Genomic DNA, 64,639 nt, shown 5'->3' with positions numbered 1-64,639 from the left:
TGGTAGTCAGGGGAAATATACTACATGAGGGTCCAGAAAACAGCAATGATGCTGGTGAAGGGTTTGGAGAGCAAGTCTTACAGGCAGAAGCTGAGGGAACTGGGATTGTTTAATCTGGAGAAAAAGAGGTTGAGGGGAGACCTTCTCACTCTCCACAACTCCCTGAAAGGCAGTTGGAGATAGGGGTGTTGGTGTCCTCTCCCTAGTAACAAGTGATGAGAAGAAAAGGCCTGAAGTTGCACCAGGGGAGGTTTAGGGTTGGCTATTGGAAGAAACTTCTTCCCTGAAAGGGTTCTCAAACACTAGAACAGGCTCCACAGAGAGGTGGTTGAATCCCATCCCTGCAGGTGTTTAAAACACGCAGAGATGTCGTGCTGGGGAACATGGTTTAGCACCAGACTTGATAATAGACTCAATGATCTTAAAGGTCTTTCCCAGAATAAACGATCCTATGATTCCATGATGTTTCCCTCTGGGATATAGAGACGGCTTTCCTTCAACTCGCCAGTGTGTCCTAGTCCCAAGGCTCTCCTCACTCCTGGCAGCTGTCACTGCTGTCAGCCCCAGTGCCTAACCCCTGTGGGGCTCTGCCTTGCCCCTGGGGCAGCACCCACCTTCCCAGTTCCAAACCTGCTTTCCCAGCCAGCTAGTTGCCGGTCGCTTGCTGAAAGCCCCTTGGTGCTCTCTGGCTGGCCGGCCAGCAGGAGAGGCCCGAGGAGAGATGGGAGGTCTGCCTGGGCGGCTACAACGCTTCACGACCCGCTCCCCGTCCCCTCGCCCACCACCCCGACTCCCCGCCCCGGGCCCAGCCCACCCCCGCTGGACGCGGTCTTCCTCCCCACGGAGAGTGTCAGGTTGCCGCACCGGTGCCCCCCCTGCCCCGGGGCTGTAAGTGGGGCGGGGGGCGCAGGTTCGGTACCGTAGGGGCAGTTGAAAGTCCGGCCAGGAGCCGTCTGGCCATCCTCTAGGAGCGGAACCTGCACGGCGCCCGACACCGAGCGGCTCATGGCGCCTCAGGCTGCCGTTGCCATGGTGCGGGCGGGGGCGGGCCCGGGGAATGCCACGCTCCCTGCAGCGGGCCGTTACTGTGGGGGCGGGGAGCTCCTCCATCGCCGCCTCGTCCAAAGCCCAGTGGGCTGCGGTTGCCTCCCCTCAGCTCAAATTTCCGGAGAGCCTTAAGGCTGTGAGGTAACGAGGCCGGCCGGCCGCCATCTTAGACTGCCGCAGGCGGGGCGCGGAAGGGGCATGGCGGCGGCGAGAGGCACTAACGCTGCCCTGCCACCGGCGTGCAAGGAGCGCGGCGGCGGCGACAGGCGCTAACGCTGCCCTGCCACCGGCGTGCAAGGAGCGCGGCGGCGGCGACAGGCGCTAACGCTGCCCCGCCACCGGCGTGCAAGGAGCGCGGCGGCGGCGAGAGGCACTAACGCTGCCCTGCCACCGGCGTGCAAGGAGCGCGGCGGCGGCGAGAGGCACTAACGCTGCCCCGCCACCGGCGTGCAAGGAGCGCGGCGGCAGGCGCTAACGCTGCCCTGCCACCGGCGTGCAAGGAGCGCGGCGGCGGCGACAGGCGCTAACGCTGCCCCGCCACCGGCGTGCAAGGAGCGCGGCGGCGGCGAGAGGCACTAACGCTGCCCCGCCACCGGCGTGCAAGGAGCGCGGCGGCAGGCGCTAACGCTGCCCCGCCACCGGCGTGCAAGGAGCGCGGCGGCGGCGACAGGCGCTAACGCTGCCCCGCCACCGGCGTGCAAGGAGCGCGGCGGCGGCGACAGGCGCTAACGCTGCCCCGCCACCGGCGTGCAAGGAGCGCGGCGGCGGCGACAGGCGCTAACGCTGCCCTGCCACCGGCGTGCAAGGAGCGCGGCGGAGACGAGAGGCGCTAACGCTGCCCCGCCACCGGCGTGCAAGGAGCGCGGCGGCGGCGACAGGCGCTAACGCTGCCCCGCCACCGGCGTGCAAGGAGCGCGGCGGCAGGCGCTAACGCTGCCCTGCCACCGGCGTGCAAGGAGCGCGGCGGCGGCGACAGGCGCTAACGCTGCCCCGCCACCGGCGTGCAAGGAGCGCGGCGGCAGGCGCTAACGCTGCCCCGCCACCGGCGTGCAAGGAGCGCGGCGGTGACGAGAGGCGCTAACGCTGCCCTGCCACCGGCGTGCAAGGCGCATGGCGGTGGCGAGAGGCACTAACGCTGCCTTGCCACCAGCGCGGAAGGTCTCTCATGGCCCCCACTGCCGCCTCTTGGTCGGGTGATCGGGGCGGAAAGACAGCCCTGGGCTCAGCTGTCCTCCCTTCCCCAGCAGTGTTTGTGGAGAGATGTGGACTGTGCGGTGGAACAGGCAATGGGGCGGGGGGGCTGCAGTTCATAGAATCACAGAATCAGTAAGGTTGGAAAAGATTTCAGAGATCATCAAGTCCAACCTGTCACCCAACACCTCAAGACTAACTAAACCATGGCTCCAAGTGCCACATCTAGTCCCTTTTTGAACACCTCCAGGGATGGTGATTCCACCACCTCCCTGGGCAGCACATTCCAATAGCTAACAACTATCTCTGGGAAGAACTTTCTCCTCACCTCCAGCCTAAACTTCCCCAGGCACAGCTTGAGACTGTGTCCTCTCCTCAGCCTCGTTGCCCTTCCCTGGACACGTTTAAGTGTCTCAATATGCTTAAACTGAGGGGCCCAGAACTGGACACAGGACTCAAGGTGTGGGCTAACCAGTGCTGAGTACAGGACGCAATGCCTTCCCTGCTCCTGCTGGCCACACTGTTCCTGATGCAGGCCAGGATGCCATTGGCCTTCTTGGCCCCCTGGGCACACTGCTGGTTCATGTTCAGCCAGCTGTAAACCAGTACGCCCAGGTCCTTTTCTGCCTGGCTGCTCTCCAGCCACTCTGACCCCAGCCTGTAGCACTATTGAGGGTTTGGGGCCTAGGCAGAGGGTGAACTTAGGGTAGGCATAGATTAGATACAAGGAAGAAATTCCTCCTTGTGAGAATGGTGAGACTGGAATAACTCCAGGTAAGTTGTGAATAGCCTGTGCCTGGAAGTGTTCAGAGTCAGGTCAGATGGGCCTCTCAGCATCCTGGTCTGGTGGACAGTGTCTCTGCCCATGGCAGGAAGGCTGGATTTAAGATGATCCTTAAAGGTCCCTTCCAACACATTCCATTCTATGATGTTTGCTTTTCAATAGCTCTTGCTCTAGTTGTGTTGTATGATGGTTTCCAGTTCCTCTGCCTTGGTGCTTAAGGAAACTGGTGTAGCAATTAGAGCTGGGGACTGGATTCAAGCTTGGATACTTGATACGTGGATTTGCTTGTTAATTGCTTAGGACTCCTTTGGCCTTAAGGTGGTGAAAATAGGCTTGGTATTGATTGCCTTGCAGGCCCTGCAGGCTGCAGCTGCTTTGGCACTTGTAAAGCACCTTGAGAGACCTGCACAATGCATTACAAATAAACACTACATTTGCAAAACGTTGCTGTATTTGCAAGGAGGAGGCCATGATCTTCTGTGAGGAACGAAGCTGGAAGCTTCTTTGTGCTGTTAACCAAGAAAGGCTAATGGTTCTGTCAGCCTGAGGAGATTGGGAGGCATTGCTGCCAAGGCTTTCAGAATAGGACATAAAAATCAGCAGAACTGCAAATTTGCCTTCTGCCCATGATCTCAAACCAGGTCCCTCACATTAGTTATTTTTCTGTGCATTTTCTGTGTACAAAGGAATTGCAGCTTGCCACGTCTGACACAATTTTGGCCCCTCAGTGCTTCACCATGGAGGAGCAATGTGGTTCCAGCTTGCTTGGATCTGCCAGTTGGCACACAGACATTTTAATTCAACTCGGAATGCTGGTTTCCTTTTTTAAAGCCCCATCACATGTTTGAAGCAACAGCTTTTTTTCAGGGCAGTGGATCAAAATGGGTTGGTTGGAGACTCAGGTGTGCATTAGTCACAGCTTTGTTGCTGACTGACACCTGTAGGATACTGCTTTCCACAATGGAGTGACCGAAGATACTGAGCAGGCTGTGAAGGCCCTCACTTTACTAAAGAGCTTTACAGTGTGATGCCTTATTGTAATTACTGTCAGGGGCAGCCAAAGTCACTTTTAATAGAGTTGCCCAGAATTTATCCTTATTTCCTTTTTTTGTATCTCATTTGATTAGAGCTCAATCATTCCCCAGCTGAAATGTTTCCATACTAGACATTTGCCCTGAGGTAACGAGGTGTGTGAACTGTACTTTGGCCAAAAAATAGTTCTTTCTTGGCTCCACCCTCTCACATTTTCCCACTTAAAGGTTTTCAGAGATGACTGGATGCAGGTGTCCTGGAATTGTGGGGTTTTTATGGGTGAGGAAAGGAACAACAGAACACTTGCACGAGTTCTTGATGAGAGTACAGCAACATGCCAGGGCATAGCCTATCACATGAGTGCTCTCTGGAGTTAGGGAAGATCAAAAAAGTGCTATTAACTTTAACCACATTAAATTGGACTAAATATAAGATGTGGCCACCTTCTTGTTTGTTTGTTCGCCACGAGCTGCCTGGCCCCACTGCCTCTCATGTGTTGGTAGTTCAAAGACTACATGGAGAACTATCTCAGGAGACTGTCAGAAAATAAAAGTTTTCAGGTCTCCTTCAGGGCTTGCGCTCCAAACCCCTCACCAGCTTAGTTTAGCTGCCTGTGGAAGAGGCTGAGCCAAATGCATTTTACCTGGCATTAACCTTGAGATAAGACAGTGTGATTTACTGCAAGATGAAGTACTGCTACTTTGTTGATGGACTTGCTGATGTGTTTGACCTGTAAATTCAGACAAAGAAGTGGGAAATTTAGACAGGGTAGGATTAGGCTCCAACCTCCCTTCAGAGAGTTGTAGAGAGGGATGAGGTCTACCCCTCAGCTTGCTTTTCTTCAGACTGAGCAACCCCAGCTCCCTCAGATGCTCCTTGTAGGTCATGTCTTCCAGTCCCTTCTTAAGCCTTGTTGCCCTTGCCTGGACACTTTCAAATGTCCAGGCACACCAGGGCCAATGGCATCCTGGCCTGTATCAGGAACAGTGTGGCCAGCAGGAGCAGGGAGGTCATTCTGCCCCTGTACACTGCACTGGTTAGGCCACACCTTGAGTCCTGTGTCCAGTTCTGGGGTCCTCAGTTTAGGAAGGATGTTGACTTGCTGGAAGGTGTCCAGAGAAGGGCAACAAAGTTGGTGAGGGGTTTGGAACACAAGCCCTATGAGGAGAGACTGAAGGAGCTGGGGTTGCTTAGCCTGGAGAAGAGGACACTCAGGGGAGACCTTATTGCTCTCTACAACTACCTTAAGGGAGGTTGTAGCCAGGTGGGGGTTGGTCTCTTCTCCCAGGCAACCAGCACCAGAACAAGAGGACACAGTCTCAAGCTGCACCAGGGGAGGTTTAGGCTGGAGGTGAGGAGGAAGTTCACAGAGAGAGTGATTACCCATTGGAATGGGCTGCCTGGGGATGTGGTAGAGTCACCATCATTGGAGGCGTTCAGGAGGAGACTTGAGAGGGTGCTTGGTTGCATGGTTTAGTTGATTAGGTGGTGTTGGATGATAGGTTGGACTTGATCTTGAAGGTCTCTTCCAACCTGGTTCGGTTCTGGTCTAGTCTAGTCTAGTCTAGTCTAAATGGCTCAGTGGCCTTGTAGTGAGGGGCCCAGAACTGAACACAACGCTCGAGGTGTGGCCTCATCAGGGGCGTGATCACCTTACCTGTTCCTGCTGGCCACCATGTTTCTAGTACAAGCCAGGATGCTACTGGATTTCTTTGCCACCTGGGCACACTGCAGACTCATATTCAGATATTGCATTAAAAACACTGTTGAGGCTTTGATGCAGCCATGCATGCTAAAATTAATATATTAGTACTCAATTAGCAATTAATTAACGTGGTGTTTCCCATTCTTGCCACATGATGTCACAATTTCTCCATGTATCACAGCGTCTGAACTGGGTGGTGCCCCTTCAGCACTCTGTTAAATGTGAAGTGATACATGATGAAATTGTCCCATGGACCCACCCAAAGTAAGCCCCGATTACCATTCCCTGTCCCATTTCCACATGGTTTACTTACCGAGTGTAGTAAACGCCTCTTCCCAGATGCCTGGTTTAGAAGGGGCAGGAAGGCAGCAGCACGAAGCTGTAGTCAATGTAGTCTCTAGGTTTTTAATCCAGAAGAAGGGAACTTTCCTCTCTGCCCATCAGAAGAGATGGTGAAGGAGAGTGAGGAAGAGAGGAAGATGTGGTCACTATTGCTGGCAGGAAGCAGAGGTGAGTCTCAGATGTGAGAAGACATGCTGTGAAATCTAATGTTTTACAGACTGAGGTCTTGACTCTGTGCTGGCTTTTGGCATTACCTCATTGGTAACTTACAACCTCTTCTGTAAAAATGGCCTTGGAGTACTGATTGGGGTAAATGGAGCCTTGCCAAAGTGCAGTTCTTTGGTTTCTTTGTGCTGTTCTTACTAAGAGCTCTGTTAAGAAGCATCCTGGGATACAACTAGTGAAACAGTAAAAACAGATTAATCTTTATAGGAGGCCTGTTGTCTCTTTTCTTAATAGAATTGTTGACATATTTCCTATACTAAAATCAAGTCTGCAGATGAGGGTAGCCTAAAATGCCAACATGTTCATTGGCATCCTTCAAGTGCCTTTTCTTTTCAAAATTACACCTTATGTTCCCCCTGTTCCCTGCTGCCTCAATGAGTAGCTGAATCAGCAGAGGAGATGCTACATCCTAAGAGAACAACCAGGAGAACAATTTGATGGAAGGAGAATGTTACATTGACTTAAACCAGACAGGACTTCATCCCATATTTCTGGTTTAGAAGTTGGAATGAGTTTGTACTGTCAAAGCAATCCAGCTACTTCTTGTTTCCAGAGACCTGGATGAGAAATGTGCTTAGAGCTGGGTTATGCTTGGATTCCATATCTGTTCTTCCTGAGGGTTTGGCTCCTGAGCCTTTGTCTGAAAAGTAAATAAATGTATTTGCTGGTAGCTGCCTGTTGAGCTGAAGGGAGGAGAGAAGTGCTATCTCGTCAATTAAACCTCAAAAAAAGGTACTTCTCATGCTTTAATTGCAATCCACTGGACAGAGGTTAGCTGAGGGCTAGCACACTTTCAGGGGTACAGGGTAGGTCTACCAGAAATAAGAGTGAGGCAGCAGTGACAGGACACTCAGGCTGTGGAAATAAAAAAGCTAGAATCAGAGAGAGGCTGTGCAGAGCCCTCCAAAGGACTGGGGAAGGATGCAGGGGTATCACTTCCCTTGTGTAAGACAACAAAGGTCTGTGTTCTCTTCAGTCATGAAAATTCCCCTGTGTTTCCCCTCTGTCTCTGCATGCACCTACATAGCCCTTCTCACGTCCATCCCCAGTCTCGAATGGTGGAAACTGAACAGAGCACAGTACAGGGTCTAGAGCACATCACTGCTGTCTTGACATAGTATCATTGTATCAGTCAGGGTTGGAAGGGACCACAAGGATCAGCTAGTTCCAACCCCCCTGCCATGGGCAGGGACACCCCACACTACATCAGGCTGGCCACAGCCTCAGCCAGCCTGCTCTTAAACACCTCCAGGGACAGGGCCTCAACCACCTCCCTGGACAACCCATTCCAGGGCTTCGCCACTCTCATGGGGAAGAACTTCCTCCTCACCTCCAGCCTGAATCTCCCCACCTCCAGCTTCATTCCATTCCCCCTAGTCCTAGCACTACCTGAGAGCCTGAGAAGTCCCTCCGCAGCCTTCTTGGAGCCCCCTTCAGATACTGGAAGGCCACAATTAGGTCACCTTGGAGCCTTCTCTTCTCCAGATGAACAGCCCCAACTCCTTCAGTCTGTCCTCACAGGAGAGGTGCTCCAGCCCTCTGATCATCCTTGTGGCCCTTCTCTGGACACCTTCCAGCACCTCCAGATCCCTCTTGTCATAGGGGCTCCAGAACTGGAGGCAGTACTCCAGGTGGGGTCTCAGCAGAGCTGAGTAGAGGGGGAGAATCACCTCCCTTGACCTGCTGGCCACACTTCTCTTGCTGCAGCCCAGGATCTGATTGGCTTTCTGTGCTGCAAGTGCACATTGAGAGCTCATGTTGAGCTTCTCATATCAAATGTGAGAGCAAAATGGGAACTCAGTGTGTTGATCTAAGCTATTCAAACCCTACCTGGATGTGGTCCTGTGCAACATGCTCTAGGTGAACCTGCTTTAGCGGAGGAGTTGAACTAGATGATCTCCAGAGGTCTCTTCCAACACCTATGATTCTGAGGTTTGGTGTAATTCTGTGATCTGGAAACATCCCCACTTTGATTTTGAGTAAGTCTTTGGATAGACCTCTAGGAGAATCATACCTGAAAGAATCTACTGGCACTGGAGTTAGTGATGTGCCATTTCAGACAGGATGTTTAGTTTAGTGAACACAGAGTAAGTACCAACCCAAGACACTCATTACTTGAAGCCAATCCTGCACAGCACGTAGTAAAGCATATTGAAAACCAGGGCAAAATAGTCAGGAGCTGAAAGTGTAGATGAATTTTTTTTTGCCACATAGATAACTTGTGTTCCCATGTCATTGCTCCAAACATAATTGCACTCCAGTTTCTCAATGTATTTAGGAAAATGGCAACAATCTCTTGAGAATCCCTCCACCTGCATATAGAGATAGCATAATGCTTCTTAAGATCTGCCCCTTAAGTAGTTGATAGTCAAGTCCAATTGATTTTTGGTGGGAATAAGGATTCTCAAGGTCTCCTTGAGATCAAACTTAGAAATTCTTTGTCTAGCTCAATGAGAAGAAAAGCAGACGAAAACAAGTGTAAATTAATTTGGTGTTCTGCTTGACTGCTGATGTGAAAGAAGTGGCTTAAGAACAGTTGAATGTTCTACATTAGTTTTAACTTAGTAAGATAAGAGCTGTGGGGCTTCTAAATGGATTCAGAATTGTCATGTTGCAGGCTCTTCACAAGCAGCTCACAGCTCAAGCCTAAGTCTTGATGCAGTATTTAATAGGAGTGAGAGGCTGGGATGTGAGCACACAGAAGTAGGCAGCTGCAAGCAGTTACTTCTCAAAACCAGAATGACTTGTGTATTTGTAAATACGAATGATTCCTTCCAGGCTTCAAGTTAGCCCCACAGTTTGTTGTGAATGTTAAACCATTTTACATAGAGAAGCTTCACATTTCATAAACCATGATTGTGGTGGGTTTAGCCTATGCCTTTAAAATTTAGTTACAGATTCTGAGCAGAAGTAAGCCTGACCAGGACTGAAATGCACATCCAACATTAGATGATGCACATCTGCATTGTGGTAGAGCTGCCACATGCCTGGGGGGCCCAGTCCTTCTTGCCTCCCATGCATGTGGAACAGAAAGGTGATTCTATAGCAGGGTACAAAATGCCACTTTCTTTCTTTTGCCATGTTTCTTCTTCCATCTCTTGCTGCTCTGGCTTTCACAGTGTTGTATGCATGGCAAATTCATAATCTTTACTTAGGTGTTTGGATATGTTTTCAGAGAGCAGTGAAAAGAAGAGGGCTGGCATGAAAGTGATGGCAGTCATAATATTAGCACAAACTGGGAGAGATGTGCAGAAGCAAGTAGTTTGGGTAATTCTTGAAACCAGTTTTGCTGCAGATTTTGATCAAGATGAATTTCTGCTCTACCTGTCTTTGCAGGAGAGTTACTGTCTTCTTCAGTGTGGAGGCCACAGAGTCTTCATTCCAGCATGAAACTCGAGACGTTCCGGGATGCTGTGGGCCTAGTCCTGCAGCATCAGAGACAGAAGTTGTGGTTCTAATGGGGAAGGTGGCTGCAATCTTGCAAAGTGCCTTCCTCCAGCCTCTGATGCTCTGAAGATTTGGCCAAATTTCTAGCAAGAGAGAATCTGTTGCAGTACCAGCTTGTAGGGCATTCAAAGGCACTGAAAGGCCTTAAAAGTAATTTTGACTCTTGTTTCATTAAAGGCTCGCTTGCCTGTATGTAAGGAGACTCTATTCATTCAGCCTTTCATGGTGCCCTCTCAAGAGGGGCTGGTTCAGTGCTTGTGGTACAGCATCCCTGCATGTCTAACTCATGCTGTAGTCCTGAAACATGGGGATTTCCCTCTTCAGCATGGGAAGGGACTGGCCCATCATTTCTTGAGGGGATTTTTTAGCCCAGTGAACCACCTGCCTTCACCTAAAGACAGAGTTTGAAGATTAGAGGGGATGTATTTAATCACCTTAGAGTCTCTCCCATTGTACTAGACAAGAGCAAAGGTCCTTCTGTCCTGGCATTCATTCTCTCCCAGATCTTTAGTAGCTGAAGGTCTGCAACTCTGATAAAAAAGATGAACTTTTATCCTGTACTTGGGCAATTAATGTAATAGGTAACAGGGCTCTGACAAGTCATCCTCCTCAGAGGTTTCTTTTTTTCAGGATGCTGAAGGGTTAGTGGTTCCCCAAATAGGCACTGCATGAAAAACATCAAAATATCTTCAGCTCTGTTTCACTACACAGATTCTCCACAGCTAAATTTACTTGTGTGTGTCAGAAGTGTGAGAGCTATGGAAAATCCTGGGCTAGCCCAGACTGCTACTTTCAACTGGTGTTGATAGGGACTTGCCCTACCTAACTGTGACACTGAATATAAAAGTATTCTTGAGGTTCCTTGGAAAGTTTGCTCATTTGAGTGTGGCAAGTACTTCTCCTTTTTTGGACAACCATTCTTTTAGTGGGCTGAAACTGGTGAATCAAGAAGCCAAAGGCAATGAGTGCAGTGCTGCTGTGATGTCTACACATCATGAGTTACTTCTGTACGTTCTTTAATTCTGACAAAGGGCTGTACAGGGAAAATAGTTTGGAACTTTCAGGCAGCCTGGGCAGCCTCCCCCTATTTTACCCTTAAGTGCTCTAACAGCAGAGCTATAAATGTCCAGTACTATCTGTAGTCCTGGTACTCTCACATGTGGCATCAGGCTGCCAAGTAGTATGGTACATTGAGGGAGGGTCTTTTTTTCATTATCTCTGAGGGAGCTGGGGCTGCTTAGCCTGGAGAAGAGGAGACTCAGGGGTGACCTTCTGGCTCTCTACAGCTACCTGAAGGGAGGTTGTAGACAGGCAGAGGTTGGTCTCTTCTCCCAGGCAGCCAGCACCAGAACAAGAGGACACAGTCTCAGGCTGCACCAGGGGAGGTTTAGGCTGGATGTTAGGAAGAGGTTCTATACAGAGAGAGTGATTGCCCATTGGAATGGGCTGCCCGGGGAGGTGGTGGAGTCACTGTCCTTGGAGGTGTTCAGGAGGATACTTGATGGGGTGCTTGGTGCCATGGTTTAGTTGATTAGGTGGGTTGGATTGCTTGATAGGCTGGACACGATGATCTTGAGGGTCTCTTCCAACCTGGTTCTATTCTATTCTATTCTAGACCCTGAGATTTTCATGGAATTGCCTTTCCTGGACACTGGCTCTGACAATTTTCCAGCAGTTTCAGCTCATTAGCCTGCCCTTACCTATTCCTCTTTGGCTGGTAGATAAATCTGTTCATCCTGATGCATAGCTTTAATGTAATTCTCCTGTCACTGTCAGCAGGAAGAGGAGGTGCCACAGAGATGCCTCCATTATGAAAACAGAAGAGCCTCATCTACCCATGCAATGAAAATTTTGCTTTGGACTTTTTTTGGAAAAGGGCTAGGTTCTACTTCTCACCTTGCTTTGCAAGAATGAGACATAAACAAACCCTTTCCTATCATTTATTCATTCAAGGAGCAGGAGTCGGTGGTTTTGGCATTCGCCTCCATGATGCAGAGAAACAGAAGAGCAAAATCCCTCAACAGAGAATGTTCTCACTTCTGGCCTGGCTTGTTAGAAGACTAACTACTGAAAGTGAGGAAATAATTCTGTCTTGCCCTGGGCTCCTGAAACCAAAGGGGTTTCTTGATATTTCCTGCCTTGCACCTATATGCACAATTCTCACAGAGGTGTGTATGTAGTGTGTGTGTATACACACACTCCTCACAGAGTTGTGTACATATTGGCAAACTGGGCAAACAACCCTGCTTTTGGGAGCCCTTGTTTTCCCCAATGCTTGAGCAGGATCAAAGAGCTTTAGGTAGCTGGCTCTGGCAGAACCAAAAATGAAGGGCCATAAAGGTGATGAGAGGACTGGAGCATCCCTCTTAAGAGGCTAAATGACCTGCGGCTCTTTAGCCTGAAAAGACTGGGAGGAGATCTTATCAATGCATATAAATACCTAAAGGGTGGAGGACAAGAGGGTGAGGCTGGGCTCTGCAGTGGAGCCCAGCGACGGGACAAAGAGCAATGAGTACAAACTAGAACACAGGAAGTTTCACTTCAATTTAAGGAGAAACTTATTTCTGTTGAGGGTGGCAGAGAACTGGACTAGGCTGCCCAGAGAGGTTGTGGAGACTCCTCTGAAAACTTTCAGAACTTGCCTGGACATGTTCCTGGGCAGCCTGCCTGAGCTGAACCTGCTTTAGCAGGGCAGTTGGACTTGATGGTCTTTAGAGGTCCTTTCCAACCACCACCACCCCTCCTCCACTCTGTGAAATCCTGTCGGTGCCCGCTTGCAAAAGCTGCAGCGGGTGCAGGTTTTATCAGCCGATGACTTTTATTTTTCAGCCTCCTGCCCGCTTCCATCTTCCTTTTTTGTTTTGGTTTGTTTCCCTCTTCTCTCTTGCTCCTGCGGCAGTGTGTTTAGTTGTGTTTTGGTTTGTTACCCTCCTCTCTCTTGCTCCTGCGGCAGTGTGTTTAGTTGTGTTTTGGTTTGTTACCCTCTTCTCTCTTGCTCCTGCGGCAGTGTGTTTTGTTTAGTTGTGTTTTGGTTTGTTACCCTCTTCTCTCTCTCCTGCGGCAGTGTGTTTTGTTTAGTTGTGTTTTGGTTTGTTACCCTCTTCTCTCTTGCTCCTGCGGCAGTGTGTTTTGTTTAGTTGTGTTTTGGTTTGTTTCCCTCTTCTCTCTTGCTCCTGCGGCAGTGTGTTTAGTTGTGTTTTGGTTTGTTACCCTCTTCTCTCTTGCTCCTGCGGCAGTGTGTTTAGTTGTGTTTTGGTTTGTTACCCTCTTCTCTCTTGCTCCTGCAGCAGTGTGTTTTGTTTAGTTGCGTTTTGTTTGCCTCTTCTCTCTCTCTCCTGCGGCAGCGTGCCTTCCCGGGGGGTGTTTCTCTCGACACGGCGTTCGGTCGTTACGGAGCGGGGCTGGGTTTGTGATGTTAACGCTACATGTGTTGCGAGCTCACAGCCCAGGCCGCCGGCTGAGGGCAGCGAAGAGCGGCGGCGGAAGAGGACTAACAAACTGCAGCTCCCAGCACACCGCGGGAGCGGGGGTGACCCGGGCGGGGCGCAGAGAAGAGGGTTAGTGGGAAGCAGCGGGACCCAGCGGAGCCCTCTAGGCCTCAGGTAGCGAGCCGAAGGAGCGCAGCGGTGCCTCACGCCGCGCGGCTGGTATCGGCCGGGGGCCTGTCCACAGCCTCTCCCGGCCATTCTTTTTCTTCCTTAGCAGGCTGTGGCCGCCGGGAAGCCGCTCGCCATGTCGACGGTGGCCGCCGCCAGCTGCGACAGCAAGGTCGCGGGGGAGGCGCGGGAAGAGAAGAAGCCGCTGAAGCCCTGCTGCGCCTGCCCCGAGACCAAGAAAGCGCGGGACGCATGGTGAGCGACCCGGGCCGGGCTCCCGCGGGCCCGGCTCCGCCGCGCACAGCCGCAGGGCGCTTGAACCGTCCCCGGCGCGCCTGCCTGTACAGCCTGGCCCGGCGCGGGGAGGGTTTCTTCCCTCGCCTCGCGGCTTGTGTCCGTTAAGGAGTTTCTGCCTTTGCCAGCGTGCCAGGGTGATTTAGCCTTGCCCACCCTGGCTGGGGGTGCCGGGGCGTCCAAAGAGAGCGGGAAAGGGGAGCGGGGGCAGTGTCGGAGGGAGAGCGTCGAGGAGGAGGAGAAAACATCTTAAAAGGATAAATGAGAAATGAAGAGGTTAATATCTTGTAGCCCTTGTTTAAAGGCGGTTTCAGAGATGAGATTTTAATGCTACTAACGAGTCATCACTACTATTGACTCACTGAAACAGGTATGAGCCAACACTTGGTGCCGTGGTTCAGTTACTCATGAGGTGTTGAGTGACAGGTTGGACTTATCTCTGAGGTCTTTTCCAACCTTACTGATTCTATGTGCTCAAGTGGCCAAAACTGCCAAGAGCATCGTGGCCATTGTCAGGAACAGTGAGGCCAGCAGGACCAGGGAAGTGATTGCCCCCCTGTACTCTGCACTGGTGAGGCCACAGTTTAAGTCCTGGGTTCAGTTTGGGGCCCTCACTGCAGGAAGGACATTAAGGTGCTGGAGCAGGTCCAGAGAAGGGCAATGAAGCTGGCTGGAGAAGGACTTGGGGTTGCATAATTTGGAGAAAAGGAGGCTGAGGGGAGACCACCTTGCCCTCTACAGCCACCTGAAAGAAGGTTGTAGTGAGGTAGGTGTTGGTCTCTTCTGCCTAGAGTAGCAAGGGATAGGATGAGAGGAAATGGCCTTAGGTTGCCCCAGGGAAGGTTTAAGTTGGATATTAGAAGGAAATTCTTCACTGCAAGGGTTCTCAAAGATGGAAATGTGCTCCCCAGGGAGGTGGTTGAATCCCTGGAGGTGTTTCAAAGATGCAGAGAAGTGGTGCTGAGGGATGTAGTTTAGCACCAGCCTTGGTAGAGGTAGGTAATGGCTGGACTCCATGATCTTAAAGGTCTTTTCCAACCCAAATGATTCTATGACTCTTGAGTACCAGGAGGCAGTCACATTTTTATTGTTTAATTGAATATATATGCTGTTCTCTTTTAAGTAGCAGTGGGGTTTTTAAGGTTTCTCACAGAGATGCAAAGTTCTACAGTGATGCATATTGCTGCATTTGTAATTACAGTTTTAGTCACCATCAGAGGACATATCAAATACCATGCAATACACCTCCAAAACAGAGTACCTTTGACTATGACACTAAATCTTTTGAGTACTTGAGTCCTGTGTCCAGTTCTGGGCCCCTCAATTTAAGAAGGACATTGAGACTCTTGAACATGTCCAGAGAAGGGCAACGAGGCTGGGGAGGGGTTTGGAGCACAGCCCTGTGAGGAGAGGCTGAGGGAGCTGGGGTTGCTTAGCCTGAAGAAGAGGAGGCTCAGGGGAGACCTCATTGCTGTCTACAACTACCTGAAGGGAGGTTGTAGCCAAGAGGGGGCTGGTCTCTTCTCCCAGGCAGCCAGCATGAGAACAAGAGGATACAGTCTCAAGCTGCACCAGGGAAGGTTTAGGCTGGATATTAGGAAGAAGTTCTTCCCAGAAAGAGTAATAGGCCATTGGAATGTGCTGTCCAGGGAGGTGGTGGAGTCACCTTCCCTGGAGGTGTTCAAGAGGGGATTGGACGTGGCACTTAGTGCCATGGTTTAGTAGTCATGAGGTGGTGTTGGGTGACAGGTTGGACTTGATGATCTCTGAGGTCTTTTCCACCCTTATTGATTCTATGATTCCAAGCTTAAAAACTTACCTAGCAACCATATGGTCTTTTGTTTTTTACCTGACAGGTGGTATGGATGTAATTCAGTAGGTGACAGTCTCTCTTGTATAAAGTTAGGGGTGCATGTTCAGTTATGTGGTAAAGTGAGTCCAGAAAGGGCTGGTAGAATGCAAGTCCTGGGTCAGATGGAGTTGCCCTGGGTGGCCAGCAAACCTGTCCATACTTACTGTAGTAAAACTTAAGTGGTTAAGAAAGTTTTTCACAATTTGGTAGTTTTCTCCTTTGGCAGCAAGAATAGCATAACACAGCAGATGGGGGTCAGGCCTGTCACCTGTGCTCTGGAGAGCAGAGCAGTGGAATCCCCACTTCTGGGGACAGGAAGCTCTCTGCCAGTCGGTCCAAGGGCAAGTCTGAACCAGTTTTGCCATATGTGATGTGTTTGGTTATGTTTTAGACAGATGAATGAGTAACATCAAAAGCTGCCATATGTTAGGCTCCCTAAATACCACCTGAAGCTGGAGTAATACATTGTTTACTGGTCAATCTACACAGCATTGCTCTCTTACTGGAGAAATTTGTTTCCATCCCTGCTGAATGATTTCAAAACTGGTTGCTGAGCATAATCAGCATACCAGATGGAGTGATGCCACAGCCTTGTGTTGTGTAACAAATCCCTGTCCAGACTTGCCCAGAATAGACACCAGGCTGTTAATAGGAAATTGGTTAAGCCTTTTATTAGTGTTTTAAGTGCACAGCTCTAGACTTGGGCACCTTTTTGAGACAGTAGTATACTCTCTGAAACAAAAACAAAAAGTGCTGCCCTAAACTGGATAGGCAAAAAAAAATCTCTAGAGCCTCATAGAGATTTTTGATTGTCCCCAGCAGCTTGTCAATCTTGTGGCTCTGGCTGGTATTAAGCACACTTCTGTTGTTGAACCTCAGGAATATTTTTGTTTTGCAGCATCATTGAGAAGGGAGAAGAAAATTGTGGGCACCTGATTGAAGCTCACAAAGAGTGCATGAGAGCTCTGGGCTTCAAGATATGAGTGAGATGAGCAGGACTGTGAATGTGGTGAGTATAGCCCTCAGGATCTCTGCCTCTAAACTGCCCTGGCATCATGACTGGTGCCACTGGAAGGCCCAGAGTACTGTTTGTGGTGGCAAAGGTATCTTCCTTATGGGAGGGAAGACAAAGTAGTTGTCATTGACACTGGAAGTACTGCTGCCCTTTTTGGGGTGGTGAAGCCTTCTGTCAGTGTAACAGTCTGTGTGAGGAGCCCTTCAGCAGCAGAATATGGTTCTGCCCCTTGTATTCTAGTAGACCTGAACTGGAGCTTTGATTTCTAATACTGGAGCAGTGTGGGGGTGGTTTCTGTGGGACTGTTGCTGGGAGTTGGTTTTGTTGATTCTTGAACCATCCCTCAGTATCCAGTGGGAATGTATATTTTGTGAAGCTGTCTTTTCTCTCTCTCCTAGGTCATGTCTGTGGTGTGACTGTTTTGGAAAGCTGGACAATAAATTATTTCTGCTGATTGCTTCAAATATAAGGAAAGAATCTATTTATAATAGAGCCTTTAGTGATCAACTGTGCATCATATCTGTGGCTTTTCCACTGTCAATTCTTGACTGCTGCTATAGAAACTATTTTTTTCCACCCCTCTTAATAAAAGTCTGAAAATGACCAGAGTTCCTGCTGCTTTTGGAGTAAAGAAATGACAGTGCCATTGTCATTGGAAACAGTGTGCTGTAGGAATGGGGAGAATGAGAACAGCATGCTTGCTCATGGCCAGGAGAACACTGGGTGCTCTGGTGTTGTGGTTGAACAGATGGACCTTTGGTGGGTTTTCCTGCTGATGCAAACTGAGACATTGTGCTGTTGACACAGCATTGTGCTGCAGTCCTGCTGGAAGCTTGTAGTGCTGTCTGTGATGATAGAGGTGTGTTTGTAAAAAGGGTAAAGCACAGCCTGTGCTCAGCACTGGTTAGGCCACACCTTGAGTCCTGTGTCCAGTTCTGGGCCCCTCAGTTTAAGAAGGACATTGAGACTCTTGAATGTGTCTAGAGAAGGGCAATGAGGCTGGGGAGAGGCCTTGAGCACAGCCCTGTGAGGAGAGGCTGAGGGAGCTGGGGTTGTTTAGCCTGGAGAAGAGGAGGCTCAGGGGAGACCTTCTTGCTGACTACAACTACCTGAAGGGAGGTTGTAGCCAGGAGGGGGTTGGTCTCTTCTCCCAGGCAACCAGCACCATAACAAGAGGACACAGTCTCAAGCTGTGCCAGGGGAAGTTTAGGCTGGAGGTGAGGAGAAATTCTTCCCAGAGAGAGTTGTTAGCCATTGGAATGTGCTGCCCAGGGAGGTGGTGGAGTCACCATCCCTGGAGGTGTTCAAGAGGGGATTGGATGTGGCACTTGGAGCCATGGTTCAGTAGTCAAGAGGTGCTGGGTGATAGGTTGGACTCAATGATCTTTGAGGTCTTTTCCAACCTTATTGATTCTATAATTCTATGATTAAATCAGGCCAAGAAAAGAAAAACCTGGCTTCCCATACAGTTTTACACAAATTCTACAAACTTAAGGAATGTGACATCTAGGACTGCATGAAGGTAAAAGCATGGTAGATACTTTAGAAGGGTTTTGGAAGGAACCTGATGAGTGAGGTGCTGCAGATACAGAAAGGGATGCTGGACATGTCTATACTTAAAGCAACAACAGGAAAAAAACCTGAGCTGGCCTGCAGCAGGCTTTAGGTCTTGCCCAAGAGTTGTAAATGGAATGTGAGTTGAAGCACCAGGAGGATATTTTGGAGCTCCAGGGTTCATTAACATGTAAGTAACAACTTAATAGACTAATGCCAGACATGGACTGTATGAGAGATCAAAATGGAGATGTCTGATTATGCTCTCTGACTTTAAGCCACTGAAGTGTCAGCATCCTCAACACAGGTGATTCAACTAGTTTTCAGCTTGTGGGATCAGTAGTGGAGCTGTGAACTTCCTGAAGATGGGCAAACCAGCCAGTTGTTCAGCTGCTGGGGGGTTTGGGGCTGAGAGTCTCAGCACTCTCAAGGGCAGAGGATTTATTTGCCAAACATGCAAGCTGCAGCTCAGTTGCATCATTGCATGGGGCTAAATATTGAATGCTGTGACTGGGGAACTCGGGGGAGTTCACCCACAGTGCTGGAAGGCTTAGCATCCCTGGTTTGCTTCTTCACAGACTAATTCTGTTGTAATGCCAATGTGCCTTCTTCCAGCAAAGAGTCTTAGTGCTGCTCAGGTGTTTTCAATGTGCTTGCTCTCTTGATTCCAAAATGGCTTGGGCCTTGGTATCTCCTTTTAATGTTTGTGCAACTTCTCCCCTGAATCTGTATCAGCTTTTGAACACTCTTCTCCGATGAACCCTAGCGTCCCTGGAGGAAAGACAGGTCTTCTAATTCAAGGTGATGCACATCAAATTAAGAGCTTTTTTAACTCCTAATGGGTGGAAAACTGAAAGTGCTGTCAAGATGGTCTGCATGGTGATGGTACTCTCGAGGGGGAAAGGAAGATTTGAGCCTCAGTGGAATGTGCTGCCCAGGGAGGTGGTAGAGTCACCATCACTGGAGGTGCTTAGGAAGAGACTGGATGGGGTGCTTGGTGCCATGGTTTAGTTGATTAGATGGTGTTGGGTGATAGGTTGGACTTGATGATCTTGAAAGTCTTTTCCAACCTGGTCTGGTTTATTCCATGCCATGCCATGCCATTCCCCACTTTGCAAATCTTCCTTTTAAAAAGGCTGTGCCTGAAAACACCTAAATTAATCTCTAGTTTGTTCTCACAGACCTACCTTTTAAAAGGCTCTGTCGTTCTCTCTGCAATGCTATGCTCAGCCCCAGCAGAAAAATTGTGGAGTTTCTGATGTCTGTGCTGTTTCTGCTGTGCCTTTAAAGCTCCCAGCCAGCCTTCTGTGGGGAAGTCACACCAGGCTGTCTCCTCCCACTCTGCTGGCCCTGGCAGCGCAGGACCTCAGCACATGACGCTGGGGTTACTACAGCAGGGTGTTCTGGAAGGTGCCAAAGGAACCACCTTCTTTGTCTAGCCAGCCATTGTGTTCCAGAGTATGTTTTTTTTAAGCTCAGGAATTTATCTGAGGAGTGACATCACAACCTGGTTTTGGTCACTTTCTTTAAAGATGCCACAGGGGGGTTTTGGCAGTAAGGAAAACTGGGAGAAATGGCAATGCTGCCTCTCTGAATGCTTCCTCTAACCCAATTCTGCATTGCTATTCATAGCAGTTCAGCTTCCTCTCACAGATCTTATCTAAAGTGTCTTTCCTGCAAGTGAGGAGGAAATTCTTCACCATGAGAGTGGTGAAGCCCTGGAATGGGTTGTCCAGGGAGGTGGTTGAGGCCCTGTCCCTGGAGGTGTTTAAGAGCAGGCTGGCTGAGGCTGTGGCCAGCCTGATGTAGTGTGGGGTGTCCCTGCCCATGGCAGGGGGGTTGGAACTGGATGATCCCTGTGGTCCCTTCCAACCCTGACTGATACTATGGTGTTTCCTGTCTTGATATTCTACCTCACCATTGTGTCAACTATCAGCCTGTCTTGGAAAGAATGCCTCTTAGAATATTGATTAGGTTTGTGTTTTTTTTGCAGAGGCCTAAAGGTAGACAAATTGTTGTTGGGGTTTATCTAGCAAGCACATGGCAATGGTATGAAAACTAGGACTTGGCTCCCAAGATTTCTATTGTAGAGCTGTGGCTGTAAGATCATCCTTCCCTCTTTGCAGAGGAGGTCAAGAGAAATGAAACTCTCCATTTCCCCATACATCTTCCAGCTGAGCCTTGTTCTTCAATTGGTAGGAAGGACATTGAGACTTTGAACATGTCCAGAGAAGGGCAACCAGGCTGGGGTGGGGTTTGGAGCACAGCCCTGTGAGGAGAGGCTGAGGGAGCTGGGGTTGCTTAGCCTAGAGAAGAGGAGGTTCAGGGGAGACCTTATTGCTCTCTACAACTACCTGAAGGGAGGTTGTGGCCAGGTGGGGGTTGGTCTCTTCTCCCAGGCAACCAGCACCAGAACAAGAGGACACAGTCTCAAGCTGTGCCAGGGGAAGTTTAGGCTGGAGGTGAGGAGGAAGTTCTTCCCAGAGAGAGTTGTTGGCCATTGGAATGTGCTGCCCAGGGAGGTGGTGGAGTCACCATCCCTGGAGGTGTTCAAGAAGGGATTGGATGTGGCACTTGGTGCCATGGTTTAGTCATGAGGTCTGTGGTGACGGGTTGGGCTTGATGGTCTTTGGGGTCTCTTCCAACCTTGGTGATTCTGTGATTCTATGATCTATTTCTTCACTTAAGTGGGGGATGACTGGGGACAAGGTTCCATAGAATAGAATAGACCAGGTTGGAAGAGACCTTCAAGATCATCAAGTCCAACCTATCATCCAACACCACCTAATCAACTAAACCATGCAACCAAGCATCCTGTCAAGCCTCATCCTGAACACCTCCAGCGATGGCGACCCCACCACCTCCTCAGGCAGCACATTCCAATGGGCAGTCACTCTCTCTGTGTAAAACTTCCTCCTAACCTCCAGCCTAAACCTCCCCTGACGTAGCTTGAGACTGTATCCTCTTGTTCTGGTGCTGGTTGCCTGGGAGAAGACACCAACCCCCACCTGGCTACAACCTCCCTCAAGGTAGTTGTAGACAGCAAGAAGGTCACCCCTGAGCCTCCTCTTCTCCAGGCTAAGCAACCCCAGCTCCCTCAGCCTCTCCTCACAGGGCTTGTGCTGCTTTCAGGAGTCATACCACTCCGTGTTGCGTGTGGACTAATGGTTGTAGAGGTAGGTTGTAGTGTCCAAGACCATGACGAATTCTTCAAGGTTGCCATAAAACATTGCTTCAGCCTTGCCCAGTAGACAGGGGTGTTCCAGAGCACTGTCAGAAGAGCCCATTAGTGTGCCTTTAAGTGAATGGTGCCATTGGGAATGGTATGTTAGGCAGGGCAGCTGCAAGCTTGGCCTGAAACACGACCACCCTTGAAACTCTATCTCTACTCCACTGACCCATGGAGGCTGACCTCATACTGTTGACTGACCCTGAGGGTTGTGTCAGTGCCTGAAATGTAACTGCTGCCTTGCAGAGGGGCAGGTCCAGCCTGCAGAACTGCAAGCCACCTAATGAAGCAGGGGGGAAACTGCATTGATGCATCCTTCCCCTAGCTAACCGAGGAGGACCTGAACTTGGTGGCCTCCCACTTGTGCCTGTGTCTGCCCCCTGTCACACCCCCCCCCCCGCCTTGTGCCTGTGTCCTGGGTTACCCAAGTGGAAAGTGTTTGCTTTGATCTTATAGCTATTTGGGACCCCCTTAATTTAGCAATAAAGAATTACAATAGAATATAATAGAGTAAACCAGGTTGGAAGAGACCTTCAAGATCGAGTCCAACCTATCACCCAACACCATCTAATCAACTAAACCATGGCACCAAGCACCCCATCCAGTCTCTTCCTAAACGCTTCCAGTGATGGTGACTCCACCACCTCCCTGGGCAGCACATTCCAATGGCCAATCACTCTCTCTGTGAAGAACTTCTTCCTAACATCCAGCCTAAACCTCCCCTGGTGCAGCTTGAGACTGTGTCCTCTTGTTCTGGATGAGCCAGCAGTGTGCCCAGGTGGCCAAGAAGGTCAATGGCATCCTGGCCTGCCTCAAGAATAGTGTGGCCAGCAGGAGCAGGGAAGTCATTGTGCCCCTGTACTCTGCATTGCTTAGGACACACCTTGAGTCCTGTGTCCAGTTCTGGGCCCCTCAGTTTAAGAAGGACATTGAGACTCTTGAACGTGTGCAGAGAAGGGCAACAAAGCTGGGGAGGGGTTTGGAGCACAGCCCTGTGAGGAGAGGCTGAGGGAGCTGGGGTTGCTTAGCCTGGAGAAGAGGAGGCTCAGGGGAGACCTTCTTGCTGTCTACAACTACCTGAAGGGAGGTTGTAGCCAGGTGGGGGTTGGTCTCTTCTCCCAGGCAACCAGCATGAGAACAAGAGGATACAGTCTCAAGCTGTGCCAAGGAGGTTTAGGCTGGATGTTAGGAAGAAATTCTTCATAGAGAGAGTGATTGCCCATTGGAATGTGCTGCCCAGGGAGGTGGTGGAGTCACCATCCCTGGAGGTGTTCAAGAGGGGATTGGACGTGGCACTTGGTGCCATGGTCTAGTCACGAGGTCTGTGGTGACAGGTTGGACTCGATGATCTTTGAGGTCTCTTCCAGCCTTGGTGATACTGTGATGTTTCCCAGGGATACATCCCAAGTGAGTCTGTTGCCTGTTGGGTGGAAGAATCCTCCCTGAGTGAGTGTTTCCCTGCATAAATGGTTTAGTGGTGGAGCTATCAGAGTAGGGTTAATGATTGGACTGATGAAGGGCTTTTCCAACCTGAATGACTCTCTGATTCTGTGCAAATGCTCTCGAGTGTTATGCTCCTGAAATTTTAGGCAGCAGAGTCTCCTCTTCATGATAGATGCAGCTGAATCCCAACAGCTCATTTCCTCTAGCTAGGAATAACCCTTGCAATCACAACTCTCTGCCCAGGCAGAGCTTTACCCTGTGTCCATCTGGAACACTCCACGAGATGGAGCTCCCTGGAGCCAGGGGAAGCTGTGCTGCAGCACATGGAAAGCACTTCTCAAGAGCCAGCCTCTTTCCTTTTGCCAAGTCCTTGCCGCTGCTGCAAGCCACAGCAGGAGAAGGGGGTGACCTTTTTCCTTTTATGTGCTGGGTGAAAGTCACTCTCTTGCAGGAGCACGGGGTGGTGCAGAGCCCCACGTGTGGCTGGAGCTTGCTGTGATAAGCTGGTTGTTTTCCCCTCTGCTTTCCCCTCCTTGCATTGCACCAGGCTTATCTGGGTGCCTGAGTTATGTTAAGTAGCGGGTGCGTGCTTGCCCTCTGTTCTCCTGGCTGCTTTTGCTCCTTGGATTTCAATTCCAAACATGGTTATCCATTTGGGGTCTCACTCCTTTCTGCTGCCAAGTGATACACATTCCACACTCCACACCAGCTCCCTCTGCTGCTCTCTCTCAGTCGCTGTTTCCATTTGCTGGAGGGCAGGCGAGAGAGGCAGCGCAACACGAGCTCTGTCCCGTCCTCTGAGTTTTCCAGCTAATGGCCTCTGCTTGTTCTTTGACCGAGCTCTTTTGGCCTCAGATTTCCCAGCTTCTTCTCTCACTGGTGCGGCTAAGAAGGGGACCAGCAGCCGGTTTGTGAGCCACGAAGAAGAGAAACCAGCCGCTTGGGGATTTTTCCGGTGCAAAATCATCTGGTGGCACTTCAACATGTCACTCTGAAGCACACTGCTGTGGGACCGTCTGGAACTCGAGGAGGAGGAGGAACAGCTACCCAGCAGCTCTGGTTTCAGACTTCTGCAGCACCCTTTGTGTATGACAATTGATTTTGAGCGCAGGACGGCTGGGGAGGGTGGGGAGTGGGGAAGGATGAGTGCACGCAGCCTCTCTTGGGACCAGGCTGTTCTTCAGCCTCCGGTGTGTGATGCCTGGAAGGAGATCATGGAGGGAGCAGCATACCAGCTGGCCAGTTGCATTGTCCTCCTGGGTTACATGGGGGGAAGTGGCATCTTTGGGTCCCTCTATATCTTTGGCCTTCTGGCCCCAGGCTACTTCTGCTATGCTCTGTGGGGCTGGCTGAGCGCCTGCGGGCTGGATATATTCGTCTGGAACATGCTGCTGGTCCTCCTCTGCTTGCTTCAGCTGGCTCACCTCGCTTACCGGCTCCGCAGAGACGCCGTCCCTGAAGAGTTTGACCTCCTCTACAAGACCATGTACCTGCCCTTGCAGGTACCCCTGGACATCTACAAAGAAATCATGAAGTGCTGTGAAGAGCAAGTCCAGTCACTAGTCAGAGACCAGAATTACGCGGTGGAGGGCAAGACGCCCATTGACCGCCTCTCCTTGCTGCTGTCTGGCAGGTAAAGGCTCTCCTGTGGCTGAACAGAGTCCTGTGGCTTCTTGTTGTATTTTCACCCTCTAGAAACAGAGGGGAGGGTGGTCCCCTTCCCCTGAAAGGGCTTTGAGATATGCATCTGTTTGTTGAGGAGGGGGGGTTGCTCCTTTGCTTTGTTTTTCTAGGCTAGAATACCTCAGAGAGCGGTTTGCAGAATGAAGTGGGGGGTGGGGAAGCAGCCAGCTCAGCCTTGCCTGTGATAATGCTGGGGAAACCTTACCTCTTTCTCTGTCATTTTCATGTGGTCATAATTCTGATGGGAGCAGGCTGGCTGTGAGAGTGTTTCTCAAAGCAGGAAGGCAGTGTGTCTGGACCTGCCGTCTCTGGGGGTACCAGACACACCTCTGCACTGTGCATTGAGTACAGAGAGTCTTAAGTTCACCTGCTCCCCCAGCCAGCAATTTCCAGGGATAGGTTCCACCCCTGTTCCAAATACCTTGGCCCTCAGGGCTCTGCAGTTTTTCACTCTGAGGGTCATTCCAGCAAGAGAGAGAGTGGTCTCCTGTGGTGGATCATCTCATAGAATCATTTTTGGTTGGAAAAGACCTTTAAGATCATCAGGTTCAACCATTATCTAACTCTACTAAGTCTGGTGCTAAACCACATCACCATGTCAGCACCACATCTCTGCATCTTTTAAACACCTCCAGGGATGTGAATTCAACCACCTCCCTGGGGAGCTTATTCATAGAATCAATAAGGTTGGAAGAGGCCTCAAGGATCATCAAGTCCAACCTGTCACCCAACACCTCCTGACTACTAAACCATGGCACCAAGTGCCACGTCCAATCCCCTCCTGAACACCTCCAGGGATGGTGACTCCACCACCTCCCTGGGCAGCCCATCATGTTTTCCTGCAGTGGTCCACCCTCCCTGGTGAGGGGGTGTGTCCTACCTAGCTGTTTGTCCCTTTTCTAGAATGTGTTAAGAGCATCCTGGGACCACTGGCCAGTGCTGAATGGCAGAGCACTGGGAGGAAGTTGGGTGCTTGTGTTTCCATCAGGTGTTATTCCTCTTGCCAAAATTCTGTGCTGAGCAGCTTGCTCTGAAGTTCCCCATATCTGCAAATAATGTCAGCAGGAAGAGTCTGTGTTGTCTAACCCTGCACTGGATGATCCCATGCTGCTCCGTGGGCATGAAAGTGCCACAGCAGACAGCAAGTACTGCAAGTAAGACAGTAAGTGAAGTGGGATAGTTGTCCTGCTCTCTTTTGCAGTGGTAAGTATGTGTCTTGGCTGGTACAGGGTGTCCTACATATTGGCCACAACAACCCCATGCAGTGCTGCAGGCTGAGGTCAGAGTGGCTGGAGAGCAGCCAGGCAGAAAGGGACCTGGGGGTACTGGTTGATACTAGGCTGAACATGAGCCTGCAGTGTGCCCAGGCAGCCAAGAGGGCCAATGGCATCCTGGCCTGGATCAGGAACAGTGTGGCCAGCAGGAGCAGGGAAGTCATTGTGCTCTGTGCTCAGCACTGGTTAGGCCACACCTTGACTCCTGTGTCCAGTTCTGGGCCCCTCAGTTTAGGAAAGATGTTGAGTTGCTGGATGGTGTCCAGAGAAGGGCAACAAAGCTGGGGAGGGGTCTGGAGCACAGCCCTGTGAGGAGAGGCTGAGGGAGCTGGGCTTGCTTAACCTGGAGAAGAGGAGGCTCAGGGGAGACCTTCTTGCTGTCTACAACTACCTGAAGGGAGGTTGTAGCCAGGTGGGGGTTGGTCTCTTCTCCCAGGCAACCAGCAGCAGAACAAGGGGACACAGTCTCAAGCTGTGCCAGGGGATGTTTAGGCAGGAAGTTAGGAAGAAGTTCTTCCCAGAAAGAGTAATTGGCCATTGGAATGTGCTGCTCAGGGAGGTGGTGGAGTCACCATCACTGGAGGTGTTTAGGAAGAGCCTGGATGAGGCACTTGGTGCCATGGTTGAGTTGATTAGATGGTGTTGGGTGATAGGTTGGACTCGATGATCTCAAAGGTCTTTTCCAACCTGGTTAATTCTGTTCTGTTCTGTTCTAGTCTGTGCTGTGCTGTTCCATTCTATGGGATCAGATTTGCTTTTCCTGGTGCTCACTCTATTGCCTTGTGAGGGCCTTGTGAGGTCACAGGATGTTAGGGGTTGGAAGGGTCCTCTGGTGATCTTCAAGTCCAACCCCACTGCCAGAGCAGGACCATAGAATCTAGCGCAGGTCACACAGCAATGCATCCAGATGGGTCTTGAAAGTCTCCAAAGAAGAAGACTCCACAACCCTTCTGGGGAGCCTGTTCCAGTGCTCTGTGACCCTTATGGTAAAGAAGTTCTTCCTCATGTTGAGGTGGAACTATCCTGTGCTGTAGTTTACATCCATTGCTCTTCGTCCTATCACAGGGTACAAGTGTCTGTTCCTTCCTTCTTGACACCCAGCCCTCATCTATTTATATACATTTATTAGATCCTCTCTCAGTCTTCTCCTCTCCAGATTAAAAAGCCCCAGGGCTCTCAGCCTCTCCTCACAGGGCATGTGGTCCAGTCCCTTAGTCATCCCCACAGCCCTCCATTGGACTCTGTCAAGTAGATCCCTGTCCCCCTTAAACTGGGGAGCCCAGAACTAGATGTAATATTCTAGGTGGGGCCTCACCAGGGCAGAGTAGAGGGGGAGCAGAACTTCCCTTGATCAGCTGGACACACTCCTCTTGATGCACCCCAGGATCCCATTGGCCTTCATGGCCACAAGGGCACATTGCTGACCCATGGATAACTTCTTGTCCACCAGGACTCCCAGGTCCTTCTCCACAGGGCTGCTCTCCAGCAGCTCACCTCCTAACCTGTACTGGGGCAGTGTATTATTCCTTCCCAGGTGCAGGACTCTGCACTGATCCTTGTTGAGCCTCATTAGGTTCCTCTCTGCCCAGCTCTTCAGTCTGCCCAGCTCTCACTGAATGGCTGCACAGCCTTCAGGTGTCTCAGCCAAGTCTCCCAGCTTAGCATCATCAGCAAACTTGCTGAGCAGACACTCTGTCCCCTCATCAGTGTCATTGATGAAGATGTTGAACAGGACTGGACCCAGCACTGATCCCTGGAGGACTCCACTAGTTACAGCTCTCCAGCTGCACTTGGCACCACTGACCACCACTCTTTGCACTCTGTTGTGTAACCAGTTCCTAATCCATCTCACTGTCTGTTCTTCTATCCCACACTTCCTGAGCTTACTCACAAGGGTGTTATGGGAGACAGTGTCAAAAGCCCTGCTAAGGTCAAGGCAGACTACATCCACTGGTCTCCCTGCATCTACCCATTCAGTTACAACATCACAGAAGGCTATCAGATTAGTCAAGCATGACTTGGTAAATCCATGCTGACTACTCCTGATCATCATCATCTCTTCCAAGTGCCTAGAAGTGACCTCCAGAATGAGCTGCTCCATTGTTTTTCCAGGGATGGAGGTGAGGCTGACTGGTCTGCAGTTACCTGGAGCCTCTGTTTTGCCCCTTTTGAAGGCTGGAGGGGCATTTGCTTTCCTCCAGTCCTCAGGCACCTCTCCTGTCTGCCAGGGTTTTGCAAAGATGATGGAGGGTGGTAGAGCAACAGCATCAGCCAGTTCTTTCAACACTTGGTCCTTGCTGCTGTTGTGGTGCCTCCTCTTAAATGGAACAATAGGGAACAAGGGGGGGTTGGAAATGCAGAATACACTCAGATCATGAAACCTGCCTTGTGATCCCTGATGTTTTCAGGCAGCACTCCCAGCAGTGAACTGAGACTTGTGACTCCTGAGAACAAGAATTGACAGGGGAGCATAGAATCATTTGGGCTGGAAAAGACCTTTGAGATCATTGAGTCCAACCATTACCTAACTCTACCAAGTCTGGTGCTAAACCATGCCCCTCAGCACTGCATCTCTGCATCTGACGCCTCCCTAGGGAGCCTCTTCATAGAATCATAGAATCAATAAGGTTGGAAAAGACCTCAAAGATCATCAAGTCCAACCTGTCACCCAACACCTCAGGACTGCTGAACCACGGCACCAAGTGCCACATCCAATCCCCTCTTGAACACCTCCAGGGATGGTGACTCCACCACCTCCCTGGGCAGCACATCCCAATGGCTAACAACTCTTTCTGGGAAGAACTTTCTCTTCACCTCCAGCTTTCCAGTGTTTGAGAACCTAAACCCAAAGAAGCTTCTTGTAATATCCAAACTAAACCCCTCCTGGTGTAACCTGAGGGGGTTTCCTCTTGTCCTATCACTTGTTAGCAGGAAGAAGAGACCAACCCCCACCTCACTCCAACCTCTTTCAGGGAGTTGTAGAGAAGGTCTCTGCAAAGCCGCCTCTTCTCCAGACTAAACAAGGCAACAGGCAGGCAAGAGCCCCCACATCTGGAGTTGCAGAGCTATGAATAGAGCTCCAGAATGCCCAGCTGTTGCCCCAGGCCTGTGCAGCTCTCCTTCTCAGCACCCCCAGCAGAGCTAGGTGCAAGTTTGACTGTGACGTTGGCAGGTAGTTGTGGCAAAATAGGGGAAAGGGATGCCTGGGAGGCCATGAGACATTACATTCTAATGATCAGCAAACTGTGAGCTGCAGTGTGATGTCAGGAACAACAGTCAATGTCATTCTGGGGTGTTGTGTGTCTAACAGCCTCCCAGTATCAAGGCAGGGAACGCCCTTGTGCAGCCCTGGGGACAGGAAGATGATGCAAGTACAGAGAACTCCAGGCTGTCTTAGAAGCACCTGAAAAGCAGCAGCAGTCTTGTGGACTGAGTAGTCCTGGTTTAGGGCCAAGCATTGCACCTGTGAGGGCTTGCTTTGTAGCAGGGGCAGAAAACAGATGGAATATAGGACAGTGGCAGCAAATACCACTTCCCACAAAGAAAGGAGACATAGGCCCATAAACTGGAGCATCTGCCCCCGTCCCAGAGAGGGTAGGAGACATGCATGAGATGAGAATTCCTTTCCTCTCTGGTGAGGTCAGCTGCTTGTACATTTTGTGAGCTGATCAGTGCAGTGTGACATCCATTTTGTGGCCTAAGCCTGTGTGTCTCACCTGCCCTCTCCACAGGATCCGAGTGAGCCAGGATGGACAATTCCTCCACTATGTCTTTCCGTACCAGTTCCTGGACTCTCCAGAATGGGAGTCACTGCGACCCTCTGAGGAAGGAACTTTCCAGGTAACCCCACAGGGTCATGCAGCAGCTCAGCTTCACTCCTTGTCTGGGAAGGGGAGGGAGGGGGCTCATTGTGCCATTCAGGTGTTGATCTGCTGGAGGGTAGAGAGGCTTTGCAGAGGGACCTCGACAGGTTGGGCAGAAGGGCAGAGTCCAAGGGCATGAGATTGAACACATCCAAGTGCCAGGTTCTGCACAGTGGCCACAGCAACCCCATGCAGTGCTACAGGCTGGGGTCAGAGTGGCTGGAGAGCAGTCAGGCAGAGAGGGACCTGGGGGTACTGGCTGACACTAGGCTGAACATGAGCCTGCAGTGTGCCCAGGCAGCCAAGAGGGCCAATGGCATCCTGGCCTGCATCAGGAACAGTGTGGCCAGCAGGAGCAGGGAGGTCATTCTGCCCCTGTACATTGCACTGGTTAGGCCACACCTCAAGTCCTTTGTCCAGTTCTGGGCCCCTCAGTTTAAGAAGGACATTGAGACACTTGAATGTGTCCAGAGAAGGGCAACGAGGCTGGGGAGAGGCCTTGAGCACAGCCCTGTGAGGAGAGGCTGAGGGAGCTGGGGTTGCTTAGCCTGGAGAAGAGGAGGCTCAGGGGAGACATTATTGCTGTCTACGACTACCTGAAGAGAGGTTGTAGACAGGCAGAGGTTGGTCTCTTCTCCCAGGCAACCAGCACCAGAACAAGAGGACACAGTCTCAAGCTGCACCAGGGGAGGTTTAGGCTGGAGGTGAGGAAGAATTTCTACACAGAGAGTGATTGGCCATTGGAATGTGCTGCCCAGGGAAGTGGTGGAGTCACCATCATTGGAGGTGTTCAGGAGGAGACTTGATGGGGTGCTTGGTGCCATGGTTTAGTTGGTTTAGGTGGTGTTGGGTGATAGGTTGGACATGATGATCATGACGGTCTCTTCCAACCTGGTCTGGTCTTCTCTCTGTCTTGGTCTTCCCTCTCTGTCTTGGTCTTCCCTCTCTGTCTTGGTCTTCCCTCTCTGTCTTGGTCTTCCCTCTCTGTCTTGGTCTTCTCTTAATTTTGTACACATTCATTGCATTCCATTGCAGAGTGTAGTTTTGGCTTGCAAATGCAGCTTGATTTGCTTCTAACTGAGTTGGTCTGACTAAAAGTTAATACTGGGGGAAACTTCAACCCACCACCTTACATAAAATCATTGGTGCCTCTTCAGAGGTCTTCATCCCACCACACCTGCCTTCCTCTGACCTCAGTGCATGCTCTGGTCATCAGGTGGTAGCAGGGAGCCTGCTGCTCCTTCCGACTTAGCAGGGAAACGAGGTATCGGATTGCTGGCTCCCTTCCAGGAGAGCATTCCCTAGCACTTGCAGCGAGGCATTTGCCTTGCACACCTCTAGCAGAGTGCATTGTTCCAGCATCAGGGTGGCAGCTGTGGCAATATGCAGTGGTGACAGAAATCCATAAATATCCTCAGAGGGCTTCCTCATGCAAGTTTCTGCTGCTGATGTGTTTGGGGTGATCATGGAAAGGGTGATTCGTACCCAAATATGGTTCCTTCTGAGCAGAAGAATCCTTTGCTGAGAGGCCAGGCCAACTCTTGTTTGCAGCAACCAAGAGGGTTTTGCTCTGTCAACAGCCTGCTGCATTTGTTTGGCTTTCTTTCTAGAGATTATTTAAGGCCACATCTCTCTGCCTTTAACTCACATCCCAGGGCAGGCTGCTCCTTGTCTCAATGTCGTTGAACCACAGAATGCCAGGTTAGAAGGGACCCCAAGGACCATCTGGTCCAACATGTCTAGGTAACAGTATAGTGTAAATGAGATGGCCCAGCACCCTGTCAAGCTAAGTCTTCCACTACTTCCCTTGGGAGATTGTTCCAATGTCTCACTCTTATCATGGTGAAAATTTTTCTTCTGGAATCCAGTTGGAATCTCCTCAGGAGTAACTTGTACCCATTGCCTCTTGCCTTTTCCATGTGACTCCTCATCAAAAGGGAGCCTCCACCTTCTTGGTAGCCCGCCTTTATGTACTGGTATGTGGCAATAAGGTCTCCCCTAAGCCCTCTCAAGGCTAAACAAACCCAGTTCTCTCAGCCTTTCTTCACATGTCACTCTAGAATATGTCAGTTAAGGCACACAAGGAGAGATTTAGCTAATCCCTTGGGAGCATGAGGAGTGATGATACGTTCTCATGAGGGCATCCACATTCAGACTTGGTTAAACCAGAGCAGCTCTCTGAATTGGACGTGCCACTTGGTGCCATGGTCTAGTCATGAGGTCTGTGGTGACAGGTTGGACTTGATGATCTTTGAGGTCTCTTCCAACCTTGGTGATACTGTGACACTGTGAATCTGCTTTCAGTGGGTCTGAATTTTGCCCATGTGTGCCCTGAAAGCTATTCCATTGCCAGTGATCACCTTCTTGCAAGAGGAGCAGCTGCAGGAGATGGCTGAGTGTCTGACTGTGGCACAGGGCTGCATACAGCTTGGGTGGAGAAACAGAGATTTTGCACCAAGATAATGGGGCAGAGAGGGCAGCAACAGCATGACTGTGCTAGGGGTGGGGGGATCTCGTGTTTTGCACAGGGTTTCAGCCCAGCAGCAGATTGCTGTGAGCTCCTGGACTGCATTTGTGATAGGACAAGGGGTAATGGATATAAACTGCAGCACAGGAGGTTCCACCTCAACGTGAGGAGGAACTTCTTCACTGTGAGTGTCACAGAGCCCTGGAACAAGCTCTCCAGAGAGGTTGTGGAGTCTCCTCTGGAGACTTTCAAGAGCTGTCTGGGTGCATTCCTGTGTGACCTGTGCTAGGGAGGGTTGGACTTGATGATCCTTGGAGGTCTCTTCCAACCCCTAACATTCTGTGATCCTGTGATTCACCCACGAGATGACCAGAGGCAGCAATGCCTGCCTGGTGCTCCTGGCAGGTGAATGGGCATCTGGGTGGCATGCAACCTGCAAAGACACCTGCAATGTTCTCTGGGCTAATTTCTATGGAACTGAATGTTCCCAGATTTCCTGAGTGTCTTGATCTGTGGTGCATGAGCCAGCTTGGGAGCAAGCTGATGGCAGGGCCATACCCTGGGCCTCTCTCCTGCTCTGTGAGACAGGGCTGCTCAGGGAGGCCAGCTGCACTTGGCATCAGGACATGGAGCTAGAGTCCCATAGTAGTGGGGGGCTGCAGCCAGGTTCTGGAAGTGCCTAAACCCCTCATCTGCTTCTGAGGAGCATGAAGAAGCAGCAGCCTGCATGAGACCAGCATTCAGCAGGTGAGACTTGACCAGTCCATGTTCTTGATGGCTGTGCTTACTCATGGTGATGTGCTTTTGGTAGCTGTCTAATCCACTAGTCCCTCTTACCTGAATAAGCAATAAAAACTCTGTGGCACATCCCAACCTTATTCTTAGCATAACAATAATTTGGTTTAGAACCTGTGTGTTTGGGACTTTGCTGGAGGAGGGCATGGAACTTCTTTTGCCCAGGTTTTCCCTTTTTCAGTCCTGAGTCCACCATAAAAAGGCAGAAGCATTACTCAGTCTACAAGAAGCTTTCTGCTTTGCCTGTGTCTTCTTCCCACAGGACTGCTGGCTCCCAGTGCCTGAAGGAGTTGGGTTTCACAGCTGGCACTTTCCTCTAGGAAAATGAATTATGGACTCTGCTGCTGCCAGAGCACTTGTGTCAGGGGCATTGATGAGTGAACTCTGTCCTGCTGTCCTGGTTAGGAGGCAGGTTTTCTGAGTACATCTCCCTTAGTCCCCTGCAAGAAGCAGAGGCTTTTGATTGCTGTGCCAGAAGCTGGTTAGAAAAATGAGATTCTGGTCATTGTGATTTCCATGTGACCCCTCCTCTTGCTTGCTGTGGCTTGGGAAAGTTCTCAAGTTCTATCTCCTGTCTTTCTTTCATAAGGCAGCTGCTTGCATCGCAGAGGCATTAAATATCAGACCCAAGGACACACACACGCAGCCAAGCCATGTTCAGCTTCCCAGTGGCCCTCTGCCATGGTGGCTGGCCAAGGAGACCCCTGGATAGAGAGTGATAGGGAGCCCCCGGGATATTTTGGCTCTGGTGCCTTATGCACATGCCAGTGTCTCCATTACACTTGGATGTTCTTCTGTGGCCTAAGGCAGTTTGACCCTTCCTGTGTTTCTTATTATTATTATTCTCCTCCTCCTTCTTCTTCTCCTCCTCCTTCTTCTTCTTCTTCTCCTCCTCCTCCTCCTTCTTCTCCTCCTCCTCCTCCTCCTCCTCCTCCTCCTCCTTCTTCTCCTCCTCCTCCTTCTTCTCCTCCTCCTCCTTCTTCTCCTCCTCCTCCTTCTTCTCCTCCTCCTCCTTCTTCTCCTCCTCCTCCTTCTTCTCCTCCTCCTCCTTCTTCTCCTCCTCCTCCTTCTTCTTCTTCTCCTCCTCCTCCTTCTTCTTCTTCTCCTCCTCCTCCTTCTTCTTCTTCTCCTCCTCCTTCTTCTTCTCCTCCTCCTCCTTCTTCTTCTCCTCCTCCTCCTTCTTCTTCTCCTCCTCCTTCTTCTTTTTCTTCTCCTCCTTCTTCTTCTTCTCCTCCTCCTTCTTCTTCTTCTCCTCCTCCTTCTTCTTCTCCTCCTCCTCCTCCTTCTTCTTCTCCTCCTCCTCCTCCTTCTTCTTCTCCTCCTCCTCCTCCTTCTCCTCCTCCTCCTCCTTCTCCTTCTCCTCCTCCTCCTCCTTCTTCACCTCCTCCTCCTCCTTCTTCTTCGCCTCCTCCTCCTCCTTCTTCTTCGCCTCCTCCTCCTCCTTCTTCTTCGCCTCCTCCTCCTCCTTCTTCTTCGCCTCCTCCTCCTCCTTCTTCTTCGCCTCCTCCTCCTTCTTCTTCGCCTCCTCCTCCTCCTTCTTCGCCGCCTCCTCCTTCTTCTTCTTCTCCTCCTCCTCCTCCTCCTCCTCCTCCTTCTTCTTGTCATTATTATTATATATTACAATATGGACTCGTGTCTTTTTATTACTAATAGTCTGGTCTTACAGTTGGGGGGGAAATGTCTCTGTTCTCACTGGGGGCCTTCACTGAGGAGAAGCATGCAGCCCCGAGATGGGTGACCCCTGCCATGGCAGCGGGGCTTATTCTGCTCCCTCCCTGCCCCGCAGGTCACACTGACAGCCGAGACCGACTGCAGCTTCATCACCTGGCCAAGGAAGAAGCTGTACCTGCTCCTGAGGAAGGACCGCTACATCGCTCGGCTCTTCTCCTCCCACCTGGGCTACGACATCTCGGAGAAGCTTTACTCCCTCAACGAGAAGCTCTTTGCCAAGTTTGGCCTGCGCTTCGACATCCGCTTGCCCAGCCTGTACCACGTCCTCGGGCCAGCCTCCTCTGAGGGGGAGTCGGAGGACTGCGAGGAGCTGCCGCCTGTCTCTGGCCAGGCTGCTGCCTCTGAGCCCCCTCTGCCGCCGCCGCCGCCGGCTCCGCGCCCCCGGGCATCCCGGCCCGACAGTGAACTGCTGGGTGAGGACTCCACCAGTCTTGTCTTGGAAGATTTTGCTGAGTTGCCGGGGTCTTTTATGGACTATGTGAGCGAAGGGGAGTATATGAAGTGAGGGCACTCCTGGCATGGGCACGCCTCCCCCTGTGTGGGACCCCCGCGTAAGTACCCCCTCACGGGAGCAAGCCCTTCCTGTGACGCAGCTGCCCGGGCAGCGCAGCGGCTCCCGGCCTCTCGCACTCCCTTGCCCTGGGTTTGCTCCTCCACAGCAGTTTTTTGCCTGCTGTCCCAAGGAATCAGGGGAGGTTAGCTCAAGCAGTGTGATTTTTCTGAAGGACAAGCAGCAGAGCAGAGGCACCAGCAGCACTGCAAAGCGGTGAGGTTACCAGCCCTTCCATAGGATGCTCTTCCCTGCCCTGTCCTCTCTCCACCCCTCAGGAGAGGCAGAGGAACTGAAAGTGTCCTGGCTGATGGGTGGTACAATGAGACAGTACAGGTCGTGGGCATCAAGGTTGGAAAAGACCTCTAAGGTCAAGTCCAGCACCACCATGCCCACTGAACCATGTCCCAAACTGCCATGGTCACAGCGTTGAGCTGAGGAAGAGGTCTGCAAGTGAGAGAGCAGATAACCCAGGAGATGTTGAAAGGGGAAGACACAGCTCCAGGGCTTACAGCACACTGAGAGCAAGTAGCTGCTGTGTACTCTGCAAATGCTCAGTCTTGGCAGAGGTAAAAAGCTTAGAGTCCTTTTTCCTCCTGCCCACCACAGCTTATCCCTGCATTTGCTCCATCCTTGGTTTTGATGAGCTTTGTCTCAGCCAGATCAGTAAGATATTGAAAAGATTGCCTTGTGTGGTATAGCTCTTGCCCCCCATCATCCTGGATAGACTGACAGGCTAAATATTGTTTTGGCATGCCCCAAACTGCTTTCTGGTAAGTGGGAAGGAGGTGCCAGCTCCTTACCCTGCAAGGGAAAAATTCTCAGGCCTGGTGGATGTTTGGGCAGAGGAGTAACGGCAAGCAAACAGAAATAGACAGGAGGGTGGACTGTGCTTGAAACTCAGAGCTGAGTGGCCAAGAGAGAAATGCCACACTGAGCTACTTTTAGCTGGCTGCTGCATGACAGCTGCTGCACACCAGCTGCAGAGCTTGAAACGTGCATTCCTGCTGCAACCCCATAATAGCTGCTTGCTGGCATCCAGCTGCCAGGCACTAAGCTTGAGACTCAGCTTTCTGTGCTGGAACTGACCACTCCATGTGTCTGTGTCCTGGGTTACCCAAGTGGAAATGGTTCACTTTGCTCTTGTTGCTAAATTAAGGGGGTCCCAAGTAGCTATAAAAAAAAGGAAAATTCAATGATGTTTCCCAGGGATACTTCACAGTCTCACAGTATAACCAAGGTTGGAAGAGACCCCAAGGATCATCAAGTCCAACCTGTCCCAACAGACCCCACAACTAGACCATGGCACCAAGTGCCACGTCCAATCTCCCCTTGAACACCTCCAGGGACGGTGACTCCACCACCTCCCTGGGCAGCACATCCCAATGACGAACGACTCGCTCAGTGAAGAACTTTTTCCTCACCTCGAGTCTAAACCTCCCTTGGCACAGCTTGAGACTGTGTCCTCTTGTTCTGGTGCTGGTTGCCTGGGAGAAGAGACCAACACCTTCCTGGCTACAACCACCTTTCAGGTAGTTGTAGAGGGCAATGAGGTCACCCCTGATCCTTCTCTTCTCCAGGCTAAGCAACCCCAGCTCCCTCAGCCTCTCCTCACAGGGCTGTGCTCAAGGCCTCTCCCCAGCCTTTCTGCCCTTCTCTGGACACATTCAAGTGTCTCAATGTCCTTAAACTGAGTGGCCCAGATGTGGACACAGGACTCAAGGTGTGGCCTAACCAGTGCAGAGCACAGGGCACAATGACCTCCCTGCTCCTGCTGGCCACACTATTCCTAATGCAGGCCAGGATGCCATTGGCCTTCTTGTCTGTTATTCTGGAGATATTGTGGTACTTTAAAGTAATTAGACATGGAAACACAAACTCTGTTTAGTGTGTTCAGAACAGTGGAATGAGCACTTCCTTGTGGTTCTGGTCACCACTTGGGTATCCTAATCCCATTGCATCCCAGAAGCACAAGAGCAGCTGTCCCATGTGGACAGTATTCCACAGCCACTTGGGCACCTAACCACAAAAACTGGTGGTACAGAAGGGCTGCAGGTTTTCTTTCTGGTCAGGCATTTGTCACAGCTCTGTGGATGATCTGGAGAGGTCCACCATGACCCAGAGAAAGCACTTCCATATTTTTTTCCCTTGGAAGTCATGAAAACTTCCTTGATTAAAAACTTCCCTGATGTTCCCTGTAGGGTCATGGTTGGAAGTAAGTGATAGCTGTGGTGCCAGAGGTCCTCTGTGGCTTTTTCCCTGGCCTGTGTTTTCATCTCTGTCCCAGCAACTTCCAAGCCAGATAATCACCTTTCAGCTCTCGAAATTCCTCATGTTGAAGTGCTTCTGTGGATCACATTCCTTCCTTTTCTGTCACTACAACAGCCACATTGCAGTACCACAGTGCAGGAGGGCCAAAGTGCTTCAGAAATCATGCAGAAGAAAATATTCCTAGGAGATACAATATTGGCCTACTATTCTTAGAGTCTGTCTAGTTCTTTGAAAGAATTTCTAGTCTGCTTATGAGCAAGACACAGTCTGATATAATAGCAGCCTTCCAGTACCTGAAGGGAGCTACAAGAAGGGTGGAGAGAGACTCTTTGCAAAGGCCTGCAGGGACAGGATGAGGGACAATGGCTTCAAACTAGAGAAGAGTGGATTTAGGCTGGATGTTAGGAACAAGTTCTGCACCATGAGGGTGGTGGAATGCTGGAACAGGTTGCCCAGGGAGGTGGTTGGGGCTCCATCCCTGGAGATACTCAAGGTGAGGCTGGGCAGGGCTCTGGGCAACCTGATCTAGTAGAGGATGTCCCTGCTGACTGCAGAGGAGGTTGGACTGTATGACCTTCAGAGGTCCCTTCCAAGCCAAACCATTCTATGATACCTTACTGAGGAGTACCTTCTAGCTCTGATATCCCACTGATGAGCACATTCTCCCTCTGAGGGGAGGGAGAGGCTTCAATAACTAACAGGCTGCCTGTTGAAACGAGGCAGGTTCAAAGACCCTGCTGAAAACCTGCTTTACCTTGTGTGCTGCTTGGTGCTCCATAGTTCAGCTAAGCCTTATTCCTTGCATGGACATTCACACAACCAAAAGCCACCTGCTTCCCCTCTTTTTTCATATCACATTTGTTCTAGGTTGTTGCTATGAAGTTTTTGCAAGTTGTGGAGCTATTGTTGCTTAGTTTTGTGCAGTTACTTCTTGGGGCTGGCTTTCTTGCTTGGTGGGTGGGTGGATGGATGCTTGACAGTCTGTAGCCTGGTATCTAAGTCAGTAGGAATTATTTTCCACCTGCTTTGAGAGCTTTGTTTCACCAATATCACAGAAGGTGCTTTAGAGGAGTTTGACTTTGCTCTCTCAGGCTGGGTATATGACCCCGTTTGCTGACACAGCTTCTTATGCTAAGAGGGGAGAAGGACAGGAAATGATGGCCTCCATGTGGTTTGTATCCTTGGAAAGTGTGGAAGTAAGAGATATTGCTGTGATTCAGGTAGTGATAGGACTAGGGGGAATGGAATGAACTGGAGGTGGGGAGGAAGTTCTTCCCCATGAGAGTGGTGAAGCCCTGGAATGGGTTGTCCAGGGAGGTGGTTGAGGCCCTGTCCCTGGAGGTGTTTAAGCCCAGGCTGAATGAGGCTGTGGCCAGCCTGATCTAGTGTGAGGTGTCCCTGCCCATGGCAGGGGGGTTGGAACTAGCTGATCCTTGTGGTCCCTTCCAACCCTGACTGATGCTATGATACTATGATAATAATGGTGCTCTCTCTCTTTCTCTCTCTCTCTTTTTTTTTTCTCCTCTCCTCCCACCTTTCCTCTCATTTTCCTCCTTCCTGCACTGCTTTCCTTCTGCAGCCTCTGGAAACCTTCTCTGGAGTTCTCCTCACCCTCCCTGCAAAGGACGAGCCCCTCTGGCTCCCACCCAGACCCCTGAACTCTAGGGAACAAGCCAGGCTGTTTGGATCCTGAAGCCCCTCCAAGGGAGCGTACGCTCACACACGTTTCTGACCAGAGACACTCTAGCACGCACTGAAAGGTCTGCCTGCAGACATCTACACTCAGGAGCACGTGGAGCACATGCATGAGACTGCGGTGTGACACTCCAGCACCTCCCACCCTGTAGCTGTTCACCTGAGCTGCCTGCCCCAGTGAGCTTCCAGGGGTTGTTTTCTAGTCCTGCCTCTCTCTGAGGTGCGTCAGCAGCTCTGAAACCGAGGTACATCGGTATCGCCGCAAGGGATGCCAGCCTGCTCACACAACCTGCGTTCCCCTTGGTTTAATGTTTCTCATTAAAGTCAGAGATGAAACTGCTGGTGTGTGAGGAGTTGGAGATGGAGCTAACGCTGTGTTAAAGGCTTGAGGTGCTCTTGAGGCATGGAGGGGAAAGGACAGGGGAAAATGGGCTGCCTGGCAGCTTTAGTAATGGGCTTCCAAGAGAGAGTGTGCTGTGGAGGTTTGAGATCATGCATCTCCCTGGGCATTCACTCCAGTAAGGTCAGAAACTACTCTTCTGGGGGGGAGGATTTCTCATCTATCATATGGTGGTGAATGGTGCCACATCCAGCTGGAGGCCACTCACCAGTGGCATCCCCCAGGGATCAGTGCTGGGCCCCAGCCTCTTTAATATCTTCATTGATGATCTGGATGAGGGGACTGAGTCAGTCATCAGCAAATTTGCAGATGACACCAAGTTAGGAACAGATGTTGGTCAGTTAGAGGGCAGAAGGGCTCTGCAGAGGGACCTTGACAGGCTGGACAGATCGGCAGAGTCCAACAGGATGGCATTCAACAAGTCCAAGTGCTGGGTGCTGCACTTTGGCCACAACAACCCCATGCAGAGCTACAGGCTGGGGTCAGAGTGGCTGAGAGCTGCCAAACAGAGAGGAACCTGGGGGTGCTGATTGACAGCTGCCTAAACATGAGCCAGCAGTGTGTCCAGGTAGCCAAAAAGGCCAATGGCATCCTGGTCTGCATCAAGAATAGTGTGGCCAGCAGGAGCAGGGAGGTCATTCTGCCCCTGTACACTGCACTGGTTAGGCCACACCTTGAGTCCTGTGTCCAGTTCTGGGCCCCTCAGTTTAGGAAGGACATTGAGACACTTGAACGTGTCCAGAGAAGGGCAACAAGGCTGGGGAGAGGCCTTGAGCACAGCCCTGTGAGGAGAGGCTGAGGGAGCTGGGGTTGCTTAGCCGGGAAAAGAGGAGGCTCAGGGCAGACCTTATTGCTCTCTACAACTACCTGAAGGGAGGATGTAGCCAGGAGGGAGTTGGTCTCTTCTCTCTAGCAACCAGCACCAGAACAAGGGGACACAGTCTCAAACTGCATCAGAGGAGGTTTAGGCTGGAGGTGAGGAGAAAGTTCTTCACAGAGAGAGTTGTTAGCCATTGGAGTGTGCTGCCCAGTGAGGTGGTAGAGTCACCATTCCTGGAGGGGTTCAAGAGGGGATTGGATGTGGCACTTGGTGCCATGGTTTAGTCATGAGGTCTGTGGTGACAGGTTGGATTCGATGATCTTTGAGGTCTCTTCCAACCTTGGTGATGCTGTGATAAGCACCACTTCTCAAAGAAGAAACTGACTGCTTGGTTGGTTGAGTTGATTTATTTGGAATAAGAAAGGGGAGGGATTGGGACTAGGAATAGGGGTAGGCAAGAAGGAGAGCCTCAGCTGCCTTTTTTTTCCCCCTCTCAGTGGGGAATGGCCTCAGGGTGCACACAGTGAGTGACAAAATGAGTGAATACAAAATGTCTCTGGGGAGAGCAGCCACTGGTAGGAAGAAGTGCAAGAATATCTTAGATGAAAACAGTGTGGAGATGAAAGGCCTCCTCTAAGTTCAGCTGCAGTGGGCTTTGGCTGACGAGCTGCCCAAGACATTTCCCCTGTCAGGCCACTGGAGGTGGCAGTACCAGTGGAGGAATCCTCTGTCCCACAGAGCCTGATGCAGTCAAGCTGGGTGGTGACAACAGGAGTCCTTCCAGGGCAGCTAGCCAGGGAAGGAATGGGGAGCATCAGTCCCTCCCTCAGCACGTACAGGGCAGGGCATTCTTCAGGGCCACTTGGCACAGACACACAGGGGCACATCCATTCTATGTGTGGTGGGCTGGCTTTGTGTCAACTGTGGGCTGCTGGAGGCTACCTGCCTTCTGCTGCTCAGAGGCCCTGTGGCTCAGAGACCAGTTTGGCATGTCCTGCAAATCTCAGATGAGTGAGACCTGCACCCTTGGTATCTGTCACTCTTGCTGTGGTCTGGAGCGGCCTCTGCAGTGGTGGGTATGAGAGATCCATGGTGTATGCAGCTCCTCACACTGTTCACCTTTGCTGGCATCCCAGGGCAGGAGGATGGGTCTGCCCCAGACCTGGGGATCATGCTGTAATGCTTGTCACAGTGCTCTGCTGCTGCTGCACTCTTGCTTCAGCATGACCCCACTGCCCTTCACAGCTAGGAAATGCCTCCAGCAAATTAGCAGGAGAGCTGCTGGGCTCCCTTCTGCAAAGGAACTGGGATGTCCAATGAAGCTGCTTCCATCTGGCATGGTGCTTCATACACCTGCCGGGATTAGTGGACCAGGCTGGGCTGGATTACACACTGCCCTTTGCAGGTGCCTGCTGAGGTTATACTCCAGTCTTGAACAGGAAGGTCCTTTGAAACTCTTCAAGCATGGCACCAGCTAACCTGGATCTCTGTCAGGTTGTCAGAGCCCAGTTCTAAGCCTGTCCCGAGTGTATACTGGGGCTGATCTTCGTTAGCTGGCCTTCCAAACAGCCACATGGTAGAGCCCAAAAGCCTGGATGTGAGATGAAATTAGGAGCTAACTGCAGTGACACAGTCTACTGGAACAGTAGTGACAGCCCTGCCAGGTGACTGAGGCTTCCTTGTGGCAGAAATGCCTTTGGCATGTCCCTCCACTCTGACTGTGGTGTGCCTGGTGGCTTCTCTGTCACCCAGGGCTGAAGCCAGTTCAGGGGCCCAGAGAAACTGGTGTATAGAAGATGAGGTTTGCAGGCAGAGATCATGAATGACCTGGCTCCTCCTTAATGTGCATACTCATCAGGGTGGTGGGGAAGGTGTGGGTGAGTGAGGGCTGTTTCTATGGGCATGGATCTCACACTGTAATCTTCCATCAATTTTTTTTCCAGACCATGGCTGCTTTTCCAGGTCTGAAAGGCTATGCTGAGTTCCTGGGACTAACTTGTGCTAGGTGGCCCTGTAGCTAAAATGTTCCATCCTTCCTCCTGGCACCTTTTGTTCTAGGGAGGTGGTCCAAGCAGTGCAAAACTGAGTGCAAGACAAACTGCTGTGCTCCTGGTGTCTGTTTCTCTTTGTGTGAGCTTCAAAGAGAACAACAGCCAGGAGAGCTTCACCAAGATGGTCAGGCAAGGAGATCCATTCTGATTACTTAGCAGAAGTGCTATCATGAATAGGGTCCTGTAGATAGAACTGGTGAGTTTCCCATTGGGGTGTTGGCTAAGAATGATTCCTTCCTGCACCACACTTGAACCATGACACTGGAAAGGAGAGCCTTTAAATGTTCACATGGTAAGGATGGGTGTCAAAAAGAAGGGGCCAGGCTCGTTTAATGGGTGTCCTGTGACAGGACAAGGGGCAGGGGACACAAACCAGAACCCAGGGAGTTCCACCTCAACATGAGGAGAAGCTTCTTTGGTGTGAGGATGCTGGAGCCCTGCAGCAGGCTGCCCAGAGAGGTTGTGGAGTCTCCTTCTCTATAATTCCATAGAGGCACAGCAGCAGAAAGGTTCTCTTTGCTGAGGAAAAACAGCACATCTCACCTTTGATATGAAGGTCTCAGGACACTTTAATATAAACCACAAATGAATCATCCCACTGCTCCTGTTGTAAGGAGAGACATTATCTCCTCCTTTAATACAGATCCAGACCTGGAGGTTAAATACTCATCTTCAGAGCTGGGTACAGAACCTGTGAGATAAAAGTCCCAATCCAGTCTTTCAACTGAGAGCTCTTGCTGCAGCCAGTCAGCCTTGGACTCAGCAGTCTGCTGCACGTTTCTTTTCCTTGGCATCCTGTCCCTAATGCAGGAGGTAAATAACCCAGCTGGTTTTATGGTGAAAGTATCATCTATGAGCAGAGAGCAGCAATAGGTGCTGGTGGGCTTCTTTCCAGTTTGGGGTAAGCCTGTGTGCTCTGCAGGCAGTGCTAGGCACAAGCAGTGGGTAGCTCGTAGGAGATGTCTGTGTTGCCAGGGAGGGTGAGGTTCCAGGGCAGGCATGACATTGTCCGACTGCAGGAAGAGCACAGGGAGGTCAGGCTGGGTGTTAGCAGGGGGAGGTTGATACTCTGACACAGAGGCAAGCAAGCTGCTGACAGACCTTGTGTTGCTTTGGCAAAGGTATGATGAACAGGGTGCTCTGCCCTGACTGGGATGAATTGGCTGGAGGGTGCACACGGGGTGCTGTCCTTCACCTTTCCCCTGCCTTCTCCTAGCAGTACCATTGTTGCTCTGAGTGCTCCCATTTCAGTGGTAAGAGTATAGTTGTGAACCTCTGCAATCCCACAGCCTTCTACCTCCATCACAGCCAAGTCCAGTGCTTCTAGGTGTTCAGGTTAGCACGCCTGTAAAGCAATGTGCCCTGCTGCCCCACTCACAAGTGATAAAAAACCAGGCATCTGCACAGCCATCCCAACTTTGGAGTGTTTAGCTCATGCTCAAGGGAGTGCCAGTGTTTACCATAAGAATCCCTCCTTTTTTTTGGTGGGTTGTTGTTTGGTTGGTTTTGGTTTGGTTTTGTTTGGTTTTGGTTTGGGTTTGGTTTGTTTTCCTTCCATATCTGGGCTCATTGGGTATGTTTTTACCACCTTGTACTTGAGTCTTCTTACTGCCCATCTGAACATGAGCCTAGTGTTCCCTGCTTTGGGATACCCACTAGCTTGCTTCAGCCTGGAACCATCATAAGAGCCAATTCAGAAGCAATGTGGACAGAGATTAATGCATTGGTGTATAGCGGTGCCATGGACAGTGGCATTGAGTGCAGCCTCAGCAAGTTTGCTGATGACACCAAGCTGTGTGGTGCAGCAGACAGCTGGAGGGAAGGGATGCCATCCAGAGGGACCTGGACAGGCTGGAGAGGTGGGCACAAGCCAACCTCATGAGCTTCAACAAGACCAAGGGCAGGGTCCTGCATCTGGGTCGAGGCAATCCCAGGCACAAATCCAGGCTGGGCAGGGACTGGCTGGAAAGCAGCCCTGAGGAGAGAGACTTGGGGGTGCTGGTGGAGGAGAAGCTCAACAGGAGCTCTCAGTGTGCACTTGCAGCCCAGAAAGCCAATCAGATCCTGGGCTGCAGCAAGAGAAGTGTGGCCAGCAGGGCAAGGGAGGTGATGCTCCCCCTCTACTCGGCTCTGGTGAGACCCCACCTGGAGTACTGCCTCCAGTTCTGGAGCCCCTATTACAAGAGGGATCTGGAGGTGCTGGAAGGTGTCCAGAGAAGGGCCAGGAGGATGAGCAGAGGGCTGGAGCACCTCTCCTGTGAGGACAGACTGAAGGAGTTGGGGCTGTTCAGTCTGGAGAAGAGAAGGCTCTGAGGTGACCTAATTGTGGCCTTCCAGTATCTGAAGGGGGCCTACAAGAAGGCTGGGGAGGGACTTCTCAGGATCTCAGGTAGTGCTAGGACTAGGGGGAATGGAATGAAGCTGGAGGTGGGGAGATTGAGGCTGGAGGTGAGGAGGAAGTTCTTCCCCATGAGAGTGGTGAAGCCCTGGAATGGGTTGTCCAGGGAGGTGGTTGAGGCCCCATCCCTGGAGGTGTTTAAGCCCAGGCTGGATGAGGCTGTGGCCAGCCTGATCTAGTGTGGGGTGTCCCTGCCCATGGCAGGGGGGTTGGAACTAGCTGATCCTTGTGGTCCCTTCCCACCCTGACTGATACTATGATATACCCAGCTGTTTTTCCCTGCCTGCAAGAACTTTGGATCTGCAAAACTGCTCACAAGAATTATGGAGAAGACTGTCATCTCTCTCAGGATCAGAAGGACTTGGCTGCTTCTACTCTGGGTAAGGCACCTGTGGCTGAAGACAAATACTCTGTGATGCTTGGCCTATAAAATGCCACAATGGTTGTCTTTAGCCAGAGTACTTCATAAACCTTTGCAGCATAGGAAGCAGAAATGCACAACTATTTTCCTGTTGTCTTATCCTGCAAAAGGTTTGCCATGTTTCCATCCAGGGACCTACTGTAGACAGGGGTAAAGATGGAGAGAGCAAGCAAGGAGCAAAGGAACAAATTCTAGTTGGTATAAGCTTTTGTCATCGTTTGTGACCTCAGCACCCCCCAAGGTGCTGGGGGTGGGGGGCAGCCCTTTCCCTCCTGTGGCACAAAGCTTTGATCCTGGGGCAACAATCGCAGAAAACTCCTAGAAAAGTAGCTGGGGAGGTTCTCCCTCACAGGTAGGTTACTTACAGGTGATGAGGGAGACCTTGTTATGTGTCTGTGTAAACAAGAGAGAGAGAACATGCACCGCTCCCACAGGCGCGGCGGACCCCCGTGAGACGTTCCTGTGACTTACTTGCCGTCGAGGGGCAGCTGGGCTGCACAGAACGTGCCGACAAGGACCGACTCATCCTTCCTCCAGAAGTGATTCTTGGGGAGGTACTTCAGAGTCACACTGGTTACCTGGCAGAGGGCTACTCTGTGGGCCAGCAGCCGTTTGCCCGTCTCCTGCTGTTTAGGGCTGCAAGGCAAGGGGAGAGGTTGGAGGCAGAGCATTTCACCGACCTGCACGTGCAGGCTGTATGCAGGGGTGCTGAAACACTGGAGGAACCCAAGGTATATCCTGAAACCCTCCCACCTTGAGGACTGTGTCCAGTTCTGGGCCCCTCAGTTTAAGAAGGACATTGAGACTCTTGAACGTGTCCAGAGAAGGGCAGCAAGGCTGGGGAGAGGTCTGGAGCACAGCCCTGTGAGGAGAGGCTGAGGGAGCTGGGGTTGCTTAGCCTGGAGAAGAGGAGGCTCAGGGGAGACCTTCTTGCTCTCTACAACTACCTGAAGGGAGGTTGTAGCCAAGAGGGGGCTGGTCTCTTCTCCCAGGCAACCAGCACCAGAACAAGAGGACACAGTCTCAAGCTGCACCAGGGGAGGTTTAGGCTGGGTGTTAGGAAGAAGTTCTTCCCAGAGAGATTGGCCATTGGAATGTGCTGCCCAGGGAGGTGGTGGAGTCACCATCACTGGAAGTGTTTCAGATTGGATGAGGCACTTGGTGCCATGGTTTAGTTGATTAGATGGTGTTGGATGATAGGTTGGACTCAATGATCTCAAAGGTCTTTTCCAACCTGGTCTGGTCTGCTCTACTCTAAAAAATAGTGTGGCCAGCAGGACTAGGAAAGTGATTGTGCCCCTGGCCTCAGCACAGGTGAGACCACACCTTGAGTACTGGATTAAATGTTGGGCATCGTTACAAGACTCTGAGGTGCTGGAGTGGGTGCAGAGAAGGGCAATGAATCTGGTGAAGGGTCTGGAGAATAGGTCTTGTGGCTGAGGGAACTGGGGTTGTTCAGTCTGGAGAAAAGGAGGCTGAGGGGACACCTTCTCACTCTCTACAAGTTCCTTAAAGGAAATTGGAGCCAGGTGGAGGTCTGTCCCTTCTGCCTATTAACAAGTGATAGGATGAGAGGAAATGGCCTCAAGTTGCCCCAGGGGAGGTTTAGATTAGATGCCCATTCAACACTCTGAGCTTGACTGCACTGGAGGGCTGAGCTTTGCCTAGAGTGTGGAAGCTTGTTTGCTGCAGTGAGTATTGAAAGGCATATCGTCAGGTTTATGCTCTCAGCTCTGTGGGATTATTGCTGTAAGCAAGCTTTTCAGTTTAACCTTGTGCTTCTTAGGAAGGCACTGAAATGAAACACAGCTGCTGCCCTCCCAGTGTAAGGGTATCTCTGGATAGGTTACCCTGCCATAACTCTACTGTCTCATTAAAACAAGGGTACAGCAAAGCCTGGGGATTGCCTGCTTGTCTTACTTCCCCAGGCAGCCTTTCTCTCCAGCTCTCACATGCCTCCCACAGGACACCTAGCACACGCTGTGTCTGACAACTGCAAAGGAAGCGTCTGCATGCCTTTCAGAGTAGATCAAGGGCCCTGACTTGAGCTAGGTGTCGCTATTTCCTCCCTCCTACATCTCTGGAAAAGGCAGACATGAATTCCAAGCCGACAAGGGGTTGAACAGACACAGCTCCACCAGGCTGGAGTACAAAATTCGAAGTGCAGTGCCTGAACAGCAATCTGAAGCAACAGCACAATGAGCTTCACGTCACAATCTCTTGGCTTAGCAGTAAGGACTGTGTGAGAGCCAGCACCAGAACCCCACGATCCTAGGAGAGCTGGCTCAGGATCTTTAGCCCTCTTCTGCTTCCTGAGGCAGCCAGCAGCATGTGCTAGCTACACATCTGCATTGTGGTTCCCAGCCCACAGCAGCAGGCAGGAGAGTGTAAGAAGTGAGGAAGACGTCTTAGGAAAGTTCTGTGTGCTGGAGAGATCCCTTGTGGTAAGGGCTGTGGAACAGGAGTCTGGGTCTGGTATTCAGACACTGTTTGGAGGAGGGTAATGCTTTCAAGAGAGAGCTGTCTGTCTACACACGTGGTCTGGTTCCCCTGCCCTCTGGACCTCTCCCTACAAGGGAGCCTGGGTGCTCTGCTGCATTAATACAGAGGCAACAAGCTGCTGAACACATTTCTGACTGTGGAGAAATGCACTTGTCTCCCCTTTGCAGCTGCAGTCCTGTTGGCCATCAAGAGAAATGTCTAAGCCACCAAGTCCATCAGCCTGGGACCTCTACTGGATGGGGTCTTGCTGGAGCCATGACTGTCTGGCAGAGTAGAGCTGCTAACTGTCTGGCAGGGACTGCAGTTTGAATTGGCACTAAGCTCTGGTATGGTGTGGAAAAGGAACCATCCTAGCAACACAGGAAGTGTGCAGATCTGAGGGGACTCCACAGTACACCTACTGCTTTGCATGCTCAGGGAAGAGGTGAACCTAGCCAGAGCTACCAAATAATGGTAACACATGTCTGACTATGGAGAGCATTTAGGGTGGAGGGACTCAAGAGGCAAAGATGTTCATCACACAGCGTCTGCACTCAGGGAGCTAAGCTATTGTGCTGTTCCTGGACTGGTACAGACATCCTTACACACAAAGCTGGGATAAAACAAGCCAGAAGCATGCACTGTCACTCACATGGTGATCTTGGCTGTGTCCTGGGTGCTGTTGCTGCAGAAAGTGATCTCAATGCTGGTGACTTTGTTCCTTTTCTTCTGCAAGTGGAACTCAACAAGGCTGTGATGGACTGAGCAAAGTAGGTGGGGAGTGAGGGCAGGTACTTCCAGTTGGATTTACTCCTCAAATAAATGCCTCTAGCACTCATTCCTTGGGCTCACCAGCAGAAAGGTTAGACAGACATAGGAAAGGAACTAGTCTCTGTGGTATGAGAGGCACAGTGGGCAGGTCTGCATAGTCCAGTGTGAAGAGAGGCATTCCTACTGCCCTTTACTTCAGCCCCAAAGCCATGTGGCTGTCCTAATCCAGAGCTATGCCCACACAAATAAACCTGCTGGAAAGGGCTTTATGGGGAAGATGTGTAGGGTTATTGCTCTTCAGCTCTGTGTTTCAGTCTGAGCCACACCAGCTGATTCTGATGGGGCTGGTGGGTTGTAGCTATTTAGCCTCCCCAGAAAATTCACCTTACTTGGCCAACTTCCTTCTGCCTCATTTTGTCTCCTTGCTACTTACCACAGAATGGGGCTGAAGGACTGGTCATTAAATAAACCTTCACTTCCTTGGGCAGGTTTCTCATGTTGATACCTGCCTTCTCCAGCAGACCTGCAGGAGAAAAATAAAGCCAGTGCAGGGAAAGCCATAAATGACCCAGAGCAGAAAAGTAATTGGTTCCAATCCACCTCCACTCATCCTGCCCAACTCCACTGTCTCAGAGCAACCCATTCTTTAAACCAGTGTAAATGAGAGGAAGCCCATGTCTGTGGTGTCATGTTTGGCAGGTTAACATCCCCTCAGCAAAACTATTCTAGCTACCCCAGGTAATCATCATCAGAATACCTCTTGGTGGCTTTGTTTCATTCCTCTGCTAAGAAACTCTGTCATCAGTTGCACCTCGTGCAAAACAAGTGAGATGAAAGACTACCAGGTGTATAGTTACCAGGAGACCTAGTGCAAGTGTAAGTGGCAATGCAAACACAAAGTGTCGGGAAAGTGGATCTCTAGATCAAGTGAGACCACTCTAACTTGAGGCACCTGCATGCTGTCAATGTGGCTTGGTGAGATGGGGAAGAGGTGGCTGCTCTGAGAGCACACGTATCAAAAGAGGCCTCTCATTGTGTTCATCTGGTACCAGACTGCAAATGGCATCTCCTCATCTTGCAGCCTGCAGCCTAAATGAGGCAACTATTACCTTCTCCCTGTACAGGGAGTTTATCTTTTGGGTGGCCATGGCAGAAACTTATGAGAAGGAGGTGACTTGGCAAAAGCAAGTGGTATGTAGGAGAATATGACTTCAGGCTGGGCTAGTGTTTCCAGGTGCTTCTCTAAACAAGACACCTTCTAAGCTAAGTCTCCACTTGTTCTGGAGACTCAACTCAGTTGTGGGCCCTATTACCTATTTAAAGGTTAGAAATGGTCAGGATGCTGGTGTTCTGCCCTGGCCAACAAAGCATCTTTTAAAGCATCTCTAATAGAAGCCTGAAAACTAAAGTTTCTCGCTCTGCCCAAAGAGATCCAAAGCAAACCCTGCGCAGAGGGATCTGAACCATGTGCTGTGCTGTGCTCTGCAGTGAACAGCCCTCAGGAATGTATCAGCTACTCTAGGAAGCTTTCCTGCTGGTGCAGTACCTATCCTGGGACAGGAGGACAGGAAGGGGTCAACGCAGTCCAGGCAATGACCGTTCAGGAAATCTTGGTGACTTGCACAGGGGAATGCTATGACTGGACAGGAATGTTCCAAGGCACTGACATAGAGGTGTACTGCCCTCATGTGATCACAGATCAGATACTTGTATCCTGCAAGAAAAGAAACAGATCCAGAGATAAGCAGCCATAAGCCATTCCCTTGGCTTCAGGTTTTTTGTGTTCCAAAGGAACCGAGAGCTAGGATACAGAGTAGAATAGAGTAGAATAGAATAGAACAGAATAGAATAGAATAGAACAGAACAGCATAGAATAGAATAGAACAGAACAGAACAGAATAGAATAGAACAGCATAGAATAGAATAGAACAGAACAGAATAGAATTAACTAGGTTGGAAAAGACCTTCAAGATTGTCGAGTCCCACCACCCAACACCATCTTATCAACTAAACCATGGCACCAAGTGCCTTTGATTCTGCAGCCATCCCTTTCCCATTAAGAACATTTTGCAGAGCATCTTTGCAGCTACAAGCCCAGACCCAACTGCAGGAGGAGTTATGCAGGAAGCTAGAAGAGTATCTCCCCGACTAACCGAGTCCCTCAGAGGAGGGAGGACCACAGGGCTGCCATTTCTCCCATCAGTGTACCACTGAGGAGGCCCCAAGCTCTCTTTGTTAGAGTACAGTATCTTTGGCTCAGCTGTGAAAAGTGAGGTACTGTAAGTGTCCCCTGAAACCTTACCCTCAATGCAGGCTGCTCATCCAGCCACACTTTGAGTCCTGTGTCCAGTTCTGGGCCCCTCAGGTTAGGAAAGATGTTGAGTTGCTGGAAGGTGTCCAGAGAAGGGCAACAAAGCTGGGGAGGGGTTGGGAGCACAGCCCTGTGAGGAGAGGCTGAGGGAGCTGGGGTTGCTTAGCCTGGAGAAGAGGAGGCTCAGGGGAGACCTTATTGCTCTCTACAACTCCCTGAAGAGAGGTTGTAGCCAGGTGGGGGTTGGTCTCTTCTCCCCTAAGTACTCTGTTGTTGAATCAGCAGGTGGTGGAGTCATCATCACTGGAGGTGTTTAGGAGGAGACTTCATAGGGTGCTTGGTGCCATGGTTGAGTTGATTAGATGGCATTGGATGATGGGTTGGACTTGATGATCTTGAAGGTCTTTTCCAACCTGTTTTTTTTCTGTTCTATTCTATTCTATTCTATTCTATTCTATTCTATTCCATTCCATTCCATTCCATTCCATTCCATTCCATTCCATTCCATTCCAATCTGAATATTCAGCCACACCACTTACCACTTTACAAGTCCTACTCTTCAGAGGGAAAAGGCAGTAACCATTCAAGCTGCCCCTCTGAGTGTAGACACAGCTTGCAGCACAAAACCAAGTAGCAGCTTTTGCTAGTAGTAGCTAAGAGCCTTTCTAGCAAAAACCTTTTCTTTGTTGATACAAACTCTGCAGTTGCTAGGGTTTTAGCTCATACAGAAGTGTCACCAAAATTATGTTTTGATAGGAGACACTTGGCCTGCATGTGATTTTAATTTTAGCTGCTTGCTGTCCAGCTGAGAGGGGAGGGAAGTCATGAATCTCTGCCGCCACGTGTCTTCGGAGATACGTGATGTTTCACTCTGATGTCTGCCCTAACATGTGGCAGGGGACCTGGTTGCCAAACATTATTTTCACAGGTTGCTTAATAGCCATGCAAATCCTTTTCTTGGCCACAGAGTGTCCTCACCTGCAGAGATGAAGCGAGGGCATCCTGGCTGATCTCTGCCTCCGTTAACGAAATAATCGACGTGGCCTACAGGAATCCGGATCCCAAAATCTGAAAGGAGGTGAAATGCCACTTCATAATAGGTGATAGAATGAGAGGAAATGGCCTCAAGTTGCCTCAGAGGAGGTTTAGAGTTGATATTAGTAGAAACTTCTTCACTGAAGGGTTCTCAAACACTGGAATAGACTCCCCCGGGAGGCGATTTGAACGCCCATCCCTGGAAGTGTTGCAAAGATGCAGAGATGTGGAGCTAAGGGATGTGGTTTAGCACCAGCCTTGCTAGAGTTAGGTAATGCTAGGAGTTGATGATCTTAAAGATCTTTTCCTACCCAAAACAATTTGCAGAGGGACCTCGACAGGCTGGACAGATGGGCAGAGTCCAAGGGCATGAGATTGAACACATCCAAGTGCCAGGTTCTGCACACAGCAACCCCATGCAGTGCTACAGGCTGGGGTCAGAGTGGCTGGAGAGCAGCCAGGCAGAGAGGGACCTGGGGGTGCTGGTCGATGGTAGGCTGAACATGAGCCTGCAGTGTGCCCAGGCAGCCAAGAGGGCCAATGGCATCCTGGCCTGCATCAGGAACAGTGTGGCCAGCAGAGGCAGGGAGGTCATTCTGCCCTGTACACTGCACTGGTTAGGCCACAGCTTGAGTCCTGTGTCCAATTCTGGGCCCCTCAGTTTAGGAAAGATGTTGAGTTGCTGGAAGGTGTCCAGAGAAGGGCAACAAAGCTGGGGAGGGGTTTGGAACATAGCCCTATGAGGAGAGACTGAGGGAGCTGGAGTTGCTTAGCCTGGAGGAGAGGAGACTCAGGGGAGACCTTCTTGCTCTCTACAACTACCTTAAGGGAAGTTGTAGACAGGTGGAGGTTGGTCTCTTCTCCCCTAAGTACTCTGTTGTTGCATCAGCTGTTGAGCTGTTGGTTTCCTTCTGTCACCTTCCACCAGTGCCCTTTTTAGTTCAGGTGGGACATAGTAAAGTATGAGCAGACATGCAAATTGCTTCCACGTGATAAAAGCCATGCTAAGCTGATTCTGCATTAACTCCCTCTGCTGCAGCAAGGTTAAGGAAGCAACTATTTGCTGGAAGATTGCCCTCTCTCTAATCCTGTGACTGTTTGAGGCTGTGCTTTTAAGGAAGGGGCACACTGGCTAAATGTTTATAAAATATTTTGTATTCTAAACGAATTTCATTGGCTAATTAAGGGGGGAGGTGATGGTCTTGGACCCAGGGGAGCTGGGACTTTCTCTCAGTCTTCCTTTCCCCGCTCTCGCTGCTGGCTGGATTGCTTCTGGCCAACAGATAAGAGATACTAACTCCCTGTTCCTTCCTGGGCCTCTGTTTGCCTCTTCTCTTTTTCTAACCCTCTTCAGGGAAAGAAGGGAGGTAGTGGGGTGAAGGGGGCACAGGGGGAAGCCCCCTCTGTTGGGGGTCTGGTTTCTGACTGTGTTTATTTGCTGTATATTTCTGTATGTATTGTAAAATACCTGTATTTGTGGTGTTACATATAATCTGCTTCCTATATATGCTTGTAAATATATAGTCTGGTTTTTTTCTCTGACTGTATTTAGCTGTGGCTTCTTACTCAGTGGGGGAGGGAAAGCAGAGCCTTTCCTTTCAACCCACCACAAATCCCCACTGCCACTCGGAAGTGCTTGGGGATAGAGATACCTGACAACGAGTTCATCACTGAAGCCTGTCTAGTAAGAGGCATCCCCAGAATGAACCTGAACTCATGCTGATCTGGCATAAAGGGCACAATGACCTGCACACCCCTTAGCACTAACAACAGCAGGAAGAACAGAGGTCCAGGCCAAAGAAGCCAGAAGCCAGCTTACTGTCAGCATCGGTATGAATGGCTTCCACAAAGAGGGCGTCCCCAGGATCCAGGCGTTCCTCAGGGCTAGCTCTGGTGTACTTAGGACCTGCAGGATCCAGGCCTGTAATGAAATCAAATGTCTCAAAAAGTGCTCTCCAGCCCCACTCTTTCCCATTTCTGGACCAGTTATTTCATCCATTTTTACATGTCACTAGGCAGAAGTAGTAAATTATTCCCAGGTCACACTCATTATGCTCCAGACCGGTTTCTGCCCCACACTAACTTCTGCCACAGCTTCCTTACTCTGTCCTCCATTGTTTCACTTCCCTTTAGCACTTCTCTACCTCCAGGTTCTAGGCTGTACATCTGTGACTGAGCTTCAATAGCTCTGGCAGAGTAAGTGGAGAGTGTCTTTTGGATTTTGGGTGAAAGGTGGTTGTAGCCAGGAAGGGGTTGGTCTCTTCTCTCGAGCAACCAGCACCAGAACAAGAGGACACAGTCTCAAGCTGTGCCAGGGGAGGTTTAGACTGGAGGTTAGGAAGAAATTCTACACAGAGAGAGTGATTGCCCATTGGAATGTGCTGCCTGGGGAGGTGGTGGAGTCACCATCATTGCAGGTGCTCAGGAGGAGACTGGATGGGGTGCTTGGTTGCATGGTTTAGTTGATTAGGTGGTGTTGGATGATAGGTTGGACTCGATGATCTTGAAGATCTCTTCCAACCTGGTCTATTCCATTCCATTCCATTCCATTCCATTCCATTCCATTCCATTCCATTCCATTCCATTCCATTCTATTTTGTGAGGTGTGGAGGGGACTAATTGATGGCAGCTAAGAATTACATAAGCTTGGACCCAATGAGCATTTAGAATACATAGAATAGAATACATAGAATAAACCAGGTTGGAAGAGACCTTCAAGATCACCGCGTCCAACCCATCAACCAATCAAACACCACCTAAAAAACTAACCCATGGCACCAAGCACCCTATCAAGTCTCCTCCTGAAAACCTCCAGTGATGGCGACTCCACCACCTCCCCAGGCAGCCCATTCCAATGTGCAATCACTCTTTCTGTATAGAACTTTTTCCTAACATCCAGCCTGAACCTCCCCTGGCACAGCCTGAGACTGTGTCCTCTTGTTCTGGTACTGGCTGCCTGGGAGAAGAGACCAACATCTGTCTCTCTACAACCTCCCTTCAGGTAGTTGTAGAGAGCAATAAGGTCACCCCTGAGTCTCCTTCTCTCCAGGCTAAGCAACCCCAGCTCCCTCAGCCTCTCCTCGTAGGGCTTATGTTCCAAACCCCTCACCAACTTTGTTGCTCTTCTCTGGACTCGATGTTATGCAATTAAAAGATGGCTATGGATGACTCCCCTTCCTTGCTCTTCCATTCTCTCCCCTGAAGAGTGGCTGAGGACCCCAGAATCAGATTTCTGGTACCTGTTATCCGTCCCAGCTGACCACCGTGGAAGTGCCCCACGAGGCCTCCGACATGTGCACCAAGGCTTACCCCAATGATGTGGATGGATGTCTTTGAGATTCCCAGGGCCTGCAGAAATATAAAGCAATGTTTGTGTAGCAGAAGGGTGAAATACCTGTCCCAGCCCACATAGCAACAGGGATTGCTTTTGAGGTGCATGGAGAGAACCAGACTGATGTGGGAATAATGGGTGTTGCCCTTTTTCAGAGTCTTTCTTCAGGTCTCCAGATGCAAACCCAACTGTACCCAGGTCAGTCAGATGCTCCTGTTCATAACTGCATAGCCCATAGCTTCTCCTTCAGCTTGAACTTCCCTCTGTCAGCTCAGTGTCCCACGTTCACCATGCAAATAATCTCCTTCTCAGAAAAGTAGAGACATTCTGTGCTCCCCCAACTTTCATATCACCATTGTAACAATACCCTGATCAGTGTTTGATTTTCAGAGATTAAGGATTTATCCATGGGCTGAGCTGCCAAGTAAAACACAGCCACACAGACCTGATGTGAGAAGACCACACCCGTGGGAATTTAGCTGCCTGCAGGCTGGTCTGCATGACTCAGTGCTATACCATGGGAGAGGCAAGAAGGAAAACCCTGACTGAAATGTATGAGGCAAGGTGCTGGAGCAGGTCTAAAGAAGGACAATGAAGCTGGTGGAGGGTCTGGAAAACAGGTCTTGTGATGAGCAGCTGAGAGAACTGGGGTTGTTTAGAATCATAGAATCATAGAATCAATAAGGTTGGAAAAGACCTCAAGGATCATCAAGTCCAACCTGTCACCCAACACCTCATGACTACTAAACCATGGCACCAAGTGCCACATCCAATCCCCTCTTGAACACCTCCAGGGAAGGTGACTCCACCACCTCCCTGGGCAGCACATTCCAATGGCCAATTACTCTTTCTGGGAAGAACTTCTTCCTAATATCCAGCCTAAACCTTCCCTGGTGCAGCTTGAGACTGTGTCCTCTTGTTCTGGTGCTGCTTGCCTGGGAGAAGAGACCAACCCCCACCTGGCTACAACCTCCCTTCAGGTAGTTGTAGAGAGCAAGAAGGTCTCCCCTGAACCTCCTCTTCTCCAGGCTAAGCAACCCCAGCTCCCTCAGCCTCTCCTCACAGGGCTGTGCTCCAAACCCCTCCCCAGCCTCGTTGCCCTTCTCTGGACATGTCCAAGAGTCTCAATGTCCTTCTTAAATTGAGGGGCCCAGAACTGGACACAGGACTCAAGTACTCAAAAGATTTAGTGTCATAGTCAAAGGTACTCTGTTTTGGAGGTGTATTGCATGGTATTTGATATGTCCTCTGATGGTGACTAAAACTGTAATTACAAATGCAGCAATATGCATCACTGTAGAACTTTGCATCTCTGTGAGAAACCTTAAATACCCCACTGCTACTTAAAAGAGAACAGCATATATATTCAATTAAACAATAAAAATGAGACTGCCTCCTGGTACTCAAGAGTCATAGAATCATTTGGGTTGGAAAAGACCTTTAAGATCATGGAGTCCAGCCATTACCTACCTCTACCAAGGCTGGTGCTAAACCACATCCCTCAGCACCACTTCTCTGCATCTTTGAAACACCTCCAGGGATTCAACCACCTCCCTGGGGAGCACATTTCCATCTTTGAGAACCCTTGCAGTGAAGAATTTCCTTCTAATATCCAACTTAAACCTTCCCTGGGGCAACCTAAGGCCATTTCCTCTCATCCTATCCCTTGCTACTCTAGGGAGAAGAGACCAACACCTACCTCACTACAACCTTCTTTCAGGTGGCTGTAGAGGGCAAGGTGGTCTCCCCTCAGCCTCCTTTTCTCCAAATTATGCAACCCCAAGTCCTTCTCCAGCCAGCTTCATTTAGTTTGGAAGAGATTGAAGGGAGACCTCCTCACTCTCTCCAACTCCCTGAAAGGTGAGGTGGGTGTCAGTCTCTTCTTCCCAGGGACAAGTGATAAGAGGAAAAGGCACCAGGGGAGATTTAGGTTGGCTATTAGAAGAAACTTCTTCACTGAAGGGATTCTCAAGCACTGGAATAGGCTCCCCAGGAGGTGGTTAAATCCACATCCCTGGAGGTGTTTGAAAGACTCAGAGATGTGGTGCTGAGAGACATAACTTAGCACTGGACTTGGCAGTGTTGGATAATGGTTGGACCCAATGATCTTGAAAGTCTCTTCCAACTGAAATCACAGTATCACACTATCACTAAGGTTGGAAGAGACCTCAAAGATCATCGAGTCCAACCTGGCACCACAGACCTCATGACTAGACCATGGCACCAAGTGCCACGTCCAATCCCCTCTTGAACACCTCCAGGGATGGTGACTCCACCACCTCCCTGGGCAGCACATTCCAATGACGAATGACTCTCTCGGTGAAGAACTTTCTCCTCACCTCCAGCCTAAACTTCCCCTGGCACAGCTTGAGACTGTGTCCTCTTGTTCTGGTGCTCGTTGCCTGGGAGAAGAGACCACCCCCTTCCTGGCTACAACCACCTTTCAGGTAGTTGTAGAGAGCAATGAGGTTACCCTTGAGCCTCCTCTTCTCCAGGCTAAACAACCCCAGCTCCCTCAGCCTCTCCTCACAGGGCTGTGCTCAAGGCCTCTCACCAGCCTTGTTGCCCTTCTCTGGACACGTTCAAGTGTCTTGATTGATTCTATGGTTCTTTGATTCTACACCTTGGGGCAGTACTGAGGCTTATGAGAAAAGAATATAGTCTTTTGTGGTGTAGTGCTGCAGGAGAAGCTGGCCTACAGCTCAGCACAGACGCTGAATGGGTGGTGGGGACACTGCCCAGCTCAGTCATTTGTTCACTGTCTGAAGTAATGAGAGGTGTCCATCCTTTCCCCCTCCCTGCTAGCTCCATCCCATCCTTCTGACAACATATAGCATCTGCAAGGGTTACTGAATCAGAGAATATTTAGAGGCTGGAAGGGACCTTGAAAGGTCATCTAGTCCAACCTCCCTGCCAGAGCAGGAGCACCTAGAGTAGGTCACACAGGAACATGTCCAGGTGAGTTTTGAACGTCTCCAGAGGAGACTCCACAACCTCTCTGGGCAGCCTGGTCCAGTGCTCTGTCAACACTGTTGCCATATTTCTGGATAGAAAGTCATGGCTTTGCACAACATGGTGCAGGAATCCAGGAACTCATGTGCTGTGCAGCCTGGCTCTGAGGTGCAAGCATCACACTAAGAGTTCACACATGGCTGATTCACACAAAGATATCACCTTGGTTGTGTGCTGTTCATCTATACTGTTCACAAATGAACTGAGACATCTCTGGGGACTTGCAGCTACTGGAAAGTATATCTGACACCCAAAGCAAATATAAAATACCCTCAAGCCCAAGCTCCCTGGACAAAATTTCCAGGCAGAGGGAAAAGACTTGTCTAGTGAAGCATGAACTTGAGAAAACCTAAGGTATCCTTCAGGTTTGTCCTGCTCTGGAGAGGCAGCTGACAATTGGGATGTTTTTCCAGACCATCTAAAAACTCAAGAGAAAGAAGAAAGAGAGTGGCATGCTCGAGCCTAGACTAAGAGAAAGGGGGAAAGGAAATCTCTTTAGTGCTATGCAATGCTCACTCTAGAATAAAAAGCCTGCTGGCCCAGCTCCTGGAGACAGCAGGGGGTGAGCAGTTCTTTGGATTGCATGCATGAGCAATGATCTCTGGCCATGCTCCCCACCACTGGAAGCACACAGTAGCTTACCAGGAGCTTGCTGATGAATTGTGAGATGGAGAGGGCGAGCTGTGTGACGTTCTCCACCGCAGAGGGATAGGCTGCTGTAGAGCCATAAACCCAGTCTACTGCAATCACGTTCACCTGGCTTGTGTGCAGTATGGCATTGACAAGCCCTTCAATCCAGGAAGGTTTGGTACCCAAAGCCCTGTGGAATCATCAGAAACAACTATGTTAGGTGTCTTCCAAAGCAGGGCATGTGCCAGTATGTTGTTCACTGATGCTGGAGCCTCACATGTCTCAAAGGAGGCTGCTAGACAGTTCCTGACAGTGCCAGGTGCCAGACACTCACATCTGCCATTTATTGGTGGTGATGTAGTAACACTTTCCAGAATGAGATGATTCAGTAGAGAGCCAGATATTTCAATGAATGAGGCTCTTGTAGGGCTGAGATCTCAGACTTGGTGTGGTGCTTCAGTTAGCCACCACAAAACCCACCTGGAGTAAGTGAACTGACGAGGAAGACCTGGAACCCAGGAAGTCCTTGGCCAAACCACCTGGACTTTCACTGCTGCATTTTCATTTAATTGTAGAGAACAAAAAATAAATATATACCAAAAAAATCCAGGTAAACTGAGGAGGCTGTGTTCTACCCACTTCCCCTAACACCACCTGGTGAGGGGTGTATAGAGAGGCCTCGGGCACAAGCCCTATGAGGAGAGGCTGAGGGAGCTGGGATTGTTTAGCCTGGAGAAGAGGAGGCTCAGGAGAGACCTTTCTGCTCTCTACAATTACCTGAAGAGAGGTTGTAGCCAGGTAGGGATTGGTCTCTTCTCCCAGGCAACCAGCACCAGAACAAGAGGACACAGCCTCAAGCTGCGCCAGGGGAAGTTTAGGCTGGAGGTGAGGAGAAAGTTCTTCCCAGAGAGAGTTGTTAGCCATTGGAATGTGCTGCCCAGGGAGGTGGTGGAGTCACCATCCCTGGAGGTGTTCAAGAGGGGATTGGATGTGGCACTTGGAGCCAGGGTTTAGTTAGTCATGAGGTGTTGGGTGACAGGTTGGACCTGATGACCTCTGAGGTCTTTTCCAACCTTATTGATTCTATGATTCTATGAGGGCAATAGCTGCTTTTCTGAAAAGACCCTGCCACATCTTCTAACGGTATCATCCTGGTCTTCTATGCACTCTCCATTCAGGCTTTTGCACATCAAACTAAACAATGTTACGTGGTCACACGTGGCTGAAAAACAGCACAGTAAAATCAGCTTGCAGAATAGTGAGGGCTTAAAAACCAAAAACAGCCAACAAACAAAAAAACCCCCAACAAACAAATCAGCAAAACAACAACAACAATGCAAATCCCTACAGTTTCAACACTAGAAGCATAATGTGCCTGGCAGGGATTCTAAATGGCTGACCAGTGCAGGCTGTTGATAAATCAGGACATGTACTCCAAGGAGAAAATCTGAAGGGACAAAAATCTTGAAGAAAAGGCTTATAAAATAAAAAGGTTGAGAGAAAGAAAGAAAAGGAAAGAGGTAAAGGAGGAGAACATTTGAGAATGAGCAAGAGCATGAGAGAGCAAGAGAAAGAAAGAGTCTAATTCCCCAAGTTATTTTAGGCTCAAAAAAACCCCCATCAACCAGAGACAAAACAGGCAGCTGGTCACAAACTAAAGGACCTGAGAGAGTGTTGTCATGAGGGCTGTCAGCAGCATTTTCCATGAATAGAATAAAATTAGAATAGAATAGAATAGAATAGAATAGAATAGAATAGAATAGAACAGAACAGAACAGAACAGAACAGAACAGAACAGAATTAACCAGGTTGGAAAACACCTTCAAGATCATTACGTCCTTCCTATCATTCAACACCACCTAATCAACTAAACCATGGCACCAAGCACCCCATCAAGTCTTTTCCTAAACACCTCCAGTGATGGTGACTCCACCACCTCCCTGGGCAGCACATTCCAATGGCCAATCTCTCTTTCTATGAAGAACTTCTTCCTCACATCCAGCCTAAACCTCCCCTGGCGCAGCTTGAGACTGTGTCCTCTTGTAGCCCATGTCTGTGGCTCAACCAACAGTGTGCCAAAAAATTCACAGGTTCAGTTTGGGGCTGAGCTCTTCTGACTCTTCTCAGGCAATTTTTTGCAAGAAGCCACTGTTGGGCATGCTAAGAAGGTCAGCCAGTCAGGACGTCATGCCAGCCCCACCCAGCGCTTAGAAATGCCCCAGCACTGCTTCAGCAGTGTTTGACTTAGCAGTAAATGCTTTGTCACAGTGCTCTTCTTTATTTCACCTGAAGCCATGGATTATGATCTTGGTTTCCAGGCTACTGTTGAAGCTGCAGTTCTTGATGTCATCATCAGCTGAAATCAGCTCCCCACAGCTGGGGCTTGAGGAGGTAAACAGAAGGAACTGGACCTTAAGTTTACTGCCCCGTAGGAAATTTGCTGTCTGGAAGTCAGCGCAGTGATGCCCCAAGAGCCTGCCTGCATTCCCTACAACGAGAGGGAGTGAACAGCATATTCAGTTGGTTGATTGTGCAATGGAAGAAAAAATCCCAAACTCATTCATCAGGAAAACAAAGGTAGCAGTCTTGCTTCTACTCAGAAAGATGAAAAACCATAGAACATCATTTCAAAGCAGCCTGTTGTGGAAGCTTTACCTGTCTGGTAAAATTCTTTCTGTCCTTTGATGGAATTCTGGCTGAATGTCATGGTAGCTCTGACTTCTGTGAGTTGTTTTACTGATATGTGAGTGCCATTCTCTGGTGGTCTTGTTTTTCCTAATTGGCCCCACATGGCAGCTACTAAATGTATGAATGGAATGGAATGGAATGGAATGGAATGGAATGGAATGGAATGGAATGGAATGGAATAGAATAGACCAGGTTGGAAGAGACCTTCAAGATCATCACATCCAACCCATCAACCAATCCAACACCACCTAAACAACTAAACCATGGCACCAAGCACCCCATCAAGTCTCCTCCTGAACACCTCCAATGATGGTGACTCCACCACCTCCCCAGGCAGCCCATTCCAATGGGCAATCACTCTCTCTGTATAGAACTTCTTCCTAACATCCAGCCTAAACCTCCCCTGGCTCAGCCTGAGACTGTGTCCTCTTGTTCTGGTGCTGGCTGCCTGGCAGAAGAGACCAACATCTGCCTGTCTACAACCTCCCTCCAGGTAGTTGTAGAGAGCAATAAGGTCACCCCTGAGTCTCCTCTTCTCCAGGCTAAGCAGCCCCAGCTCCCTCAGCCTCTCCTCATAGGGCTTGAGTTCCAAACCCCTCACCAACTTTGTTGCCCTGGTCAGAGTGGCTGGAGAGCAGCCAGGTAGAGAGGGACCTGGGGGTACTGGTTGATGGTAGGCTGAACATGAGCCTGCAGTGTGCCCAGGCAACCAAGAGGGCCAATGGCATCCTGGCCTGCACCAGGAACAGTGTGGCCAGCAGGAGCAGGGAGGTCATTCTGCCCCTGTACTCAGCACTGGTTAGGCCGCACCTTGAGTCCCGTGTCCAGTTCTGGGCCCCTCAGTTTAGGAAGGATGTTGAGTTGCTGGAAGGTGTCCAGAGAACTGGCTATGAGATCTTTTAAAAGGTGGTTGTCAGCAAGTAAACCACCACTGAAATGGGATATTTCTCCCTACTTTCTTGTAGAATTAGAAGAAGGCACCAGCCTAATTTTCAATTGTATCAAAGGAAGAAACAGACAGGACATGGCTGATGACAAAATCTGTCAATGGTAATTTCCTGATTGATTCATTTATGGGATGAAAATGCTTTATAAAAAGGCAGGTGAGGAAATTTAGGCTAGGAAGCAAGTATAGAAGTTTAGCAGAATGTTTAGCTAAGTTACCTACAGGAGAGGGGGATTCTCTGCCTGTTGTCATTTGAGAGGACTGGCTCCTCTTTCGAAGGTTTGTTTAAGGTAAGGTGCTGCATTTACTGAAGGATTAAGAGGGTGAAATTTAATCACCTGCAATGAGCAGGAAGCCAAATAATTGGTCAAACAATCCCTTCTGACCTAGAAAGGGTTGCTTTATGAACAGGTATAGCAGCATCTAGCTGCAATGGGAATGCATGCACCTTCCCTTTGCTAGGCTGGAAGTAAACCACCTCTCTGCACCTGCATGTGCAATACAATAAAGAATTAAGATATATTTTAAGAATCAACCAGCTTTCTAACTGCTGGCTGCTACCACAGAAGGTACTTTACACTGACTGAAGCAGAACTGGCCTAAGGGTTAGCACAAAGGGGAGTGAAAGTCAGCACACAGCTTGTGAGATGCGACTAAACCTTACCTGAAGGCAAGAGAGGAGGAGATGTTCTCTGAGATCAGTTCAGCAAAACCAGAGCTCATGAGCCAGCTTAACTAGTAAGGATAGGTTCAGTGCTAGCATGGTGCATGTCAGAAATAAGGCAAGGGGGATTTTGAGTAAAGGGGAGGCAGGAGGTGCGCTGCTGTGAAGCTGCAGGTGATGTGGGACTGCAGTGGTGATCACAAAAGCCATTTTGTTGACAGTGCAGTTAAAGAAATGGAAGTGTGGAGTCTTATTTACTTTCCCTCAATTACTACAGATTACACTTGCTAAGCTTTGAAAGCAGGAGATGCCAGTGCCAGAGGTCAGGTGGTCCCTCTTCTGCTTCCTTATACTTCCAGAATAAACCCGAATTATTCTTTTAAATCAGGTTAGTGGGATTAAATCACTGAGATAAAGAATGATCCTTGCTTCTCCTGTTTCCACTTTCTCCTGGCACCTGACTAGGTTACAGGCAAGGACCTCTTGACAAACAGGTTATTTAGGGAGAACTAAATTCAGATCCTGCTATGTAAAACCTGCAATCTCTGACCAAACACTCACGTTTTTCTTACCTGCTTTTGCTGAGCTGAGCAGCCAGAGGACAGCAACAACAGCGAACGGCTTTCTCTTCAGATCCCGAACCATTTTCCTGTTAGCCCACTACAAGCACAACGATTGCACAGGGGGAAAGAGCCGTGGTGGGTTTTCCCTTAGCTTCTCTCTGTTTAATGATTGTTGAAAGCACAAACATTGAAAATTGGAGCGCTCCTAACCGCTGATAAGCATCCAGATGCCGAACAGCCACTGAGGCTGCGTGAAGACCCAGTGGTCTGCGTTGTGATGACATCAAAGAGAATGTGGACCGGTGCCCGTGTGATTCCCTAGCTTCCCTTTCTCCCGCTTCTAGCGGCAGGTACTGACAGAAGCCGATTTTTCCCAGCGGAAGACATCAAGGCTAAAAGGCTCTTCAAGGAACGTTTGTGCAACTGAAAAGCCCCCTTAATGACTCGGCTGCAGTCCCATCTCCCCCCAGCTTGTAGAGAATTTGACACCAAAGCCGTGGACAGAGCTGGACCGGCTTTGTCCTCCTCCCCCATATCAGGGGGGACAGCATTTGGTAAGACTCACGGCCTCGGCTGTGCTGGGTGTGCATTTTACCCCAGGTAATTACGCTGGTAATTGCAGTTGTATTTACTTAGGGCTGTGTAGCGATTCCTGTAGCTTAGTGCTTATCACCGGCAATCTTAAAGAAGCTGCCTGCCTTCCAAGTGTAAATAACCCACTTGGTTCGTGCATCTGCCTGCTGAAATGCAACTGGACCTGCCTCCTATTGGACCTATAGCAACACATCTTAATTGGTAGATGAGCTGCACCTAGCCCCTCGGATCTCTGAGGAGCGGCTAGAACACAGGGAGATTCGTTTGTGTTCATGAGGTCTGGGCGAAGGGTACAGCGCTGGGATGCACACTAGGGAAGGGTAGCTTGGGAATACATATATGTAGAATACCTATAGAATAAACCAGGTTGGAAGAGACCTTCAAGATCATCGCGTCCAACCCATCAACCAATCCAACACCACCCAAACAACTAACCCA

General features: G+C 50.2%; 3 protein-coding genes across 5 annotated transcripts; 2 read left to right on the top strand and 1 right to left on the bottom strand.

Moving 5' to 3' along the window:
• Positions 1-13,307: 13,307 nt before the first annotated feature.
• On the top strand, positions 13,308-17,134 carry LOC104303429 (cytochrome c oxidase copper chaperone). Of its 2 annotated transcripts, none has more exons than XM_054163547.1 (4): positions 13,308-13,375; positions 13,479-13,624; positions 16,414-16,524; positions 16,929-17,134. In XM_054163547.1, the coding sequence occupies exons 2-3, from the start codon at positions 13,506-13,508 to the stop codon at positions 16,496-16,498; spliced, it is 204 nt and encodes a 67-aa protein (XP_054019522.1). In that variant the 5' UTR covers positions 13,308-13,375; positions 13,479-13,505; the 3' UTR covers positions 16,499-16,524; positions 16,929-17,134. The 2 variants fall into 2 exon arrangements, with proteins under 2 accessions (XP_054019522.1, XP_054019521.1); XM_054163546.1 differs by having other exon boundaries at positions 13,476-13,624.
• Positions 17,135-23,703: 6,569 nt separating this feature from the next.
• POPDC2 (popeye domain containing 2) lies at positions 23,704-39,097 on the top strand. 2 transcript variants are annotated; one of them, XM_009904043.2, is made up of 4 exons: positions 23,704-24,389; positions 29,445-29,553; positions 34,625-35,120; positions 38,970-39,071. In XM_009904043.2, the coding sequence occupies exons 1-3, from the start codon at positions 23,845-23,847 to the stop codon at positions 35,072-35,074; spliced, it is 1,104 nt and encodes a 367-aa protein (XP_009902345.1). In that variant the 5' UTR covers positions 23,704-23,844; the 3' UTR covers positions 35,075-35,120; positions 38,970-39,071. The 2 variants fall into 2 exon arrangements, with proteins under 2 accessions (XP_009902345.1, XP_009902346.2); XM_009904044.2 differs by having other exon boundaries at positions 23,899-24,389; positions 34,625-34,982; positions 38,970-39,097.
• Positions 39,098-42,900: 3,803 nt separating this feature from the next.
• Positions 42,901-63,894, bottom strand: PLA1A (phospholipase A1 member A). The gene is made up of 11 exons (XM_009904047.2): positions 63,617-63,894; positions 61,033-61,234; positions 58,759-58,936; positions 55,013-55,121; positions 53,593-53,694; positions 51,717-51,806; positions 49,974-50,141; positions 48,861-48,950; positions 48,309-48,417; positions 45,647-45,811; positions 42,901-43,369 (listed from the first exon to the last, which is right to left on the bottom strand). Exons 1-11 carry the CDS (start codon positions 63,687-63,689, stop codon positions 43,285-43,287), a joined length of 1,371 nt encoding a protein of 456 aa, XP_009902349.1. The 5' UTR covers positions 63,690-63,894; the 3' UTR covers positions 42,901-43,284.
• Between the last annotated feature and the right edge of the window lie 745 nt (positions 63,895-64,639).

Source organism: Dryobates pubescens, chromosome 8 (assembly GCF_014839835.1).
Source record: "Dryobates pubescens isolate bDryPub1 chromosome 8, bDryPub1.pri, whole genome shotgun sequence".
NCBI lineage: Eukaryota > Metazoa > Chordata > Aves > Piciformes > Picidae > Dryobates > Dryobates pubescens.
Note: the sequence above shows the minus strand (reverse complement) of the source record. Positions and strands in the feature narration are given on the sequence as shown.

Bases quoted from the DNA above. Each gene is read 5' to 3' on its own strand.
- LOC104303429 (XM_054163547.1), top strand. From the start codon at position 13,506: ATGTCGACGGTGGCCGCCGCCAGCTGCGACAGCAAGGTCGCGGGGGAG. The intron at 13,625-16,413 runs GTGAGCGACCCG...TTTGTTTTGCAG, and splicing joins AAGAAAGCGCGGGACGCATG to CATCATTGAGAAGGGAGAAG.
- POPDC2 (XM_009904043.2), top strand. From the start codon at position 23,845: ATGACAATTGATTTTGAGCGCAGGACGGCTGGGGAGGGTGGGGAGTGG. The intron at 24,390-29,444 runs GTAAAGGCTCTC...CCCTCTCCACAG, and splicing joins TCCTTGCTGCTGTCTGGCAG to GATCCGAGTGAGCCAGGATG. The intron at 29,554-34,624 runs GTAACCCCACAG...CCTGCCCCGCAG, and splicing joins CTGAGGAAGGAACTTTCCAG to GTCACACTGACAGCCGAGAC.
- PLA1A (XM_009904047.2), bottom strand. From the start codon at position 63,689: ATGGTTCGGGATCTGAAGAGAAAGCCGTTCGCTGTTGTTGCTGTCCTC. The intron at 53,695-55,012 runs GTACCAGAAATC...ATTTCATTACAG, and splicing joins TCAGCTGGGACGGATAACAG to GCCTGGATCCTGCAGGTCCT. The intron at 43,370-45,646 runs GTAAGTCACAGG...CTCTTCCTGCAG, and splicing joins CAGCTGCCCCTCGACGGCAA to TCGGACAATGTCATGCCTGC.